A 72,089-nucleotide genomic window follows, 5' to 3' on the forward strand; every position below is an offset into this window, starting at 1 on the left:
TAAATTTGGAGACAATTTCTCCTTTCAGTACCTCTTCTCAAACTCCACTCTGAACTGCCTTTTACAATGCCAGAAATGTCCTTAAATAGACCCTGAAGGGTTAAAGATTAGGAATACATTCTAGAAAGTGCTAGTAGGCATCCACCAACCAAGTAGAAGGCTCCAAAAGCTACGTTAGAAGTTGGTGCAAATCTAGAAGAATCCAAAAATGGTAACTGAACTTTCAGGAGGCATAACTTTTGAACCGTAGCTCCGATTGACGAACCATTTACATTTTTGGAAAGATCTTGAAGCGCTTTATAGCCCTATAAATAGCTTCACTCATCTCCCATTTTTTGGCCCTATTCAAGGTTATTTAATTCCCCTAACTTTACTTTGAAGCATTCTTAGGAGGTCTCCAAAAATCAAAAAAACTGTAATAACTTTCAAACTGTGGGACCTTTTGACCTGATTCTTTTTTTGGAATTCTCTATATTACAATTACATTCATCTGACCAATTTACACCTTCTAGTTCACCAAAATGATGGCTCAATTACATACTCCTATTTTTTCTAGCATTTACACGTATCCCAAGGTGTTTAAATACTCTATCCTAGAACACTGATAGTGGAATTGTGAGAGTTGGAACCTTTATTTGACCCAAATGGGTATCCAAAAATGAAAACACATGAAACAGAAACTAAGTCTAAGTACATATTTTTGGTTGACACAGGATTGCCCTTACACCTCTGGATGCTCCTGCATCAGCATTGTTTTTAAAATGGATGTTGCATTGTTAACAATACTATTAAACTTTATGTTAAACTCATCAAAAAATAATACCCCCTTTTGTCAAAAAAAAATAGTTGCTTGAAAATCTATACTTAGCATAAATTAAGACTTGAAATTTTTTTTTCCCAAAGAGTAAATACTCTCTAGTTTTTGTATGGGAACCAATTTAATTCCCCTCTTAAGTAATAGAGAATCTTTAAAAGATTCCCTTTTATATCTTGTTGAATAATATACTTAAATTAAATTATAAATAAATACAACAATTCAAAAATAAACTTTTAAACATATTAAACTATCCTAAATATCTTTCCTACCAAATAAACTTTTTTGCATTTAATCTCCAACTTGGTGCTAGTTTTGGGTTATGTATTAAAAAGTTGTTTTTTAGCAAAGTCAAAAAAAAAAAAATTATTTAGGGTGACATCACCCTGTACGCCATCTTGTCCTTGTGTAGTGGTTAAATTCTTTTGTGGATGCGCTAGTTTTTCTTTCCTTATTGTGATGAGACTGCATTTATTGTATGATGATTCCCCCCACTTGCCTTGGGTCACCATTTTCCCACCCTTGCTATCCCTTGGTCGATTTTTTTCTAAGATGTCTGCTCATGCTTTTGGGGCAGGATGCTAATGGGGAGCGCTTGGAAAGCGCACAGGGATCTGGGTTAGTGGTAGGATAGTTTAGGTTTCAGTTATGTTAGTTTATTTGTTTGATTAAGATTTTTTTATTTTAGTTAGTAAGGTAGAGTATGGGGGGGGTTAGTGTAGGTATGTTTAATATTTGTGTTAGTTAAAGTAAAGATTAGTATATGTTAGTGTTAGTTACATTTTTTATATGTTAGGTTAGTTGTTATTAATTAAAGATTGTAAATTATATATATATATATATTGATTGTAGTTTTAATTTAGTTAGTTGTATATAACTACTTTTAAAAAAAAAAAAATTAGTTGTTCTTTTATAAATATTAGTGGATTAGTTTATATGTGTTAGGGTGAACCCACAATAGTGGGTTACACTTTTTTGGAGGAAGAAATTCCTCCAAAATCGCGAAAGTCGGATTTTTTGCCGAAAAACTTTCGATAGAATGTAATCATCTAGTTTCGATAGAAACTATAAAAATTTCTATCGAAACTACTTTTGATGGTAGTTTCAATCGAAACTAACTATGCAAAATTTTTTAATCCTAAATAGTTTTGATAGAAACTAAATAGTTTCGATAGAAACTAAATAGTTTCTATAGAAACTATTTTTTAGTTTCTATAGAAACTATTTAGTTTCTATCGAAACTATTTTTTAGTTTCTATCGAAACTATTTAGTTTCTATAGAAACTATTTTTTAGTTTCTATCGAAACTATTTAGTTTCTATAGAAACTATTTTTTAGTTTCTATCGAAACTATTTAGTTTCTATAGAAACTATTTTTTAGTTTCTATCGAAACTATTTAGTTTCTATAGAAACTAAAAAATAGTTTCTATCGAAACTATTTTTTACATGAAAACTCGGCCTTATTAGTTTCGATAGAAACTAACTAAAAATAGTTTCTATCGAAAGTATTAAAAAAGTTTCGATAGAAAGTTAGTTTCTATCGAAACTAGTAAAGTAGACGGCTTTTACAAAGCCTATAACATTCTTAGTTGTTTTCATGGCTTCCAGGCTCAATTTCTAGGTTTAGATGGAGCACTAAAGACATGTCATTTTCCATGACTCAAGTACTTAGAATGAGCTTTCTAATGAATATGGATTTGATAAATTTTGAATTTTTTTAGTATACATTTTTTTACGTTAATTGTATAGAGGTTCATTATAAAAAATAAATCTATATATTGAACGCTCATGGAAAAATAGTAAATAAGAGAATAAAAATTCTAAAAAATAACTACGGTCTCTGTATTTGAGTCCTCTTTCAATCAAAAAATAAAATTTGAAATTGGATAAATATATAATAAGTTACATGTGTCAAAAGCCATGTATGTCCAAATTAGTGTTAGGTCAACTTTAAACTCTGATAAAATATGAAATACTAATGATAAAGACATCAAATCACCTTTGCAGTTTTGGTATGGATGTTAAAAAACTAAATTTGAAAGAATTATATTGATATCTATTATAGAAAAAAAGTTATGTGTGTCAAAAACAATGTCGCTTTTTAAAAATCAGGTTTTTGATAACATAGCAATTTTCTTGGGAGAAAAATTAATTCAATCAAATCAATTAAAAAAAAATATTTAAAAAAATATTTAGAATCTACATAGAAAATCCTAAAGGACTCTAGTTTACTTCATCTTCAAATTCCTTACTGTTAAATGGAAATTCGCATCTGAATGTGAAAGTTTTCTTGAAAATTCATAGTTTAGTGTCAGTTCAGGCAAAAAAGTGTAACCCATTATTGTGGGTCCACCCGTTAATATTAGCATATCTTATTACTAAATAGTTAAACATTAGTTATTGATTGTTTTATTAAGTGGTGATTAAGAAGGGTTCTTTCATTGTCTTGTTTTTAAATATACTTGTTCAGATATGTTTTAAATTAATTTATTTATGGTATAATTATTAAATTTTTTAATAGAGTTTGGATGTTAAGAACTTAGTATTAAAGTTAGCTTAGGGCCCGTTTGGTTGCTGGAATACAACCGGAATAGGAATAGGAAATTAGAATATGATTTGTATTCTTTGTTTGGTGCGTGGAATAGTAATAGGGAATAGGAATATGTATTCTCATTTTAGCCCCAAAATGAGCTTTTTTCCATTCCAAAAAAAACCTGTAATTGGAATTGCTATTCTTGCATTCATTTTCGCTTTCTCAAATTTGATTAAATTTTCAAATCTGCTTTCACCTGGGGTGAGCGCGGGAACTTTTTTTTCAATATTTTCAAATATTTTAGCGATTTTCCAATGGCACTGATCACATCTTCAAAATATTTTCAAACGGCACCGATTGCAAGTTAACCCTATTCCAATTTAAGCTTGCATAACCAAACAAGGGATAAACAAGATTGGATTGCATTTTTCCATTCCTATTCTTCATTTTCCATTCTCATTCAAATTTTCTATTCTAATTCTCAATTCCTACGCTTGCAACCAAACAGGCCCTTAGTTCAAAAGATAGTGTAGTATAAATTTGAAATGTTAAATTTTTAGTTTAATCAAGAAATTTGTTTTTTAATTAAGTATAATTATGTAAAACATAACTAATGATCAATATCAATCTAATAATGAAAGTTTCTAATTTAATGATTGATTCAATCCTCATGTTTACAAACTTAAGAGAAAAGGTGGTGAATTTATTTTTGTTATTGTGTATTCAACTCTTGTATCCTAGTGAATCTAGTCATCTTATTTTTCCAAAAAAAAAAAAAAATGATTGTTTTTGCCCTCGTAGTTTGGGCATGACATTTTGGTATCAGAGCCCGTGTTTCAACACTAGGAACCTTAAACCATTATGCTTCTAAAACATAACTCAAAAATTTAATTGTGTAGATGCCTTCTATTACTCAAAACAACCGGCGAGGCAGAGGTCATAGGGCTAGGGGTGGTAGAGTGGGACAGGAGGATGGACCACCACCATCTCCACCGAACCTGAACCAAGACATTATAGATTCACTTTGGACATTGATCGGTGTAGTTCAGCAGAGGGTAGTACCTGTAGTTTAGCCAAGTCAGCAGATTCTTGTAGTGGAAGCAGAGGGACCCGGAGGCAAAGAGGACTAGGAGTCCCCCACCAAGACAGATAGAGGGACAGGGTGAGCATGAGGGTGAGTTAATACACCAGAGAGGACCCCCACTTGACAGACCTCTTAGGCATATAGGAGATGATATTAGGAAATTGATTCGACTCGAGCCACCATTATATACCGGTTCCACTAAGGGGACAGTAGTAGAGGCATGGTTATAGAGCCTACAACATTGCTTTGGATTACGTCCTTATCGGAGTAATCTAAAGGCACGCCTAATAGTTCATTAATTGAGAGGAGATGCCTCCAAATGGTGGCATCAGGAGGAGACCATAGGGGGAGTGAGGATGGATACCCTCGCATGGGAGTCATTCTTAGAGAGATTCTGAGAGAGGTACTTGTCAGAGCATTTCAGATAGAAGTAGATAGAGGAGTTTCATTCTCTATATCAGAGGGGTCTTACAGTAGCTCAATACGAGAGCAAGTTTCTTGAGCTCCTTCCTTAAGAACTTAGTATTAAAGTTAGCTTAGTTCAAAAGATAGTGTAGTATAAATTTGAAATGTTAAATTTTTACATTAATCAAGAAATTTGTTTTTTAATTAAGTATAATTATGTAAAACATAACTAATGATCAATATCAATCTAATAACGAAAGTTTCTAATTTAATGATTGATTCAATCCTCATGTTACAAACTTAAGAGGAAAGGTGGTGAATCTATTCTTGCTATTGCATATTCAACTCTTATACCCTAGTGAATCTAGTCATCTTTTTTGTCCAAAAAAAAAATTGTGTGTTTTTTCCCTTGTAGTTTGGACATGGCGAATTTCTTCACAAGAAAAATAGATTAGAGGAACTTTACCCTTGTACTTTCCTCTTTCGTTGGAATACTTTCTTGCAAACAAGGCTTCAACAACTTCAAGATCACTATCTAAAATTTCTTCTGATGATCCATCTTCTTCACTTCCTGATTGATTGGATTCTAACTTTTTACCCTTTTCTTTGAGTGAAAGCTTAGCTTTAAATGCAGATTCAATATTCTTTACAGTAGAAACATAGTTATCATCATTGTCTAATTCAAAAGTTGTTAATCTTCCAACTAGAGCATCCAACCCTATCTTATTAGTTGGATCACATCTCATTTCTTCAATAGTAGATACTCTAATTGCATAAATAGGAAGGAGAGTTCTGAGCACTTTACTTACAACAGTTTCCTCCTTGATGTCTCCTCTAGATGCTTTGGTTGCACTTACATTAGCCTTGATTCTTTTCACATATTTTTCAATGTTTTCATCTTCTCTCATTCTCATTTGATGAAATTTTCCTCTAAGGTTATCTTCTTTGTTTCTTCTTACATTTTCATCTCCTTCATAGATATCTTTTAGTTTGTTCCACATTTCAAAAGTAGTTTTGCAATCTTTTACCTCATCAAATTCAATACAACTGAGAGTAGATGCAATATCAATCATCATGATATTATCATTCTTCTTTTCAGTAATATATTCAACTAATAATGTTCCAATGGGAGTCTTATATTCAGCATCAAGATACTTGAAACCCAAATCACTGATGGTAGCTAGATGTAATCTAATAAGTCCTTGCCATGCTGCAAAATTTTTTCTTTTCAGCTTGGGGATCTCTCTTTTGTAAGACATCCTGATCTTTAGCTTATGGCCTTGAAACCTTCTCTACTAGCACCAAAAGCTTTGGTACAAATTTTTGGAAATACAAGATGAGTAACTGAGAGGGGAAGGGTGAATTAGTTACTACAAAAATAAATCCCAGATACCTTTTGATGTTAGTACAAAATGCAAGCAAATAACTAAATATTGTTGGAGCTTAGTAAACACACAAAATATTGTAACTTGATAATAATTGGATTAGCATAGTAAATTATTAACATATAAACCTTTAGATGTTATCTATGATTACCATTAGTTTAACTTAACTACAAACACATAAAGAAAATATCATGAACACATTTGACATTGGGATTTAATGTGGAAACCCAATTTGGAAAAACCACCAATAGCAACTAGTTACTAATTTTTACTCTTCTGAAGTAAGCCCTATTAGGAGACAACCCTATTAAAGATTACAAAACACACTATTAGGTGTGACCCTATTAAAAGATTTAATCACCTTGTTAGGAGTGGCCTCATTAGAGATCTTGAGAATAATTCAATGGAATTGCCACCTTGTTAGAGGATTTGCAAATAGTTGTTAATCCAACTCTGTTAAGAGATTTAGATTACTACTATAATGGTTAGAGAGTAACAATGAGATGACCTAATTTGATTGCAACCAATTTACTAATTTTAGATCTTTGTTCTAGCTTGTACTTGATCCTTCCTAATCGAATATGACTTTGCTACACCACAAGGATATTTTTCTTATCCTTTAAATTTTCTTCCTCTACTCATTGATAGATCTTCAATCACATCACCACAATTTGCACATTCTTTTGTACACTTTTTCAGTTTCTCACACTTTGAAATCACAACTCGACCTTACACTTACATCTTCCACTTTGTCAAGTTGGCTCAAATATAAATTAGAATAATCAATATTCAGCACCATAGTTAGTTGGAATCAATAGATAAATCAATTAAGCTTAATACAACAAAGTAAGAAAATTCTTTGTTAGCTGACCCTACTTGGTAGAAACTAACTCTAAAATGATTTTTTTCGTTAACCAATAGAAGCTTGGTTAACACTGAAACTTATGAAAATCCTTTGGCAACTAAGTGAGCTCAATTAGCACTAGTTCCATCCAACTTTCCTTTAATACTCAAGTGAACTCAGTTAACACTCACTTTCTGCAACTTTTCCTTTGATGCCCTAGTGAACTCGGTAGACACTACCTTTTGAACTAGGCAAACACAAGAATGCTTAGTAGACATTGAGAATTGTCTTCACTGTCTGAGTGAGCTTGAAATATGCTAACTGATAATGATTATAACATTTGTGTAACATCAAAGACAACATGCAATTAATCAATTGTATCCATCAGCTTGAGAATTTGGACATTCTTCCTTCAAATATCTTTATCAAAGATGAAGCAAGTGTTTGACAAAAACCATTTTTTTATACATTTCACTTTTATAAAAACGTATTTCTCCCTTTCTTGCTAATAAAACTTCATTTCATCTGAATCCTCAAACTTTCTAGTTTTCTCAATGCACATCTTGTGTCAACCATAAGAAAAATATGGGATTCATTTCTTGTCAAATTTTTATATTTGTAATTTAGTCCCAACCAGGGCTAAAATAATATTTACTAGTGCAATGATAATTTATCCCACTCACACAAACATTCTACCACACTTCATTATTGCCAATCAAATTCACTTTTTTTAATGCATGCAGTATCCTATGTATATTGATGGTGTATCAGATGGCATGACTAGATAGTTTGGAATAACTCTTGGATTTTGGGGGATGGTTGGCGGGAAGGCCTCTAAGACTCTCAAGATACTTATCATAGTCAACAAGATTTTCATCATCATTGGAATAGGATGTTGCAGGAGAAAGGACAATATGACCAAAGACATCATGATAGGTTTGGGATTTCATGTTTTGATGATGAGTTGGAGGGGGATGGGGTCTTGCATATGGATGAACACGGAAGCTCATGGTTGGATTTGGATTAAGCACAAATTTTGGATTGGCTGATGAAAGATTTCTTAGGGAGAGTCAAAGCTGCATGACAGACCTAAGGAGGATTGGCTGGAGATTTTTAGCTTTCCTGTGCATGGAAGACTTTCAAGGGTATGCTATCAACAAGTGAGAGTTTTGCTTTCCTATGCGCTGGATTTGGTGGTGGTTGTGTCAACTTGAGGATAGACTAATGATCCTATGGGCATGACACGAGATTGACCACTTGTGGATCCCAACCTTTAGCTCAAGGTGATGAGGGATACAAGTGACAAAGCTAGATTACCCTAGACACTGCTCTATCAGAGGGATAACCTTGGTAAGATTGGTTGATTGGTAGGATTGATTGGATAGAAAATTCTCGCAGAGTGACAACAACTCCTTAAAAGCTTGGGTGTGATTTTGGATTGTGGATTTTGGTGCTAGCTGGCTTGGGAGATTAATTTGGATGAACCTTGGATTTGGGATTGTTCTAAGGCAAAGAACTAAGGGAGCTTGGATGATCTTCTAATGAGGTAGTGACTACGCTAAGTATGCCTTGAGTTGAGAGATTTTTGCTTTTCTGAGATTTTGAACAAAGTTGGTAAACATTCATTCAAAAGCTATGAACAAACAAGAAGACAAAAGTTTGGAGCAAGCACGTCAAACACACCAACATCCTAGAAAGCTTTCTACAAGGATGAAATTTGGTTTAGCTAGGGAATCCTCATGAGGCCGAAATCCGTAAATGAAATCAAAAAGATGTCACACAGCCGAGAAGAGCGGTAACCCACTTCTCCTCTTTCACTTCTCAAGGGTCTAAAGTTCCTTGAGGCTTAGCCCAAGTGACAAAATCTTGATTTCAAGAGAGGTGTCTTTGGATTCACCTCCCAATTTTTATACTCTGTCGGAATGCTAGAGTTGAGGTCGTCCAAGGGGTGATTAAATCCCCAAGCAGGCCTCCTAAAAAGGGAAACAAGGTTTTGGATCCTAATCTTATGCACCCAAGATCACCTCGAAAGATGACAAGGGGAGAGAAGACTTGGATGACCTTGGGCTAAAAACACATTTGTTCTTTTTCCAACTGACGCTTAAGTTTGTTGATCTAGACTTTGAAAACACACATGTTTAGGATGCAATGTTTATTCCAACTTTGAAGCATTTGACAAAAGTAAAATTGATCGAAGAATGAATACAAGAAGAAGAGTTAGGGTCAACAAAAAAGTAAACCCGCGCACCCTGAGGCCCTCCACGTCAAGTATCGATTAATTTCTTTTAAAGCATTCAAGAGTTGGTGTGATTTTGTTTTAAGCCCAAAATAAAGATGTGTGAAATTCTATTTCAAACTCACACTCGGAGGCCCTCCACGTCAAGATTTGTTCAATTTTTATGCCCAAATGAAGTGCTATTGAGACTAATGTGCATTCAAAAAAATTTCTATCTTAGAAAAACCAATAAAAACTCAAATGAGTGGAATTTGATTTTTGTGGAGCACTAAACACCTTCTTAGCTAGACCCATCCCCATATATGGTGCTAATATTGCAACCAATGGTTAGAATGATGGGTGATTAAAGAGGGTGAGTCCAACAACAAATTCACTCAAAGTGTCTTTATTTATTTTTATAACTTAGAAAGTTTCTAAAATGTGGATTCTTTTTATGCCCCAAAAGATGATTATTTGATCTATGGCATTCAAGATTGGATTTGTTGTTTTAATCATGCATTCATAAAAATTTAAAAAAAAACTTGATTTTAATCCATGACACTCAAGAGTGATTTTAGCAACATGCATTCAAAGACAAGTGATTAAACATTCAATTTTTTTCCTTTGAGCATTCAAGATTGAGATTTTGCGTGTTGTTTTAAGAACTTTAAAGTGCTTTTTTTTAACCTTACATTATTCAAGATTGTTTTGGACTCAAAAGTGAAAATGACTCTTTGGACTTTGGTTTCCATTCAAGATTTTGTGTTCTAGTTTGCATGTTTTAAGCCTAAAAAAATGATATTCCTAAATTGTTTTGATGCATGAAAAACCTAAGCAACATTCAAGATTTTGCAGCAAGACATTTGTTTGGAACAAATAACAAAGCTTTCAGGACAATTTTGGCAACCATTTAGGACTCTTAGTTTTCATGAGATTTTTTAAAAGAATTTTAAAATATTTGCAAATGAGGTTCATTTTATCCTTGATTGATACTTTGAGTTTGATTTAGATTTTAGTGTGCACTTAGTGTTGATTTTGAACCATTTGAAATGGAAACTTGAAGTTCTTTTTAAATTCCCAAAATTGAAGTGTTCCTAACTTTTCATGAATGCATCTAAAACCTTGATGTTGCAAGGATGCAAATGATTGGATTGGTTTAATTTCACTTGTTAAAAGATTTTTTTTTGGTGCAAATTTTTAGTTTTTAATGGATTTAAGTATGATTTGGGGGTTTCATTTTAAGCACTTAAAAAAAGTGTGTATGATTTTGCTTCCTTAAAAAAAAAAATTGCCAAGATCTCCCACAAGAAGGAGAAGAAGTAGATGGAATAAGAAGAATATAGACAAGAAGAGGAAGAAGAATTTCAAGTGCTTTGTCCACCTACAAGCTTGAAAAATCTACAAACACTATGAGATAGACTATGAGTTTCGTTGTCTTCTTCATGTTCATGTGGACCTACAAAACCAATTTATACAATCCTACCAATCACAAAAAAACAAGCAAAATTAGCCAAAATTAGCAAATGACATACAAAACTTGACTAAAAAAGTTAATGAAGATGACCCATGTGGGGCCCCACTAGGCGTGCCAAAATATATATGAGCAATGTTAGTATGCTAATAGAAACCAAATTTAAATAAAGATTCTACAAACTAAACAAAATTCATAAACTTCAAGATAGACAAAGATGAACTCTCAATTGAGAATATGAGCCATTAATGGGCTCTCTCAATAAGAAGCTCTCTTGTTGAGTGGCTTTGTCTAAATAGATAGGATATATGCTCAAGCTTATGCTTCAAAAAGGGCTTCAATGGAGAATTTTTGATAGATTTTGGTGAATGGATTTGATGTAAAAATGGCTTCTCAAAATGGCATTATGGCTTTACTTTCTAGATTGTGTTAAAATGGCTTAGGAGAGGATTCCTTAAATAGGCAAAGGGCTTGAGGGATCAAGGGCTAGGACGCAAGGATGGGAGAAAGCTTATGGAAGGTTTAGATTGAATGAGAGGAGAGCACATGGATTGTGCTTTGTTCCAGCCAATCAGGGAGTGACACATGTCACAAGGTCATTGGTTAGAGAAAGAGGGGTTGAGGGGTCAACAAAGGAGGCTCAAAGCTCATAAAGACCCTCATAATGGCTTGTAAGAGCAATAAATGGGCTTGTAAGAGTCATTTATGGCTCTGTGGGCTTCATAAAGTTTTATGGTTGGGATATTTGTAAGAGAGTTGAGATATTTGACTTGGGTTGGATTAAGAAAGTCTTAACCTTGACTTAGGAATGTGCAAATGATTAAGGCTTGGATTAGACTTGGGTTAAGATTAGATTAGGCTTGTTAGAGATGGGCAAGTGGATGGCAATAAATGAGGGTGGGTGAAGGAGGAGATATTTTTTAACTTTGGATTGGGTTAGCAAGTCTTAACTCGTGTTTAAGAAATGTGACAAGGTTGGGGGGGGGGGGGATTAGGATTAAGGTCAAAGATAAGGATTGACATCTTCTAGAAGAGTCTAGGCTTTGGATGAGGATGAAGACTTTTTAGAAGAGTCTAGAACTTCCTAGGATGAGGATAAATTAGATTTTTAGGAAATAAATAAAGTTTTATTTATTTCAAGGGTTTGGGTTGAGGAGATATTTATTAAAACTTTTAATAAACATGAGGATTAATATTTAATCTTAATTAAATATTTTGAGTTGGGATTAGGGGTAGGAAATGATGGGATTAGCCTTTAATCAAAATTAAAGAAGGATTAGAAGATTTTGGAAGAGTTAGTGGTCTTAAGAAAATTGGCCAAGTTTTGGGTAAAAAATAATTTTTTATTTATTTTGGGATTTTTGGTCAATTTATTAATTAAATAATTAATAAATAAGGAAATAATCTTTAAATAAGATTTAAACATTTTTGGGAGGGATTCCTTAATTAAATATTTTTAATTAAGATAAAGGGATTTAATAGCATAAAAATAAATTAATTAATTAAATAATTAATTAATTAATAAATGATGATGTCATCAGGGACTTTTTTCAAAAAATAAAAATATTATTTTCTAAAAGATTTTTAGGTATCTACAACTTGTGTTTCTATTTTTAAAGCCTTCAGAGAAGTATCCTTTTTCATTACCTAGAGACGGAACACCCCTCTTTCAACAACATTTCATGGAATGAGGGAAAGTAGATAGCACCCATTCCTTTATCTCAATTTGATGGCTTCAAAGCTAGATCTTGAGCATGTCCCCCCACAAAATAGTTCTTTTAAATCATGCTTCTACTATTTGGATGTAGAATGCCTTAGATTTAGCATGATTCATGGTAAATTTGGGAATAGAACAAAACAACTTTTCTTCCATCAGTGTGCAATAGAAAACCCATAGATCTATTCTTCCTTTTGTAAGTAGAATCTACCCCGATAACATAAATGAGCCTCTTCCTAGCTTTGATTTGTAGCTTCTTGGGTCTTTCCACCATGACATAATCATATACACAACTTTTTAATCATTGACATGGCTTCAACCTTCAAATATGCACTTAATCAAGTTTACTAAAGATGAAAACTAGTTCAAATGTACAAAATCTAGAGGAAATAGCATGCTTGGGGAAGATAGAAGATAGTTAACCATGGAAAATCTACTTCTGATCAAGAGGATGCCCAAACATATCCTCTTAAACCACTAAACTATTTGAAACAACACCAAGTCCCTTAATCTTAATCATCTAATCACTTAATGACTCTATTAAGACCTATTAATGGTCAGATCCTATCACAAACAACTCTATCCAACCACCATGCTCCACATATTGTTTATCCATCAATCTTTGATCACACCAAGTACTAGTCACATAAAAATTTATTGATTTTCATCCCTTTATTCTTATCACAACTTCATCCATCAAATATGTCCTATTCCACGAACTAGGACTCCAAAACCCTTGACAAATATTTCTCTACAAAAAAAATCATTTAGGGGCATTCACTTTTCTTTCATCCACAAAAAAATAGGATTTAGGTACTAACATATCAACCATGAAAGAACCATTTTAAAGCAATGTTAAATTAGTCAAAATTTATATAAATGTGTAGAAACTTACCATTAATTGATGCTCAAAACTCATTCAACCATTACACTTATCATCAAGCTTTGACATATTTTATAAACCAATATAATCTACTAAAACCAACCTCCACCTTTGTAACTACCCTATAAACATAATAGACTTATTTTGTTTCTTAATCCCTTATGTTGTGAATTTGACAACTTACACCATTATTGCAACTTTAACATGTATTTCATATTCCATTACATCAAATAGCCTCTTATTTAGAATGAAACATCAACCAAACTCTAAAGTTATCTTTGAACCCATCTATTAGTCCTTGTTAGTCCTATTTGTCCATATTTTTGACCTTCATCATTTTGACACATTTTTTATTCAAACTTCATTCAAATGGTTCTAATGGCCATGGTTAATTTGTTTTATGATCTTAAAGTCCTTATCCATTTTAATGCTTTCTTTTGGATCACCTTCTGACCGTAGTGTTCCTTTGAACCCCCTACACCAACCCTTCATACATGTATATCCTTGAATTTGACTGATTGGATAGTAAACATATCAATACCCTCTCAATCAATCAAAATTTTAACCATCTAGCCAATGAGAGAGATATTTGATGAGATTTTTAAGGAGATTGCATTTTAGATGTTGACAATGTTGTGAAGCAACATTGAGAACTTTTTGCATTTTGTAACAAATTACACCCAAACTATTTCAGACCTCATATAATAGGTGCATTATAAATTTAAAATGTTCCCAACACCTAAGAACACAAAATTCTACCCTTACTCCCTTGACCAGTTTGACCATGATAGATTATATATGCAACTTAAATCAATGGTTTTACAATTGGGGTCATTATTACATATCACTTGTTCCATAAATCTATATTTTGGAGTAAATATGTATTTTGGATTAATTTGTTTCATTTGTCTTGGTTTCAGGCAATGCAAAAGGAGGGCCTAGTTCAATATGAAATTACAGTTGATATGCATGCACATCATGTGGAGCTAAAAATGAAACATGTTTGCAATTTTTATATAGGTCATTAATGTAAATGTGGTGCATTTTTTAGCTCTATCTATTGCCCATGCATATATAATGTCGCTGCACATGCATTCTTGATTCAGAGTGGTTGAATCTTATTTTGAATGGGAGAGAGAGAAACAAAAGACATATGGATGCTTAAGTGGCTATAGATAATGATTCTTCACTATTTACATTGTAGTTCTATTGATGAGTTCCCTTTTTTGACTATTTCTACATTCTACATTTTTATGTTATTAAAAGTAATGTTTTGTTTCCTTTTTTGAAATGTGTCATGCCTTCATTCACTAAAATTGATCCCTACTAATTGCAACCATATTGGTAACATGTTGGTCCTAATCTTCTTAAAGTTGTTGTTATAATACTATAGATCCTAATATGCATATAGCACACTCACAAATGCAACAAAATTGGAACATATCTTGAAAATTTCCAACATTTCTTTTAATTCTAATTGACCATGATTTCATTGTATTTGGTTTCAGGGTATCCAATAGCAGAGATAAATGAGAAATTGATGTTGTAGGGTAAATAAAAAATCTCTCCATCATTTAAGGGTAATTCCTTGTAAGGACTGAATCTATTTATGGTTTGAATCTAGAAGGAAAGTATCGATGACACTTTTTTTCTAAGATTCTTGCATTATGTTATTTTGTTTCTTGTTTGGTGCTGAATGAAGGATATCAATTTATGATATTCTCCTTCTTATTCCATTTTGATAGAATATTATTAAGGGTTCTCTAATTTTAGTAATCTATAAAGGATAATATATGGCTGATCCTCCCTTGAAAAGAGTTTGAATCCCATCTTATACTTGCAAGGATGCAAAGAGAAAATATCTAATATTAAACCCCCAATAGCATCCTTAAATTTTTCAAACTTGTGACAAACATCTAAACATGTGGAATGTCACTCACCTATAAAACTAGAAAATGTATTCCCAAACTCTTAAATGAATAGGGACACTTACTCCCCATAGATTGACAATTCCCTTACCTTGGATCATCAAAGAAATAGAATTCTTATACTCCTAATGTTGCCAGCATGATAGTCACCAATTACCTTGATCACCAAATAAATAGGATTCTTATGAACTTTTTTAACAGAAAAATTAGGACTATCATCAAAGTTTCGACGACCATTAGTCAATGTTTTGACAAGGCCTATCATTGATGGCATGACAAGCTCATCGAGAGCAATCTCCTAATTGTCGATGTTTTGATGAGGCCTATCATCAAGGACATGGAAAGCTCGTCGACAAAAATCTCCTAAATATCAAATTTTTGATGTGGCATGCCACTGATAACGATATCATAATCGTCAAAGTTTTGATGTTTCCTAGTGGTGGTCTAATGCTGCCTCATGACAAAGATGTGGATCATTTTCGATGGGGTTATCTGTCAATATATCAACATCCCTAGATTTCATCAAAAATTTGATGAAATTATAGCAACATAACTTTTTGACCATTGTCTATCAAAATATTGACCAATTTTCATCAAAAAATAGGTCCATATTTACTAGTGTGAAGTTGAATGTTTGTTAATTAAAGATCACATTGTTTCAAGTAGGAGAAAATTTAACTTAAGCATAAAAGAATCAAAGGTGGAAAGTATGTTGATGAATAAGCTTTGTACCAAACAAAAATGTAGATTTTGAGAATTCAGGAAAGGGGAAACTCCTTCCCAAGGAAAAATAAAACTGTTATCATAGTATTAGGGATATCAGTGCCCCTAACAAGCAATATATCATAGAATGTTGTATTTCTTCGTTTAAAAGTTACATGTTTTTTGTAGGAGACAAAATTGTAATAAAAACAATAGGTAAAATTAAAGCATAAAATTGGTTATTTGGGAGGGCTTATTGTTAAAGAAAAAGGATGTTTGGGAAAGATGACCATTATTTAGAATTCAAGTAGAACTATTTTTCATAAATTGGGCAAGAGTCAAAATTAGCCGAGTGACTTAAGGTCAAGTTACAATTGGAGTATCAAATTCATAATCATTAATGTATATAACCCTAAACATACAAAGAAGAAGATGTAATTATGGAACAAAGTGACTCTCTTCCTTCAAAATAATAAAGATGAGGCAATTACTCTTAGAGAGAAATTTAATACAATTATGCATCTCTCAGAAAAAAGAGGTTGTATTCAACAAGAAATGTAAAGGTAGGTGGACTAGGAACTAGGAAATACTTAAAGATCTTGCAGAAAGAAATCAAAAAATGTTGTATTTATGTGAAGTTTACTAGAAAGTTAGGTTTTATCCATGTAGTTAAAAAATTGAGGAGGGTTTTCTTTAAAGTTAATTTAAGGAGGTTTTCATTTGATTTAGAATCTTCCATTGTGTCAATCTCTAGTAGATCATCTCCCCATATTGCTTGAGATTTTGAAGGAAAAAACCCCTATTTTCTTTTTTAAAATTTTAAAGAATGTGGTTGAGACATGAAAATTTTCTAAATCTTATATCAAAGTGTGTTTAGAAGCCTAATTTAAAGGTTTAAAACTATTTTTCTTTGTAGGTTTAAATTTATCAAAAAGAACTTACTCATATAGAACATGGAATAATTTAAAAATATGTTTGAATCCAAAATGATAGTTCAATGAAATATTAGAGAGATCAATAAAGATATGATTTAGAATGATATGGATATAAATTGGTTTGTTAAGGAAAACTCGAACTTTTAAAAGAATATGGTGAGATTCAGGCAAAAGAAGAAACTTTTTGGAGGCAAAGGTTGGAAAAAGTTTGGTTAGAGGAAGGAGATAGAAACACACAAAAAAAATCTAATGACAGAATGCAAAGAAGAGGAATTAATAGAATTAAAATAATTGAGTGGTGAAAGTAATAATTCAATAAAGGATACTGATGTGGGAGACTTTAGTTCAAATCAGGAGGGTTACCCTGGCAGCAAGGGTGAGACTGGTAAGGATGAGGTTGAGGAAAGTAATGATAAAAATATAGGGTTGGATAATGTTGGAGAAGATGATAAAAACCAAAGTGAGCAAACCAAGAGAGTAGGGGAGGAAAATTTGGATGAAAAATTGGTGAAGGAAAAGGAAGACCTCACTCATAAGGGTGTTATGAATGTAGAGGAAGATACAAGGAAGGAGAAGGATGAATCTACTAGTAAGGAGAAATGGGAAAGAAGAAGGATGAATCTACTAGTAAGGAAACAATGCTTTCTTTCCTTCATACTACTAAGCTTAAGGTTTAATCCTCTCTCCAAGGTGACTCTTGGATGTATAATGAGTTAATGAGTTTGAAAAGAAGAATGGGAAAGATATAGTAGGACCAGGAAGATGACTGAGCTAAGATCATTCAGCTAGAAGTTTAGGTTGATAATATCCTAGATAAGCTAAAGGAATATGAACATAAACTCTATCTTTTGATTAAAGAGAGTGGAAACAAGATGGAGTAGGTCACTTCAAGCATTTGTGCTGCTACTGCTAGCTTAGGGAACATAAATAATGAGGAAATCATGTCTCATGGAAGACCAAGAAAAAGAACAAGACAGAGTTCAAAGAAGGAGGATGAGGTAACTGGGGGATCTGCTACTAATACCATCCAAAGACTATGGAGGTGAGCAAGGAGGTGGTGAAAATCATCAAAGAGTTGCAATAGCTACTAGTGGTGATTCTGGTAACTAGTCTCTATTTTGGTGGTGGTTCTAGTAATTGGTCTTTGGTCTAGGCTTTTTAACTGGTTTTTGGTCCTTTTGTTCAAACACTAGGTTCTGTAGACACCTAAAAACCTTTAGAAAATAAAGTATTTTTATTTTCTAAAAAAGTCCTGATGACATCATCATTTATTAATTAATTAATTATTTAATTTATTTATTTATTTTTATGCCATTAAATCCCTTTATCTTAATTAAAAATATTTAATTAAGGAATCCCTCCCAAAAATGTTTAAATCTTATTTAAACATTATTTCCTTATTTATTAATTATTTAATTAATAAATTGACCAAAAAAACCCAAAATAAATAAAAAATTTATTTTTTGCCCAAAACTTGGCCAATTTCCTTAAGACCACTAACCTCTTCCAAAATCTTCTAATCCTTCTTTAATTTTGATTAAAGGCTAATTCCATCATTTCCTACCCCTAATCCCAACTCAAAATATTTAATTAAGATTAAATATTAATCCTCATGTTTATTAAAAAAGTTTTAATAAATATCTCCTCAACCCAAACCCTTGAAATAAATAAAAATTTATTTATTTCCTAAAAATCTAATTTATCCTCATCCTAAGAAGTTCTAGACTCTTCTAGAAAGTCTTCATCCTCATCCTAGGAAATTCTAGACTATTCTAGAAAGTCTTTATCCTCATCCAAAGTCTAGACTCTTCTAGAAGATGTCTTTAAACCTAATCCTAATCCCCTCATAACCTTGTCACATTCCCTAAAAATGGGTTAAGACTTACTAACCCAAGCCAAAGTTAACAAATATCTCCTCCTTCACCCACCCTCATTAAATGCCATCCACTTGCCTATCCCTAAGCTAATCCTAAACCATCCTAATCCATACTCTAATCATTTGCATAATCCTAAGCAAGCTTAAAACTTTCTTAATCAAGCCCAAGTTAAAATTCCTCTCATCTCCTTAAAAATATCCCAACCATAAAACTTTATGAAGCCCACTAGGCCATAAATGACTCTTCCAAGCCCTTTTATTGCTCTTACAAGCCATTATGAGGGTCTTTATGAAGATTTTATCCCTTTAGCCTCCTTTGTTGACTCATCCTTCCCCTTTCTTCCATCCTCTCACCCTGTGACATGTGTCACTCCCTAATTGGCTGTAAGGAAGCACAATCCATGTGCTCTCCTTTCATGCAATCTGAACCCTCCATGAGCTTTTTCCCATCCTTGCATCTTAGCCCTCAATCCCTCAAGCCTCTTGCCTATAAATTGGATCCTTCCCCTTTGCAAAATAGCACAATCCATGAAGTAAAGTCATAATGCCATTTTGAGAAGCCATTTTACATCAAAACCATACACTCACACCCAAATTCCAACTCCATTTGAAGCCCTTTTTGAAGCATAAGCTTGAGCATACATCCTATCTATTTAGAAAAAGCCACTCAACAAGAGAGCATCTTATTGAGAGAGCCTATTAATGGCTCATATTCTCAATTAAGAGGTCATCTTAGTCTATCTTGAAGTTTATGATTTTTTTTTAGTTTGTAGAAGCTTTATTTAAATTTGGTTTCTATTAGCATACTAACATTGCTCATATACAGGTTCTAGGTCCTTGTAAAACCTAATTTCATTTTTTGGTCTTATTTTATAGTTTTAGATCCCTGTAAAACCTAATTTTCTAACTATTATACTGTAGGTTTCAAGTCCTTGTAAAACCTAGTTGTGCTTATTGGATTATCCTTTTCTTTTCTATTAACGGTTTCGAGTCCCTTTAAAACCTATTTTTACTTTAATATAAAACAAATATAAAAGTAGTTCAATTCTTTAATAACATTCTAAATAATATAGAAGAGTCAGATTATACAACTCAAGAATGAACATTAGAAGGAATCCATAAGATTAATATTTTTTCTCAAAATAGTCTTCTTAATCCCAATATTGATAAATGGGAAGTGAATAAGGATATTTTCCAACTCTATCTAGATAAAGCACTAGCACCAAATGGTTTCAACCACCTTTTCTTCAAAAGTGATAACATATTGTTGGGACAAATTTGATGCAAGCATTAAAGGATGTCAAAAATGGGGGAAAATTATTATCACTGACATATTCATAGTACTTATACCTAAAAATAAAAAGGTAATATTGTTAGATGAATTTAGGCCTATCTTGCTTTCCAATACAATTTAAAAGGTTCTAGCTAATAAGCTTAAGATTTTCCTACTGTGTATCATTTTTGGAGAGAAGACACAAAATTTCCAAGGTTGATTAATTATTAATATGGTAATCATAGCATGGGAGTCAAAATTCTATTCATTTAGTACAAAAAAAAGGAATCAAATATGATCATAAAATTGGATATCAAAAAATCTTACGACAAATTTGATTGGACATTTCTTATGTAAGTGTATGGAAGTGTTCAATTTTAGTAAAGCATGGATAAACCTAAGCTTTTATTATATGTCAAGCCCTAGATATTTAGTGCTAATAAATAGTTCCCCTAAAGTTGTTTTCATTTGATCAAGAAGTATTCGCCAATGATAGCCCCTTCCCCTTTTCCTATTTATAATCATTGCAAAAGCTTTAAGTAGATTTTTACAAAAAGCTCTAATCAATAGCATCATCAAGGGAATCAAAATTACCTCTATGGTTCTAGTAGTTGCTCATCAAAAAAAATTGGATAATATCATGCTATTTGGAAAAGGAGAAAGAAGGGAAGCTAGAGTTGTCAAGAGGGTTTTAAAAATATACTCTAGGGCTTTAGGAAAAGAGATCAATAAAAAGAAATTTAAGAAAAAGTCTTCTTCTTTGTTAAAGATAGACAAAATATTGGAATTTTTGAGATTTAAAGAAGGAAAGTTACCATGCTTTTAAAAAAGTTGGATGCATGAAAATCAAAGTGGTTATCGTGTATAGGTAGAATAACAATGTTAAAATATACACTATCCAAGAATTCCTATATATCTATGCCATGTCTCTCCTTATTAGCAAAATCATATAGGATAAGTTGATTAAGAAAATGAGAACTTTCTTTTGGCATGAGACTAATATTGAGAAGAATTATATTCTAATTGTTTGGAACAAAATTTGCAGACCTATAGATGTTGGAGTGGGTGTCAAAAATTAACTATGGAAAAATAAAGTTTAAAGAGATAAATTATTTTGCAAGCTTCACAAGAAACTGAGTTTGAATTGGATTAGGATTATGAGAGGAAAATACCTTTTAGAATTTAATAAAATACATATTTTAAGGCTCACAGGTCTTCTTAGAGGATCTCACATATATAATTTTATTCTATCTTGTAGAAAGATTATGAGTGAACAAATCTTGTGGGATATATCCAATGGAAAGAAGGCATTTTTTTAAGGGATTATTGGGGGCATTGTTTGGAAATTAAGAACTTGATGGGCACAAGTATAATTATAGAAAAATGTGAGACTACATGGTGTTAATACTCTAAGGACTTTTTTATAATTGATCAAGTCCATTCCTTGAAATGGAATTAGAAATCATAGGAGAACTTGAATCTACTACAAGAAGAATTAGCTCAATGAAAGAATATATTGGGAAAATATTACTTGTTCTTAGAGAAGAAGAAAATAAAATAATTTGGAATTGATCCAAATTAAGCAATTATAATGCTAAATGTAATAATTTGTAGGACCCCTCCTTGTAGGTACTTATTTAAATATGAACTTCTCTATTTCCTTGTATAGGATAATTGAATGGATATAGGAGCAAGACAAGTTGATGGTATGTGAAGTTGTTATGGTTATTGCTAGAAACCATATTGAGTACCTTACGATAAATTTAGGCTATCTTATGTATACTAGTTTGATGATTATTGCGATAAAATAATTTAATAATTACCCTCTTAGAATTATTAGAAAGTCAAAGATAAATATTATCACCGATATAAGTTCCATTAGGATAACTTAATATTAAATATTAAATGTATATTTTAGTGTGTAAAGGTTATTGGGGTATTATTCACAAGAGGATATACTTCTGTATTGAGATGAGTTAATTAGTTGTTCAAAATTATGGTGTAAATCATAAACATTTCATGTGCTCTCTAGGATACATCCGCATACCTAGGTGTTATAAAATTAATAGACTTGGATGACTATGATGATGGAAATGAATTAAGCCTTTATGGTTTAGGTTTTTTAATGGAATTTGATATCACTTGATATGTTCATGTTTTGATACCCTATGATTTGAGATTTCATACATTATTTGACTATTTAAATACTGATGTATATTATTGATGTTATGTGGTGTTTTACCTTAAGATGTAATATATGATACTATAATGATTATGCTTATATGCATTCATATAGTCCATTTTGATAATAGTAAATTGGTCAAAATTATATTTAGAATAATTTGATGAACTATGTTTTAAAAGTTTAAGAATGAAATCAATGGGTTACATCACTGTGTTGAATTACATAAGTGTTTTATATGAATACTAATTAGAAATGATAAGTTCATTGAAATGATATTTTAGATTTTAAATGGTCAATCCAATTATGCAATTTTTTAATATTTAATCAAGGTATAGAAAAAGGAAAAAGTTACTAGAATGAAACTTAGAATATTTTGGTTAGATTTGATTATGCGAATTGTGTGTGTGTGTGTGTGTCTATATGATTTTTTTGAACTACTAATATTTGAATTGAGTGTGCACAAAAGTTGACCTTGGAATTAATTGGAGAACAATAACCAACCCTATGTGCAAACTGTAAAACCAAGGTTGAATCTAATGAAGAGATTTGAACCTCATTTTCATTTAATTTAATTCATAATCATAATTTGATTGCATGTATTAGGTTAATTCAATCTATATTTAGTGACATGTCAATGTCTTATGTAATGTAATTTTTATAATGTCACTTGACACTAGTCATGTATATATATAAAATTATATGTGAATTAGGGTTTGACAATAAGAAACTTAACCTAAAATGCCAATAGTGGCATGTTCTGATGGTTAAGTTGTTGCGTTGTTATCCTTGCCATCAAGGTTCAAATCTCATGGGGATGAGGTCCCCCGTTTGTGGCCTCACTGGTTCATAGCTCCAGGTCAAAGCGTTTACCCCTCTAAAAATAAATAAAAAGACACTTAACCTAAAACTAACTTAGTTATTAGTAGCCCAAGTTAATTCCCCTTGGTTAGATATAACTTATGAAGTCCCACCAATAAGGATTTTGAATTCAAAATTTTCGATCACTTTTAGAGGCCAAAAGTGGTCCTAGGAGCCAAATTTAGTGGAATATAATGCCTAAATGGTAGGGGTATGATTTCAGGACCATTTTAGCACCACTAGAAGGTCCAAGTAGCTTTAGGGACCCTTAAACTTTTCATTTTCTACATGTTGCAAAAATGGAGTGGGCTTATGACATTACCCATACCCACACTCTTTTGCAAGACATACATTAATGGTAGGGGACATGGATGATGATCAAAGGATTTAAAGTTAACTCAAGAGTTATTGTTGGTAGGTGGGTGGGATTTGGAGGCCTTTTTAGAGGCCCTTGGAGAAGTTAGTGTGTGTTGACCCACTCTCTATCTTTAGAGACACTAAGGTTTTGAATTGGAGCAACAAAGGGATAGGGTTGTTCTCAACATTCTATTACATAATACATTGATAAAGGTCATTGTTCTTCCTTGCCATGGATGTTTATTTAATTCTTGCAATAGAGTAGTTCATGTTTGAAGTTTCTTGTTCTTTCTTTCATGCATTGGGTAAAATTACAAAGCTATGTCACCTTTCACACTAACTTATCAAAATGATTGAATTTGAGTATTTCTATCTAAAACCCAATTTTTTAAAAATATATTATCTATATAAATTCATTCTAGCTAAGTTATATATAATATCACACTTTTCCAAGTGGAAATATCTTTTAAATGCATGTTTTATATTAGTTTGTGTCCAATTACTATATTTTTAAAAACTAGAAAATGGACTTTTTGATAACTCTTACTCGATTTAATGATATTTTTTAATAATATATAAACACCATTTCATAGAGCTTGAAGTTAAGAATATTCTCATATAGATTTTAAAGTGTTTTGCTTAGATACAATATATTGTAAGTAAAAAATACTACATGTATGTAATTTAACATTTGAGAAGATATGCCTTTTGAGAAAGAAAAAATAGTAAATCTTATCAAAAAAAAAATGCATATGGAATTCTAGATGAGTGATTCCTCTTCCAAAATGTATAATTTTTCTTTTGGTTAGAACGGATTTTCTTTGAAAAATGCGGTGGGAGATGAAAACTATCGATTTCAAGTGAGTTGAAATTTGAATTATTTTAAAAGAGAAAATATAGATCAAAATCCAATCTTTATTTTTGATTGATCTAGCTATATATGTCATCTATAACATAATATAAGATCAAAGGGGAAAAGGTTTATTTCCATATAATTTTGAGGAGAGAACTAGATCCCTCATTTTCAACAATTTCCAAGATCTTAAAAATATCCTTAGAAATCAGGAAACCGTATCAATTCTTATTCCAAATAATAATTAAAATTAATTATCCTAAACTTTTTCCATTTCTACACATTTCATTAGTTTACTTCATTTTTAAATTATAAATAATAATACTAGTTTTATGTCATTGAAGTTGAATAGTTATACTTTTATCATCCTTTTCCTTTATAAAAGGGTGTCAGAGGTTTGTGCTTTTACCTCATTAAATGTGTTGTTGTATTTTATTGTGAGGGATGGGAATAGGGTGCTTTTCAATCTTGTTCTTTTTTTTCTTTACATTTTCTTGAGGGATTGTTGATTGGAGTGATGACATTACTCGCCCTTGTATAGTGAAGAAGTAGTCATGTGTGAGTGAGGGGTTAGTTGTGACTCCATGGAAGTATAGAGTCTCTTCTCATGGAGAAGGGGGAGAAATGAAAGGTGTATGGGCCTTTATTTTCTAATGCATTTTAATTTTTTTGGGTGGAGATAAGGATATTATGATTACGGAGGATTGTGTGATCTTGAGTCTTGGAAAGGCATGTTTTTGTTTTTTTTTCATTGGCATCTCCTTCATGGATGTTTCTCCTTCACCCCTTTGTCATGGGTTCATAGGTGTAACCCATTATGAAAGCTTTAGTTTGGTGTTTCATGTATTTTTCATGTGTTTCTAGTATGAGTTTGATTGTGACTTAGTTAGTTATTATTTCCCTAGTATCATTCATTGTATTTGTAGATTGTGATAGATTCATGTAGGAGAAAGCTTGGAAATTGATCACTTGATGGTGTCTTTATGTCACTTTGTATTGGGAGAATTTTACATTGCCATTCACCTTCTTGTTGCATGGTTGAACCCTTGAAATGAAAGGAATATTTGTAGTGTTATTTTAATATGTTGGATTGACTAAAAATGTAATTTCATATCCAATTGAGAGGAAATTATAGTTCATTATGAGAAGAAAGTTCAATGACAATTAATGACAATCCTCAAATTGTGTTGACAAATAATGAAAATGCTAAGATCTAGAACTTCAATTGATATCAATGAAAATCCTCAAATGACTTCATTCATTGATGGTCAAAATAATAATGGGTAGTACATTCCCAACTATCAAATATTCAGATAATGAGCTTAAACACATGTAGATATGCCTAAATATAGAGGAAATGAAAGATAACTAAGAGTGGTGCAAGTAATAAGAATAACAACTAAGCACATGTCCACAAAAGGTGGAATATCCTCCATTGTGCATGAAAGTATGTGCAATAATAAGAGGATAACAACACAAATATGTATCACATAAAGTGAGGTGTGATACAACATGTGCTCAAATAAATTGCAAACACCTATTCGTCTAGATGACAACTAATATAAAAATGCATTATCTTAAGTAAATTTAAGTAAAATGTAATTAGTAATATTTAATTACAAAAATAGCTCCACTTAAGGGAAACTTAGGGTAATATACTTCATATTATAAAATCTAGATGAAAATGCACAATGGGTTCTAGGTACTAGGTCATGTTACGTACCCATGTACAATATGAATGTACAAAAGATATGAAATGCAATCTCTCATAAAGTAGAAAAAGAGAGAAAACCTCATGAGAAAAGCCCTTTCCCAAAAAGATAGATGAAAAAAGAAAAAGGAAAATGCATGGATGGGTGGAGTAATCAAGACCTCCCCCATTATGACATGTATCATGCATATACATTAAAGAATCCCCATATAGGATACTAGAAGAAGTGGAAGAGAGACCAAGTACCCCCCCTAAATATAGAATGTACACATTTTATAGATGCTTTGGGATCGATGTAGAAACTGCTCCATGAGTGTAGAAAAAAAGTACTCTTAGGCAGAAACAAAACCAAAGGTACACCCATGAATCCTCCCCTATTTGAAGGAATAAACCTTAAAATATCTGGAATCTATGAAACTTTCTCAAGTGTCCTTGTGTCAATATAGATAGGTGTCTCCTCTAAATCATGTGTACTATGCAACTCTACTAAAAAATGAGAAGTCAAGATCAACTAGGGATGGATGTAGAAAATGTTTCAAAGACTCGAGTGTCTCCTTTGAAGATAAAGTGACCTCCTCCAAGTGTTGTATCAAAGGATCTACCATCATGTCAACCTCAAAAGAATGATCAAGTAGAGAATGAAGATGAGGGTGAGCATGTTACCTCACAATAATTGAAGAAGGATCACCTTCACCAAAGAGAAGATGAATTTCATCAATAATATCTCCCAAACATGTAATGTAGGACTCCACAAACAAACATGTAATGTCTATCAACTGGTCATCCCAAGGAGCTAATTCTAGAAGACAATGAATATCCTATTGCACTGGATTGCCTAATCCATGGTTGTGTAAAAAGAAGCATCATCAAGAACAAAAATAGATGAAATCTCAACAAGAGGAGAAGATATGGATGGCTCAATAACTTGATCATATGTGAGAATGCCCAAATTCAAGTAACCAAATTTATCCTTGAAGTCTGAATCAACACTGGAAAAGTGATCAAAATCTACTAAAGAATCAATGTCATCATCATGAGAAAAGTCTAAAAAGTAGAATAGTTGAGATGCATGATCAACCACATCTATAGAAAGAATCTCTTTAGTCTCTAAGTTTCTAATAAAAACTAAATTAGGCTTGAATTTTATAGTACTCCTTGTTGTCCCATTTGCAACTCTATAGATGGAAAGAAGATAAAGACATAGGTGAGGTACAAACAACACATCTTTGAAGTATATCTCCCCTTTATCAATAGTTATTTTCCCATTAAAATTCATGTAAGTATGAATGCCCATTGAAACAGGTTGAGTATGAAAAGGATCTAATTATGAAAACATAGAATGTCAAAATTTCATATAATGTGAAGTCCCTAAATATAGAATACATCTCCCTAAATAATGACATGAAGTAGCCATAAAAGCTTGACCTTTGTCCTTATCCTTTTTGTGATCCTTTTCATTATCATAATCTGAATGTGAAGAAGAGGATAAAGTAGTTATGCTTGAAGATAGACTTATTTAATTCTACTTAAGAAGATTCTTGAGCTCATCCATTTCCTTTCTATAGCATTGATGTTCTCCATGTGCATTCTTCTTGCACTATGCATAAGTGAGAAACTCCCTCTTGGATGATTTCCCCTTATTGTTTCCTTGGGCTTAGGAGGGTCATTTCTCTTTCTCATGTTGTGTCTTTTGTTTCCACTTGTTTGTCTTCTTCTTTTTTGATTTCCTTTATTATCTACCAATGCCTTAGAATTTGAAGACTTGAGAATTCAAACTCATCAATTTTGATTTTTCCAACATCAACATTTATCCAAATGACTCAAATGAAGGTGTAGTGAAAGCACTTCCCATTTTCAACTTGTGACTATTGTAGCTTGAAAAAAGGGCTTCATATTTTGAAGGAAGATTGTTGATCAATATATGATGAATCAATTGGGAATCCTTGATAGTAATACTACAACCCTTAAGTTCTGCTTTCAACTCATTATCCTTTTTGATGAAATATTGGATTGTGTCAATTTTCTTAGGATCTGATTTGAGAAGCTTCGCTTTAATTGTGAATCCCTTATCTTAATCCACTTTACCATACAAACTTTCAATTTTTTCCCAAGATTTCATAGCAGTTTCCAAGGTTGTAATGTGAAAAAAAAGATCTTGTGTGATCGCTTCTCTAATGATTCCAAAATTTATAGAATTTTTTTTCCCAATAATTTAGGTCATGGGCAAGTGAACCAAGATGGTGTACAAAAAGGGGGGTATGAGTGGACAATTTTTTTGTGAAATCGGATAAACCTGCACTTGGATGAGACATTTAAGGGTCATCCAATCAAAATGAAAAGATGTATAAAACATGTAAATTGTAGTACTCTAAATCTACTTTCTAAAATAGTAGAGTTTTTACAAAATGGATAGGATTAGGTGGATCAAACCCTATGCACAAAAAAAATAGTTTTTTATTTTAATAGAAAATATAACATAGTTGTTTTTGTGTGCAATGCAAAAAACTTAGTTATATTCAATATTTTGTAAATATCTTTTGTAAGAGGATTTATAAGAGTGATATCTAGAAGTTGTATTTTTTTTGTCATTTTCTAAGGATTATTTTTTTATGTATTAAAGTGAACGCATCATGAAATTTTATTACTTATTCGTATGTAGGGCTTAACTAGTACCAAAATAATAATAAATGAGAACTTTTTTTTAAAAAGTGTATAGAATGAAGTGTAGGGCAATAATATATAATTTCTTTTTCATTTGGTTAAGTACATTAAAAGTTACACACGTATCTATGAGGACTATTAATATAGTGGTAAACCTAATTAAAGTTTACAATGTTAATGTAGTCCAAAAAAGGAAAACTTTATATGTTTAGAAAGATAAGAAGATGTGAGATTACGGTGGTGATTTTAGACATACCCACTTTACTAGTTAGAAAGCTGATCAAGGCAAAGATGAGAATTCATCTTATGAGACGAAAAATGTCTAAAGGAATAAAATTGGAGGGAAAACAAGTTCCCAATCCTTTAGATCAACTCCCAAGGTTATTACCAAGCCATAACCCAATCAGGCTATGAAAAGTAAAAAATAAATTCAAAAACTAATCGGATTTTGAAGCCTGATCAGGTTATTAAGGCATAAAAAAATTAATTTTTCAAAACCTGATCAAGTTTTGAAGAAGTAAAAATGGGCTCTACTCCAAAGACCATAACTTTCACATCTAGAGTCTGATTGACTTTGTTCAAAATGTGTTGGAAAGGTATAGAAGAGATCTAAAATGTTGCTTAAATAAAAATGTCCTAGAACATAAAAAAAAGTTTCCATCCATTTGAATTAATAATAGTCTAATCTCTCTTCTCCCTCTCTCCATCTCTCTCCCCTCTCCCTCCCTCTCTATCACTCACTCTCTCTCATTCTCTCTCTCTTTTTATCCCATCCCTTCCTCCCTCTTTCTCTCCTATCCACTTCTCTCTCTCTCTCATTCTCTCTATCTCTCTCTCACTCTTTCTATCCTATCCCCTAATCTCTTTATCTCTCTCATATTCTCTCTCTCTATCCTATCCCTCCCTCCCTCCATCCCTCTCCTATCTCCTTCTCTATCTCTCTCATTATCTCCATCTCTCTTACTCTTTCTATCCTATCCCCTAATCTATCTCTCCTCCCTCCCTCCCTCTCTCATTCTCTCTCTCTTTATCCTATCCCTCCCTCTCTCTTTATCCTACCCCCTCCTCTCTCTCTCTCATATCCCCTAATCTCTCTCTCCGCCCTCCCTCCCTCTCTCTCTCTCTCTCATTGTCTCTCTTTATCTTATCCCATCCTTTCTCTCTCGTATCCCCTTCTCTCTCTCATAATCTCCCTCTATCCACCCTCCCCCCTCTCTCCATCTCTCTGACTCTCTCTCCTAATAAAATGATGAGGTAGAGTGATGATAGGAGACAAAACTACCAATGAATCATGCTCATGGGAGGAACAACTTGTATGGTAAGCGATAAAATGTTAAAATTATAGAGTGGCATTAGGGATTCCAAATAGGGTAAAAAAACAAAAAATGTATTGCAGCCTGAGCTAGATCTCTCATGCTAGTGGGAGGTACAACCACTAATGAATGAGTGCTGGTATGAGTCACAACCTATATGGTAAGTGATTAAAATGTTAGAATTATAGAGTGGCATCAGGTATTCCAAATAAAGTAAAAAAAAAAAAAAATTATTGCAACCTGAGCTAGATCTCTCATGCTAGCAAGAGGTACAACCACTAATGAATCAATACTGGTATGAGGCATAACCTATATGGTAAGTGATAAAATGTTAGCATTATAGCGTGGCATTAAGGATTCCAAATAGAGTAAAAAAAAAAATGTAGTATAGCCTAATTTGGATCTATCATGCTAGTAGGAGGTATAATCACTAATGAATTAGTGCTAGTATGAGGCACAACCTACATGGTAAGCGATAAAATGTTAGAATTGAAGAGTAGACATTAGAGATTCTTATCACACACATAAGCAATCCAAATTGAGATCACAAGAGGGCTTCACTTAAGAATCTACATACATACCTATGGCCTTTGTTATATTTGACCCTATCTTTGATGGTCGAGACTCCTAACAAAATCAAATGGGAAAGCATTTGCATGAAATCTCAAAGAGTGTTATACTAGGTAAAAGATAAATAACACAAATTGTTCATAGTTACTATGAAACTAAAAAAACATGTACTCATTTGTAAATGCAACTATTTAATATGTATATAGAAAAAATGCATACTATAACCTAAAATCTATGAGCAGGAAAATATGAAATTTTACCTCTTTTATTACCTCAACAGTAGCAGTCTTAGGTCTATTCATTAAGTCTACAAAACTCGATTGTTTCTACACATATTGAATAAACAAGTCAGCACATATTCATCAATATTGAGTGCATGTATATACATTCATTCATAATAAATTTCAAAATATAAACTTGACTTGTGTTTAATACCTTTTTTGTTTGGGTGTTCTTGTTGGTTTCCTTCCCTTTCCTCCAAACCCTGAGCTATGTGAAGTACCCTAAAGAAGAAACAAATATAAGAAAAGAGGAATCATTAAGACACATCATGAGTTTAACTCAAATTGTAAACTTGATAGGTGTTAAAGCTATGATACCACATAGTTATCAAGACCAAATTTAATGGTAGAAAGCGTGGCATCATCAACTTGAGAAATTTCAGCCCTGACAAGCCCAATAAAATAGTAAAGAGTATTGCTATAAATAATGCATAATGTTGTAAATGTAAAGAAGGAACAATGACAACAAGAAGATCATGGGAAGGAAAGAAGACACAAGAAGGATTTGAAGGACAAGATTGGAAGGATAGTTCAAAGATAGGAAAATTTGGGGCTCAAAAAGGCTACAAGGCCTAAACTAAAAACAAAGAGACCAGGAAGGAAAAGAGAGATGTGATTAAACTTTTTGGCACTTTGTTGAGAAATACAAGTTGAGATTGGTGATCTCCACATTCCTACAAGACACCCTATGTGATATGGAGGTTCTTTGATGTGGATGGTTATGTGGATGATGAACTCATGAGGTTCATATGATAGAGTTTGGGTATGTTAGGAGCAAGAGATGTGGATTTGAATTAGATAGATTTGATGAATTTGGGAGGGTTTCAATGATGGTAGGATATGGAAGAGGATTTATAAGAGGGATTTAAATAATGATAAGAAATAGAGGAGAATCTATAAGTGGGTTGGATGAAAGAGGGATGATAGTTATGTTGAAAATTGGCTATATGAAGTGATGTAATTATTGTCATTAATGGAAACACATGATTTATGTACTTGTGGTAAACCTCTTAAATAAAGATACTTAGCTTTTGGTACTTAGAAAATTGTCTAAGTATGAAATTGGTTTATACCAGTACATTGTTTTATATGTAAAATGTTTCTGACATCATATTATGACTAAAAAAGTTAGATGATGATAGTATATATGTTAATGATAATGCGTATAACTTCAAACATCAGTACGAATAGTATAGAAAAGAGTTATTCATGTTTTACCAGTGGAATAGAACAAAAAAATTAAAGGTAAAATAATTATTTTGTTTACAAAAGAATTACTTGACCAATTAGGGCTAACATCTTAGATGTTTACTCTAAGTTGGAAAAGTATATTATGGTCTTAGCCCACCTAGAAAAAATTTCTGAAAAAGGCATGGTATTTGTGAAAAGGACATCTTAGAAAAAGAAGTGTGTAATTGTGTTATAATAAGTGATATGCAAAGTTTCTGAGAACCTAATTTTGTGATCTAAGATCAAGCTAGGGTTAGAGGTCAGTCAAGAAGGAAGTTACAACACCTATATACCTAAAGACTAATTACTTGTTTGGGCAGTGAGCTCTTCTTGTAATTGGAAGTGCATTTTTAGGTAGTGGGCTAATCTTGTATCTATTGTACTACAACTCCTAACAGGGTTGGAATCTCCTAATAGGGATTCAAAGTCTCCTAATAGGGATTCTCTATATTGAATTTTCTCATTAACTCCTAACAAGGAACATATATATCAATATTTTATCTAGTGGGTATCATCCCCACTAGGGTTTTCCCTTTGTAGGATTTTCCTAGTTAACAAAATATGGTGTTATGAGTTCTCTTTATGCATGGCTATTATTTATGTTTAGAAATACTTTTTTACTTTCTTATGCATAGTACAAAGTAATTAATAATATCTTCTTGGCAATAAAAGATTGTAGAATATTGATTCACCCCCCTAGTATTCCCTATTTCTAACAATTGTTATCAAAGCATAGTTACTCAAAAGAGGCTTAACAACTTGAGTAAGATCCCTATGGATATAGAATAGTTGATGAAGAATCTTGAAGAGGCACTTGAACAAATTGATCTCCTTATTGAAGAAAGAGATAAGTTGAACAATAGATATGAAGACTCCAAACTATACATTGGACAATTGAAGGGCAAGATTGAACATCTCAAATCCAAGTCGGAATCTATTAAATCTAAAACTTGTGATGATGATTATTCAAAATTGAAGACAAAGTACAAGATCTTGAAGCATGAATTGAAGATTGCTGATCTAAAGCTAACTTTGAACAATGATCCTAACAAAATTGAATCTAATTTGAAGACTCAAAATTCAGATCTTAGAAAGAGTCTAGTGAAGAAGACATCTAAATTTGAAACATTGAAAGAAAATCATGAAGAACATCATAAGTACAACACTATTGTGAATGGTGAACTAACTTAGTGTAAGAAACAACTTGAAAATCTTTACACTACTAGAGAAAATTTTGATGAATCAATGTCAATACAAAGACCTATTTATTACAAGATTGGTCTTGATTATTTATTTAGCATGTCTGCAAAGAAACTTGAAAGTAAATCAGATCTAAAAGAGAAATATATATCTAATGATAAGATTGAATCCAATCAATCTTCTGATAAATCCAAAGAAGTAAAGGAAACTATAAAATTGGATGAACCTAAGCAAGTGGAATCTCCTAAGAAAACTAGGTATGAATTTAGAGGTAAATGTTTTTCATGTAATGAAATAAGTCATATGAAAAGAGATTTTACATATAAATCATTTAATCATGTTACAAATGTTGGCATTATGATACATTTTTGTCATTAGTTACAACACTTATTGGATTCTGAATGCTTATCGAGCTCTCACCAAACATTCCTTTGTAAGCCAAGCTTTACCTAGTTCTCAGTGTTTACCGAGTGATCGAGGTGAACAAAGAAGTCAGTGTTTACCGAGTGATCGAGGTGAAAAAAGAAGTCAGTGTTTACCGAGTGATCGAGGTGAACAAAGCAGCCAGTGTTTACTGAGTGTTTGAGGTAAAGAAAGGAATCAGTTTTGACCGAGTGAAGATGTACTTAGTATTGACTGAGAACTTCGTGATAACCGAGCTCCTGAGGTTATCAAGGAAATTAATTTTACCGAGCTCAGACGGTTATCAAGGAAACTAACTATCACCGAGTCACAAGGTTCTATCGAGTGTTTCCTTTGATCACCGAGCTACAGTTCAGATAGAAGTGTTCACCGAGTGACATCTCTTCTACCGAGTCTCCAGTGGTTACCGAGTTCAGAACTACTCAAAGTGTTTAGTATGGACCGTGCCTTCACTTCTACCGAGTGCATGACGATGCCGAGTAACGCAGTGGACGCCGAGTATCAGAAGGACACCGAGTCAGTTTAGTGAACCCGAGTTTTTACCTTGGGCCGACTTTGTATAGAGATTTGCACTTGTTGTTTTGGCCAACCTTGCATGTATTGTTTATTTGGATGGTATATATATTCAATGTATTGTATCATTCAAATGCAATGGTAATGAATGAGAATGTGAAAGTGTGAAAGAAATACATGTGTGCGAAAGTATGTGTGCTGAGTTGTGAAGGTATTCAGCAAGGTCAAGTTTTGGAGTAGAAAAGTTTTATCTATCACATCAAGGTGAATCATAGCATAGCGGATCTTATTAGCAATCAGTTGTAATCAGATCCACTATTTCATTCTAACAGGTGAATCAGTTTTTGTAAATCCTTTAACAAGGTAGACTTAACAGTCTTTTGTAAATCTCCTAACAGAGTGCATACTTTATTGTATGTTTGTAAATCCTCTAACAAGGTGGATCTAGCAATCCTTTGTGCTCCTAACAGGGCAGATCACCAGAAGTGGTCATTGTAAGCCTTAACCGGCCAACTTCATACTGCAGTAACGAAGCTTTGTGGGTTTCATCCCCACCCCAGTTTTACTTTCTATTTGGAAGGTTTCTGGGTCACCAAATCTGTGTGTTCAAGTGTTGCAAATGATTTTGTTTCATGCTTACAGTAGGTTACTTGGATGAATGGTGAATATATCAGTATGCAGTTTTATTGTTTGAAATTTTAAAAGTTACTGATTCACCCCTCCCCTCTCAGTAACTTGTCATATCTTGAATATTTCCAACAACAAAATGTTACTATCATAATTTTCATGGTATTGATCATAATGAAATTGATTGTAGAAAACCTAAATATGATAATGATAGAAGAAATAGTAGAATGTCACAGTGCCAGCCCTAAAGGGCTTTTGCACTAGTTGACTAAGAACTATTAGAAGTGAAGGCATAGGAGGCAAAGGTTGCATGTATAGAGTAAATATGCCATAAGAGGTCCCAGCACTATCTATTTGGAAATGGTTCAAAGAATGCCTGATGGCCCTACTATGGCACTAGGCAACCCCTACAATTCTATGGACCCCTACAATAATGGGCTACTGAGGGGTTACACTAACCCTACAGATAGAAGAAGCTCTAATGAAAGGCCATATGAAGAAAGGAAGTAGATCATGTGTTATAAGTGTAATAAATCTAGACACATCACCCAGAATTGTCAAGCACCTATTAATTAGCAAAATCCTAGAAGTAGAACCCCAGTATGCTAGTTAAGCAAAAATTTTGAACATACAACAAAATACTATAGAATTAATAGAAGCAATAATCGAAGGAACTTTACAAATGACAAAAGGAATAATGGAAGAAACTTCAAAAATAGAAGCAATAATGGAAGGAACTTTAGAAATGATAGAAGGATTTATGAGAGTAACTCTTGAACTAAGAAAGATAATGAGGAACAAACAAATGTAGTCAATGAACTTTCAGAAGAAGTCAATGAGGCCTTTGTAAAGGGGTTAGAAATTTTAGAAGAAAAGTTAGATGATGCTGAGATAGGAAATCTAAAGTCAGAAATTGAGTTTGATTCAACCAAGTTGAATTAAGCCTGTTCATAGCACCAAAATTGGAAACTTCATTCAGAGATCGAGCTTGATGAAGGCACAACCCAAGACCAAAAATGAGTACAAAAGAAAAAGGGGAATATTATTATCAAAATTAATATTCTATTACATTTAGTACAATGAAAATAGACCCAATGACATGCCTTTAGGCTTACTATTTTGTTTGATTTTAGAGAAAACTCTCATCACAGTACCTTCTCCCAAACTCCACCAAAAATTGCATTTATAATGCCAGAAATGACCTTCAGCAACCCAAATTAAGTTTATGGTTAGGAATAAAATTTAGAATATGCCATTTGGCATCCACCACCAAAATAGAAGGTTCTAGAAAATGTGTTAGAAGTTGGTGTAAAATTAAAAGAATCTAGAAATGGTAGTCCAACTTCCAGGAGGCATAACTTTTGATCCAGGAATCTGATTGATGAATCATTTACATTTTCAAAATGATCTCCAAGAGGTCTATAATATTATGGATAGCTTAGCTTGTCCCCCATTTTTTGGTTCCTTACAAAGCCATTTAGTGCCTTGAATCTAACTTTGAAGTGCTCTTAAGGGGTCTCCAAGCAACTTAAAACTGCAATAACTTTTAAATTGTAAAGCCTTTTGACTTGTCTCTTTTTTAGAGTGCTTTAAATTACAATTATAATTATCCCTCAAACTTACACTCTCTAACTCATCATAATTATGGCTCAATTACAAAATAACCTATTTTCTACATTCGCATGTATCCCAAGGTGCTCAAAAACTCTAGCCTAGAAAACCAATAGTGGAACTATGAGATTTGGAATCTCTATTTGACCCAAATGGATATCTAGAAATAAAAACACATTAAAAAAAAATAACACTAAGCATATTTTTGGGTTATATAGGATTGCCCTTACACCACTAGATGCTCCTGCATCAAAACCCAAGGTAGATTGAAAAGTGACCCTGTCACTTTATAGCTGGTAGAGGAAAATCGAAATGGGCAACCTCCACTATAGATATCCAAGTTGAATCTTATATTGTTCATCCTTTCCACTTCACTAGGTATTCTTCATACTTCCTGTTTTTGGTACTCCAACCCACACAACTATTCAAAATTTCTTTAATCTCTTCATTTTTAGGAGTAGAAGTTGAACATGGCTCTAGCATCCACTCCTCCTCTGCACCATCATCATGATATTTTGTTAAGTCTAAAATGTTGAAAGTAGGAGAAATGTGAATCCCATATGGCAACTCCACCTCATATGCATTTCCTAAGTCATGTTTCTTCAAAATTTTGTAGGGACCAAATTTCTTCATCTTCAACTTGTTGTACATACCCATTGGAAATCATTCCTTCCTCAAATATACCATAACCAGAACCCCAACTTGGAACTCCTTATGTCTCCTCTTTTGATCTTCTTTAGCCTTATACTGTAGTTTCATCTTGGTAATATGTACATCTACCTCCTCATGTAAGTTCTTGACATGTTCAACAAAGTCTATTGTCTCAAAACTTGTTCTCTCCCCTTGCTCCATCTTCCTCACCTATGGTGCAATCCTTGGACTACTCCCATACACAATTTGGAATGGTGATCTACTAGTACTCCTATTCACAAAATTATTGTAAGAAAATTTTACTTGTGGTAGAATCAAATCCAATCCATTGGGCTCATCTGCTACTAAACACCTTAGCAAATTGCCCAGACTTCTATTTACTACTTATGTTTGTCCATCAGTCTATGGATGATGTGTAGAAATGTACTTCAATTCTATCTTCAACTTTTGCCACAAATTCTTCCAAAAATACCCAAGAAATTTAGTATCTCTGTTAGAAACAATACTTTTTGGGAGACCATGTAGCCTTACCACCTCTCTAAAAAGCATATCTACAATATGCACTACATCATGAGTCTTGTGGCATGGAATGAAATGTGCCATCTTGGAGAACTTATGAACCCTCACAAATATTGAGTCATTACCCCCTTTGTGTCCTTGGCAATCCAAGAACAAAATCCATACTTATGTCCTTCCAAGACTTTGATGGAATAGGAAATAGCTAATAGAGTCTACTATTATGACTAAATCGTTTGGTTGTTTGACATACTTGACAACTCTACACAAACTTCTTCACACCATGTGATAATTGAGGCCAAAAATAATGTTCTCTAATAATGGAAATGGTCTTATCTTGACCAAAGTGTCCTATCATCCCTTCACTATGCTTCTCCTTGATCAATTTCTCCCCTATGGAACTCCTTGGAATACACAATTAACTTCCCTTGAACAACATACCATCCTAAATCATTTAATCTAGCCATGTGGTCTTGTCTAGAGTAATAGGTTCTTTATAAGCCTTCCAAGCCTCTGTAAAGTCAGGATCTCCAGGGTACAGATTATTGAGTTCATCAAACCCAACCACTTTAACCTACATTAATCAAAAACAATTGTCTCCTACTTAAGGCATATGCAACCCTATTAGTCCTTCCACTTATGTTTCAATACAAATGTATAGCTTTGCATGAACTCTACCCATTTCAAATGTCTTCGACTTAATTTACATTAGCTATTTAGGTACCAAAATGCCTAGTGATTAGTATACAAAACAAATTATTTTGGCAACAAATAATGCCTCCATTTCCTTAAGGCCTAAACTATTGCATAGAACTCCTAATCATAAACAAAATACTTCTTCTTTACATCATTCAATTTTTCACTAAAATAGGCAATATGCTTACCTTCTTGGCTCAATACAACCCCAATAGCACTACCACTAGCATCGCAATCCACCTAGAATACTTTGTTAAAATCAAGAAGTGCCAACATAGGTTGCTCTGTCACCTTCTTCTTCAGAAATTCAAAACTCCTTATAGCTCTTGTAGTCCACTTGAACTCTTTTATATCCCCCCTCATTGTTTCAGTTAGGGGTGCACATATACTACCGAAAATCTTAATGAACTTCATGAAAAAACTAACTAGACCATTAAATGACCTCACCTCAGTGGTAGACCTTGGAGTAGGCCATTCCAAGATGACCTTCACCTTTTTTGGGTTCATTTTGAGACCTCCAACTAACACAAAAAACCCCAAATAGACTAATTCCCTTTTGACAAAGCTACACTTCTTCAAATTAATCAACAATTTCTCTTTCCTCAACATTTCAAGGACACTATGAATGTGCAATAAATGTTCATCCAAAGACTTACTGAAAATCAAATATCATCTAGATAGAAAATAACAATTTTTTCAAAAAAATTCTTTAGTACCTCATTCATAAGCCACATGAAGGTTCTTGGTACATTGGTTAGTCCAAAGGGCATGACTAACCACTCATATAGACCTTTCTTGGTCTTGAATGTAGTCTTCTACTCATCTCCCTCTCATATATATATCTAGTGATAGCCACTCTTGAGATCTATCTTTGTGAAGTACTGAGCTCCACTCAAGCAGTCCATAAGATCATCCATCCTTAGAAAAGGAAATTGATACTTGATGGTTATTTTATTTATAGCCCAAGAGTCTATACACATTCTCCACTCTCCATGCTTCTTTGGTGCTAGTGTTGTAGGTACTACACATGGACACAGGCTCTCTCAAATTAAACCTTTCATCAACAGCTCCTAAACTTTTCTATTTAGCTCCTTAGTCTCAGTAGGAGTCATCCTATGAGCAACCTTGTTAGGAAAACTAGCTCCAAAGACTAAATCTATTTGATGACAGTTTTCCTTATTGGTGGCAACCCTTCTAGAACATTATCAAAGATGGCATCTCCATACTCACTTAATAGACCTAAAATATCAAGTGGAACTTCACTACTACCTTCCTTATCCTTTCTAAGAATTAAAGCGTAATGCATATGCAGATGCTTCATGCAATCCAAAAAATGTCTTCCATCAATAAGACATACCCTAGCACTACTACATACCTTTTCACCTTCTTTTATCAAGGGCTTCAATTTGTGGAAAACTCCATCCTCTGTCAAAGAGTATGTATTTTTATGACCATAATGTATAGCATGCCTATAAAACTACCATGGCCTTTTCAATAATAAATGGCAAACATCCATTGGGATGATGTCACAAAGAGCCTCATCATGGTTACTCCCAATCTTGAACTTTACCAAATATTGCTCACTAATGAGGACCTTATGATCATCTTGTACCCAAGTAATCCAATAGGGATGGGGTCATTTCTCCCTCTTGAGCTTTATCTTTGAGACCATCTCTTCTAACACCAAGTTTTCAATGCTTCCACCATCAACAATCATATCACAACATTACTTGGTATGAATAAAACTCCTCCTTTGTTCAGGTTCACTCTCACCACTCAGTAAGACCTTTTCATTAACTAGAACCTCTCCTCTTTCTACATCCTCTGAATGTGATGACTATGCATCATCATCCATGTGAGCAACCCTTGCTTGACTATCAGCTCTCCTATCTATCCTTCCTTGGCATTGAGGCCATTCATAGGCATGATGACCTTCTTCATTGCAATTAAAATAGGTACCACAAAGGTCTCCTCTTCCTGAAACTTATACATTTCCTCTACCTCTTTCCATCCAATCTCCAAAATTTTGATTACGGGAGTAGTTGAAACCCTCATTCCAATGGTTTTGGCTAATACCCACATGTTCATTTTTCTTTTGGTTCTCATTTTGGCTTCCAAATGACCTACCACTACCCCTTTCTCCTTGATTGCACCCTCTTTTCCTTCCATCAAACCTTTTGTTTAGCTTCTCCTTAACTCACAAGGAAAACTAGTATGCCTCTTCAATGCTAGTCATTCTAACTAGACTTAACTCCTCTTAAATGCTAGGTCTTAACCCATTAAGGTAATGGGCAACCTTCTCCTTGGTTTCCTCTGCATGCAATGCCCTAATAAGGACTTAGTAAAATTCCTCTATGTATTCTTGGATAGATTTTTCCACTTGCTTTAACTCTTGCATCTTCTTGAACAAATCAAGCTCATAATCAACAGGAATGAACCGCTTCTTTAGTTTGTCCACCATGTGATCTCATCTTGTGATTTTCTCCTTTCCTCTTCTATTTCTTTGCAACTAAATCTTTTGCCACTAGATTTTGGCATGGCCTTTCATTTTGGCCTTCACAAACTTAACCCTATCAAGGTACTTGATATCCTCATACTCAAAATATTCCTCTAGCTCATTGATTCAATCAATCAACTCATTCAAGTTTAGATTCCCTAAAAACATGTTGACATCAATCTTAGGTCTTTTTCTAAGCTTGGAAATGGCCCTAAAAAGCTTCTCCTCCACCTGGTTTAGGACTTCTCTACCTCCTTTCCCTTCCTGTCCGGTATTTCCTTCTTTATTTTCCTCGTCACTTCTATTGCCTACAATGATATTCATCCCTCTACAAATCTCCTCTTGCAATGCCTAAACTTGTCTTTGGAGGGATCTAACCTTAGGAGGAACAACTCTGGCCCTTCCATTATGGTTTCTTTGTGGAGGCATCTTCTTGCTATATCAAAACCCACAACCACACAATCCTGGGGCAAACTACCACATAGTCAATGTTGTATCTACACACTCGAGAAAACCCACATACCACTTGATGAGGGCACAACCCAAGACCAAAAATGAACACAATAGAAAAAGGGGAATATTATTATCAGAAGTGAGAAACTATTACATTCAGTATAATGAAAATAGACCCAATGACATGCCCTCAGGCTTATAATGTTGTTCGATTCTAGAGAAAACCCTCCTCACAATACCTTCTCCCAAACTCCACCAAAAATTGCATTTACATTGCCAGAAATGACCTTAAGTAACCCAAATTAGGTTTATGGTTAGGAATACATTTTCTAATATTTCATTTGGCATCCACTACCAAAACAGAAGGTTCTAGAAAATATGTCAGAAGTCGGTGTAAAATTAAAAGAATCCAAAAATGGTAGTCCAACTTACAGGAGGCATAACTTTCGATCTAAGATTTTGATTAATGAACTGTTTATATTTTTGGAATGCTCTCCAAGTGCTCTATAGCCCTATAGATAGCTTTTCTTGGTGCCCATTTTTTGGGTCCGTACAAGACTATTTAATGCCTCAAATCAGACTTTGAAGCACTCTTAGGGGGTCTCCAAGTAACTTAAAATTGTAATAACTTTGAAATTGTAAAGCCTTTTGATGTGATTCTTTTTCTGCAATGCTTTAAATTACAAATATAATCATCCATCAAACTTACACCCTCTAACTCATCATAATTACAAAATAACCTATTTTCTACATTGGCACATATCCCAAGGTGCTTAAAAACTCTAGCCCAAAAAACCAAAAGTGGAACTATGAGAGTTGGATTCTTTATTTGACTCAAATGGGTATCAACAAATTAAAAAAAATATTAAATAGAAACTAACACTAAACATATTTTTGGAAGATATAGGATTGCCCTTACACCACTGGATGCTCCTACATCAAAGCTACTCATAGCGAGGTTGAGAGGAGATGTATTATAATATGTTTGGACTACAGTTAATCCCACTTGCAATTTGGATCTTACTGAAATAAGTTATGAAGGAAATAAGTGTTAGTGTTATAACATGGATAGTTTACTTTGTGACAAGAGATGAAATCTATGTTTTTTACAGCAAATTTCATGATGAAAGGAAGCTATTTTGAACCTCAAATAGCATGCAAAAATTAGACAATTGATCTTGAGCATATATTTGATTTCAAAGCAAAATAAATAGTTTTTTCAACTGAGAAAAGTACATAATTAATGCAAATTCCAAATGAATAAAAGGAGTACAAACTTGATTATTTCTACATTGCGATCATCTCAAATGCTAAGAGCACCCAAAAGTAGTTTGGAAAATTGATTTCAAGTGAAAACCTACCTTGCAAAAGATATTTTATCATTTTTCCACACAAAAATTCTTCAACAAATTTATTTTCAGTGTAATTATGGATATGTCAGTTGTTCAAAATATTGAGAATATTGAGAGACCCAAATTGAAGGTTGTTCTTGTGAGACCCTTAGAGGAAAACCCTAATTTAGCCTTATCAATTACTTTGAACAACATTGTGTTATTAGAAGATGTAGGAAGCTATTTGTGTAGTAAGTTTGAAACTATTGGAAGTGAGTTTATGAATAGAGATATGGAAATTGTTTTCAACTATGATATGACTATTGAGTCTGGATATGAGCATTCTAAAAGACTTAGACTTAGTCAAATATAATTTCTACTACAAACTTGATACTGAGGAATGGACACATATTGAAAGATTGGATGGGAGATAATGTAGTTGACATCTCTATTGACTTTATTCATGAGGTCACTGGTCCTAGAAAACAAGGCATTGTACCTATTGGTGAGAAACTAGTTAAGAAAAAAGTTGAAAATTACACTAAGGCAATTTACAATGGCAAAGCAATGGTGATCAGCACCATCTGACAACATGATGTAAGATTCTTCAGTAGAATCATTGCATAATCTTTATGTGCAAGTTCTAAGAATGATGAGTTATCAATTGGATTTATTTATGCACCTTATAAGATATGTGTTGAGAAAGAACAAGTGAATTTGGGTGAAATTCTAAGAGTACAACTTATTGAAAACTTAGAGAAGATTAAGAGAACCAAGAATGGTGTATTCAAATTTCAATCTCTAATCAATCATATTTTCTTTCATGTGCTTAAGATATTGCCATTCTTATTAGTTACTGATATTATGAGTAGTGAAATATGCACTATGGAAAAGATAATAGATGTATGCAGAAGGCATCCAGTAGAGAAATCTTGGACAATGGAAACTTGATCATGAAAACATTTTAGGATGAGATGAAATAGAGATACAAAATTGCCCCTACAGTTGTTGATAAATTGAAGAATGATATATGTTTTATGGTGGACACTGACCTAACTTATATTGAAGTAGTAGAACCTTGAGAAACATTTCTTGAGCCCCTAGGTTATGAATTGAGAAATGATATAGCTATTATTTATATTGATTTATTGTTGAAATTAGATACTAATCAAGCATCTATAGATTTGCAACATGTGAAGAATTAACCTAGTCAGCCTACCAAGCATCATTAAAAAAGGCATCCCATAAGAAGATTGCATATGTAATAAAGAAAGCACTATCAAAGGCTAGTATGTTAGATGAATCACAAGTAGTTAGATAGAGTAACTCTAGAATGAAAGAAATTGGTGAACAAGGTGTAATGTATGTGTCACCTCTATCAGTTGGCTAGGCATCTAGTGTATCTATTGTAGAAACTCCTACTGAATAGAGCATCCCATATGTTGTTGTATTATTTGAATAACCAAGTGGATCTAAGAGGCAAGTAAAACTAGGCAACTATGGAAACCCAAGATAGAAAAGATCAACATAGTTGTTGTTAATGAAGGGAACTTTGTACAAATAAATAAGTTCTATGATTTGTACAATGAAATTGAGAAGGAATAAATTGATATCTCTACTATGAGATATATGATCATTAATAACTTGAAACTTGAGAGCATTAAAGACTTCATAAATTAGAAAGTCTATGACAAACTTATAATGAAGAAAACACCAGTAAATGAAAAAGACATGGAACTTTGGAAGTCAATGCAAAGAATTATTTGTAAGATAGATGGTGAAGATGAAATCAAGAAATTGATGAAGAAACTAGCACCTTACTTGTGAATAAAGATGATAACCATTTATATTTATGGAAGGATAAAAGAATGTTATTAGAAGAAAAACTATAGCAGTTATCAATCAAATGATGAGTGAGTTAAAGGCATAACCCTCTATTGTAGAGAACACCTTGGAAGTATCAATAAGTGGTGACACTATGAAAATTAATCACACACATGTTACTATTTATGTTGATGAAGATTTGTTCAATCAACTTGAGCCCCTTTCTGAAGACATTAAGGAACAATTGAAACAAATTGAAGAGGAGAAAAGATAGATTGAAGAAGGAAAGAAAAAGATTGAAGAAGCCAAGCTAAAATTACTTGAAGAAGAAAGAAGATGAAAAGAGGAAAGAAGAAGAAAAAGTGAAAAATTTGGACAAAGAGAAGAAAGAAAGAGGAAAGAAAATAAGAGAAGAGAAGGAAAAAGAAGAGAGAAGCTCGAAGAAGATAGTAGAGGGGGAAAAAAAGGAAGATGAGATGAAGGCATCTAGCGCATCCTTTCCCATATCTCTTCCAAACCTTGCAGGTGATGATGGTGATCAATCTTTAACTTGATCTCATCCTTAAGAAAATTGTTTGAGAAGAATAAGAAGGTGAAAAGTCTACAAAGAGCACTAATGGAGGTGACTAATAGCTTGCACAACACCCTCATAGCCAAACACATTGAAGTAGATCCCAAACTAAGAGCACAAGCAGTTGTAAAATTGTTTGATGATGAATTTAAAAATTTATTGAATTTTTTTGAGTCTAAGGCTCAAATTCCACATGATTCTAATCTTTTTAGCACCATTTGTTGGAATATTTAAAATGATTTGTTGAGTCTTGATACTTGTATCAAGGAACTCCAAAGATGTCAACAAGTTGGCAAGGTACTATACATCAAATGTACTTTATCTCATATGTTGAGTAAAGATGTGGATAAAAGGATTCAAGAGAAGATAAGTGAGTTAGAAGCTCTAACCAGTCTGGTACAACAAGCCTCTTGTAGAATTGATGAGTTGGATGGACAAGTTGTCGGTATACCATCTGACATCAGGAAATTGGAATTTGAAAAAGCTCTAACTATGAGAAGACTATCAGAATTCAAAAATTCTATTTCTTTGAAGATATTAGCCATTGAAAGAAAATTGGAAGAATGTGTCAAAGTTAAAGACACTTATGCAAACTTCACCTACTCCAACCTTAATGCAGTTGAGATTGCATCATATGCCTTATGTGCAATGGTCACTGTTGTCAAAGTAGCAATAGATACATGGGAGAAAGGTATGGACAATTTAAAGGAAAATTTTGATGACTGTATGAAGATTTTAACAGCCCAAGGTAGCAAAGCAGTGTTTTGACACCAGTCAAACAACCTTTTTTGAATTTTTTTTTGATTTTTTGACCTTTGTCATTGATGTCAAATGGGGAGAAGTTGCAGAAGAAAACTATATAGTAAATTATGGATGTAGTAATAACATTCAAAGGGGGAGAAATTAAGTAATTGAGCATTTGTAATATGGAATATAATAGATGACAAGTATTGTAAGTTTTTGTTAAGGTTTTGTCACTTAGCCAATTTTTCTTACTTTGTTGCCATCAATGCCAAAGGGGGAGATTGTTGACAATTGGATATATGAAATGATGTAATTTTTTTCATTAATGGAAAAACATGATGTACATACTTGTAAACTTTGAAAATAAAAATACTTAGCTTTTGGTACTCAGAAAATTGTCTAAGTATGAAATTGGTTTATAGTAATACATTGTTTTATATGTAAAATGTTTTCGACATCATATTATGACTAGCAAAGTTAGATGGTGATATTATACATGTTGATGATGATGTATATAACCTTAGACATCATTATGGATAGTATGGAAAAGAGTTATTTGTAAGGTCCCTCCTCGTATGTAATTATCAAATATGAATTCTCTATTAAAACCATTATAGGAGATTGAAATGGATATGAAGTAATGTTTTATTTTTTGAATGCCCTAATGAAAATTGAAATTAATTGCTACATCCATGTTTTAATACTTAGTGATTTGAGAGCTACTAAAATATCTTGATTGTTTAAACTTTAAAATTTCACTAACAATGATATGAGGTGTTTTCACCCAGTGATGATGACGTTGATTATTGTACCTCGATGATTAGGTTATACGCATTCAGATAGTTCAATATTTCTTAATTGGTGATGTTTATGATGTTTAGGTATATCCATGCCTAATAATGATTATTCTAATATTTTCATCTGAATTAATGAATAAAGTTATGTTATATTGATTATGTAATTACTGATGACTAAATGTGTGTGTCGAAATTAGAAAGGGTAATTTAAATGAAAGATTTATGTTTTGATTTATGCAACTATCCAAATAAGTTTTAAATATATGCATGTGATTTTCTCAAACTACTGATGTGTGAAATGTGTGTGTAGGATTTATTAGCTAAGAAATCTAATGGAGAATTGGAACTAGACCCTATGTATCATTTGTAGAAACTAGGGTTCAGTCTAATAAAATATGTAGACCTTGTTGTTTGTATTTTATTTGTATTGTGAATTGAATAAATGTATCATTCTGTAAGCATTAAGTGTTAATGTTTTGTAACAATGATTTTATAGTGTCACTTGACACTTGTGACTCGTATATGCATTTCAGCTTGATAGTTAGGGTTAACCAAGTAACCTAAATATCTAACTTGGACTAGGTTAGTTACCTTTTTTCTAATCAATTAGTAATTGAGATTAATTACTCTAATCAAGATTAGTGATTTATTTGCATTTTTGAAAGTTATTAGGAAGTCCAAATTTTTAAGCTTTTGATAGGTCCTCAATTAGTCCTAGAGGCCAAAAATTATGAGAACTAAGTACCTAAGGGGTATGGGTATGGGTTGAGGGAATTTTTTGCCTCTCTAGCGCCTTTTGTTGACTTTTATGGTCACTAAAATATCTCATTTTTGTTTTATTGTGAAAATTGAATGTTTCACCATGAGTTGGATGAGTTAAACTCCACCTTGAGATTAGCCTTATGACAAGTTGAGTTAGAAGACTCTGGAACCTTTAGGCAAGTGGGGGAGTTATTACATTTTGGAGGTGGTTGAGTTAATATCCTATTTAGAGGAAAATTTGAGGGAGGAAGAGTATTCACCCAACCTCTAGTTTTAGAGAGAAATTCAGGATCCAAGGAGAAGGAAAAGGAAGGAAAGCTCATCTCAAATTGTTCAATTACCATAACCTTATTATGAAGGTAGGAATCCCTCAACTCATGTTGTTCATGTTGTGTTTCATGCTTAAGTCATTTTGTTTGCATATGTATGTTCGTGTGTTTGTTGAATATATTTGGCAGAGATTGAAATGGGTTTTCTTAAATATTTTTCCTTGGTATTTTGCTTGATTTTTGAAGGGATTGTATGGGTTGTATTGGCATTACTCACCCTCAAATAGGGAAAAAGTGGCCATGTACAGGAGAAAGCTTTTAGTTGGACTTCAATAGTGTAGAGTCTCTTCTTAGGAGGAGGAGAGGGAGAGAGGGTAGGGTGTTATGGACCCCTAATCATTAGCACAAACCATGTTTTGGGTTTTAGAATTTAAGAAATAGAAGAATGGAAGTTATTAAGTTTATAGCCTTGGAAGGGTAGCTGTTATGGTGTTGTGGCCGACATCTCCTATTGGAAAAATTCACCTTCTCCCTAGTCTAGTTCAATGATGAACGTGTTGTGCAAACCTAGATGGGAGTGAATGTTTGAATTTATCTTCATGTTAAGATTGGTTGTCTCCCAGTCAATTTTTGTTCTCTCCATGGTCACCATGATGTGTTACAGACTTCGTAATGGTTTCCCTATTGTGGAGTCAAGAAGAATTTCAAAATTGTTATTGAAATTCAATTATGTTGGGAGATTTCTCCTCGGGATAATAATCCTGTGTAAAAATGTTATTTTAGACTTATTGTTGAAATGGTTACAATGTCAGGTTTTCTTCCTAGTTCTTTCGCGGCAGAGCCTTTGAATCAGGTAGTTCAATAATAAAAAATTATTATTCTTTCATATGAGTTTATTCTGGTATTTTAGTTCTTGCATATGTTTACTTGAAATTAGGTGTGATGATATTTCACCTCACTGTGGCATTATATACTTCGAAATTGTATTCACTTGATTAATGTTAATTGGATAAAATGATGAACTATAATTATGCAATTATAAGTTCAAAATATGTTAAAGAAAATTCAATGTTATGATTGGAACTTCATTGTATTTTTGTAATTATTCAGGAGATAAAATAATCTTACATTATGGTTTAAACAAATATTTAAACTCAATGATTATAATTAACACTAGAAAGAAATATATATATACCCCCTTGGTTAAATAGATTTGTTTGCACAAATTCAACACTTTAAGAAAAAATATTATTCCCCCTAAACATGAAAATATATCTCGTAATCAAAATCTATACTTAGAAAAATTATGAACTTAGCAAAACAAAATACCCCCTAGAGCGAAAATGCTCTCTGGAGTTTGTATGGGGAAAAATAAATATTCCCCTTGTGATAACAGAGAATATTCTTTGTTGATACCCTTTTAAAATTTAAAATCAAAAAAAATTAAAGAAATATATATATATAAAAGACCCAACTACTAAACTTTATGTTATTAATCCTCATCACATTTGGTGTAGGAAATATTGACCAAAGATGCAATTAATGGGATGACATCACCCCTACACCCCATAAAATTTGCTTCCCTGAAAGACCTGACATGACATTTGTTCTCAAATGAGTTTGAGTGGGAATTTAATGTGCAGGTTTGTTTTTTTTGAAAGTTTACACTCTTTTTTTTAAGTTATTTCCTTGCCTCCACTTTCTTTGGTTGCCCAAATCCTTGCTGCATTTTTTGTGTAGCCTTGGTCAGCGTAGGGGGAAATAAAAAAATCTTAGGGGATTAAGGGGGGTGGTTAGGGTGTGGGTTAGTTAGGTTAGTAAAAAGTAAGTAGGGTTGGTGGGTATGTTAGATAGGTTAGTTAATATGTTAGATGTTATTTTTTTAAAATTATTTTTTTGTAGTTAGTTTTGCTAATTTTAGAATTTAGTACTAATAAAGCTTTTAGTTAGTTTTGTTGATTTAGAAATTTAGTATTATTAAAATTGTAGTTAGTGTTGTCATTTTAAATATTAGTATTATGTATGTTTGTTAGAATTAGAGAGTTAGTAGCATTAGATACTAGTAATGTTAATATTTATATTCATTTTAGTATTAGTTAAAAGTTAATTAGAATAATTTAGTTTTAGTTTAAGTATTTTTTTTTTTAGTTAGTTTAAATTTTAAGTATTTAATATGGTTTTGTTTAGCTTATTTATTTATTTTTAATATTTTAATTAGTATAGTTAAAATTTTAAGATATAGTTTTGTTTTGATATAAATGTTTAAATTTGAATTTGGTATAACTTAGATAAGGTTAAATTATTAGTTAGTTGTATTATTTGAATTATTATTTAGTCTTAGTTAGAGTAAAGATGTATTATTATGTTAGTTTAAAAATCAAGTTGAGTTATTCGATGTTAGATATTATTTTAGTTAGTGACTTCTTTTTGTTCAACATTTCAAATAGTTAGATTTATATTATTTAAATGGTCATTAGAATTAATTAATTTTATAGTTAATTAATATTTTTCTTAATTGATGTTTTAATGATTAATGTTAATAGGTTTTAAATTAGTTGTAAATTATGTTTACTAGCGAGTTTGGTACACTATTGTTTATGGATGTAATATTTTAAAAGTAAATTAAAATAATAATGTGTTAAACCTTTTAATTAATTGAATTTGGATTGTTTAATTTAATTAATCGATTTAATAATGAAATTTTAATTTAACGATTTATTCATGGATGATGATTATAAACTAGATGGAATGTCAGGACATTGTTAGGAAAACCTGTATCTATCTTACATTATACCTATACTTTAACTTGTGAAAATAAAATATCAAACATAATGGTGTTATTAATCTTTAAAAAAAAATTATGTGTGTTTTTGCCCTTGTATTTTGGGCATGACATTATTCGCATTTTACCAGTAAAATAGAATAGTGGAATCAAAGGTAAAGTAATTATTTAAATAATTACTTGACCAATTAGGGGCGACATCCTAGATGTTTACTCTAAGTTGGAAAAGTATATTATGGTCTTAACCAACCTAGAAAAAATTTGTGAAAAGGCATCATATTTATGCAAAGGACATCTTGTGAAAAGAAGTATGCAATTGTATTGTAATAAGTGATATGTGAACTTTTAGTGAAGCGATATATGCAAGTTTTTTAAGAACCTAATTTTGTGATTTGAGATTGAGTTGAGCTCAAAGATCAGTCAAGAAGGAAATTACAATACCTATATACTTGAAGACTAATTACTTGTTTGGTTAGTGAGCTCTTCTTGTAATTGGAAGTGCATGTTTGGGTAGTGGGCTCATCTTACATCTATTGTACTACAACTCCTAATAGGGTTGGAATCTCCTAATAGAGATTCAAAGTTTCCTAATAGGGACTCTCTATACTAAATTTTCTCACTGACTCCTAACAGAGTCCATCCTCTAACAAGGAACATATATATCAATATATTATCTAGTGGGTATCATCCCCACTAGGGTTTTCCCTTGGCCAGGGTTTCCCTAGTTAACAAAATATGGTGTTATGAGTTCTCTTTATGCATGGTTATTATTTATGTTCATCGTTATATGTTTACTTTCTTATGCATGATACAAAGTAATTAATAATATCCAGTTGGCGACAAAAGTTTGTAGACTATTGATTCACCCCTTGCCCCCAGCCCCCCCACCTTTAGTATTCCCTTTCTAACAAGTTATGGGACATGGAACAATGATGAGTGTGGGAGATGGAAAGGTTCCAACATGTTAGAAACTTCACATGATGTAATTAGATGAGATGTCCTTGTCAACTTAACTTTGACATGGATATTCTATTGGCTTCCTTGTAAGACTTCTTAAAGACTGGGTGTTTCTTTGTAAAAAAATTAAGAAATAAAATTTAGGGATCTATCTATTGTTAGTTTCATAACAATTAAGAAACAATATTTCAAAGCCAATGTATTACTATACTTTTAAGAATATTTTAAAAACTTTAACTTGGGTGTTCTTGCTCCTAGCCTTGTACCTCTAGCAGAATGAGTACTATGTGGTGTTCTTGTACCACTTGTTGCACCATGTGTTGCATATTGTTCACATATCAATCTAGAGTGTTATATAAAATAAAATAAATAATTACTTTTATGATATTTAGGTGATTAAATAATATCATTTCAAAACTCATGAGGTTCATTAGATGGGGTCTGGGTAATGCTACGAACAAGAGATGTGGATGGGAATTGGATGGATTTAATGAATCGGAGGGTTTCAATTATAATAGGAGATGAAGAGGATTTATAAGAGGGGTTTAAATAATGGTGAGAAATGGAAAATGATCTATAAGTGGGTTGGATGAAAGAGACATGATAGTTATGGGACATGGAAGAGGAATGAAGAGTGTGGGAAATGGAAAGGTTTCAATGTGCTAGCAAATTTGCATGATGTAATTAGGTTAGATTTCCTCGTCAACTTAACTTGGACATGGATATTATATTGGCTTCCTTGTAAGACTTCTTAGAGACTGGGTGTTTCTTTGTGAAAAAATTAAGAAACAACATTTAGGGAATTTTGTGTTTTTAGTGTCTTACCAATTAAGAAACAATATTTCAAAGCCAGTGTATTATTATACTTTTAAGAATATTTAAAAAAAATTACTTCAAGTGTCCTTGCTCCTAGCCTCGCACCTCTAGCAGAGTGAGTACTTTGTGGTATTCTCGTACTACCTATTGCACCTTGCATTGCATATTATTCACATATAAATCTAGAGGGCTCTATAAAATAATTTTACTTTTACAATATTTAGGTGATTAAATAATATCATGTCAAAACCAAACCAAAAACGTGTGTCTCATGTCCATTGAAGACCATCATCATCAAATCATCTAAGTGTGAAACTTCCACCTCCATATGAATAATAAGTATACCCACAATGTACACATGGATGAGATGACCCTCCATCCCAAGACATCTCAATATCCATTCCATCACAAATGTGCTAGCAACTAAAATAAAAATGTTTATTGGGCTCCAAAGATTGTAATGATGTACATGATGATGATGCAGGTGGAACAAGCAAGGATGACACTGGTGGTCTAGGTGACACAAGTGGGGATGACATTGGTGGTGCAGGAGATGCTCATGGAGTCGTTATTGGTTGTGATGATGATGGTTGAGGTACCATCGGGAATGATGATGGAGTTGTTACAAGTTATGATGATCCTAAAGGTGCATCTGATGATGGTTGAGGTGTCGTAGGTGAAGGAAACCAACCTAACTATGAGCCATGCTTAATGATAACATATGTCAATGATGCAGCTGCATGAAGATTTTATAAATTAATAAACACCTTTACAATTGATGGGAGCACAACATGAGGCATGTTTTTCTATGTTTTATGTATCCTCTCATGTTGTGGTACCACCCTATGAGCCCTAGGTCTATCCTACACAGAGCCTCTACCTCTACCTTGGAACTCACATATGTCAAAGTAATTTTGCTTCTCTCTAAGGATGAACTCACAATATAGCTTTCTCAAAAAATATAGAGGTGCCTCATAATTATTACATTGTGGTAGGTCAAATACCATACACCACCTATCCCAAAAACATGACCTCATCCTAGTATGAGTGCACCAATGAATAAGAAAAGTTTTGGTTGTGTGTAATATGGAGTTACTAGATATGGGATTAGTAAAAATAGAAGACATGGTACTTTCTTGATGTCATTATCTTTCACTTGCTGATATGATAACCCATCGGCATAAAATTCACAACACCTGTCCCTTCATGAACCCCATCTTGCAACCTCCCTAGACACCTCATTCACATTTTTAGTCATTTATTGAAGTGTATTCTCTAGGGTTGAGTGGTGAGAAAGTGTAGGTGACTATAACCTATTGACTATTTGGGTAATCTTAGAACAATTGTGTGTAAGGTAGTTTATGAGGTCCTCTTGTGTAGTATTTAAATGATGTAATGATATGCGCAGAGGGTTAATAGGTGGCAGTGGTTTTTGAATGAGAATATTGAGTCGAGGGTTTTGTGGTTGTGTCACTATGGGTACAATGTTTTGTTTTTTTTTCAAAATGGGTGCAGTATTTTTTGGTTGTATCACTATGGGTGGAGGGTTTGATTATGCAAGAGGTGGTCTTTCACCTCACCCTCATTTTCATGGATTCATTGATGCATCTTATATTTAAAAAATTTAAAAATAATTACAAATTGTATCGTCTTAAAATCGAAGAACTTCCATGTTAAGAATGTTTAGCCCTCCTTAGGTGGTGTTTTGGGCCTTCATCAAGTTGTCCCCTATTTTTTATCCCCTTACCATCTTCTGTGCCTGTTTAGGGCTCTATTTGGGCCTCCCCAAGCACTGCTTTCCCCTTCTAGCTCATTTTCTAAGGGTCCTAAACCCCTAGACCTAGGTCAAGTTGACCTCAACCTTGACCTAGGTCCCCTTTTTTATTAGAAATTTTTTTAGATGTGGGGAGAAGTTCAAAAAAAAAAAATTCCACTTCTAGGTTGGCTATTTTGGGCTTTAGAATAGTATACCCTTACATTTCATTTAATCTATGTCCATTTCTCTTAATTGGAATTTAATTCTCCTATGTCAATCTCTCTATAAGTTTGTACGCTAGACTAGTATAAAAGGAAGCCTTCCTCTCTTATTTTCTCAATCAAGCAATTAGAGATATCCACTTTTTGTAATAAAGTAATGAAGCTTTCTCCCAAAAAAATTCAAGCAAGAAAATCAAGTGAGAAATGAATTACCCATTTAAGCATTCAAGTTTTCCATTGAAGATCAAGGATTCAAGCATTCAAGCCTTTGAAGGGATTTGGTTCAAGCATTTAAGATTCATCGGTCAAATCCTAGATCTATCCATCATGGTGGTGTGATCTTCCTTCAAGATCATTTGTTTATATTCAAGATCCATTCATTCTTCCCTCAAGGTGTATTTCAAGCATACAATAATGGAGGGTTTGATTTACATTTATGGTTTTTATTTACATTATTGAACCCAATTTTTTATATCAATGTACTTGTTTACATTTAAAATACAATTGCATATCTATTGAATATCATAGCTTTTTTATTAGATCTACTTCTACTGCTTGCAAGCATTCTCTATTTCAATTCCATTATTAAGGTTGACTCCAAACTAGGGTTTGACCAAGGAAAACCCCTCATCCAAACAACAAAAACCTTTTTCTTGCAAATACAGGTATGGGAAAACAAATATTAGTTCAAATATGGATACCCTTTTTGCCAAACTTTCAAGATCCACGAATAGAATTTCCATCAAAGTAGTGCAGGTTAAGGTAAAAAATAAAGGGGTGAGATTGTGTTGCAGGGTAATATTTTACCTCACATTTGGGTCAAGGTCAACCTAGCTCAGAAAAGAAAAGGATTTTTGGGTTTTGTAGATCTCATAGTTTTGGTTTAGGGGTGTAGAAATCAACAGTTTATGAGATTAATTGATAGGGTTTTCAATAGGTTCTTCTTCAAAGGTAAGTACTTTCATTTCTTCATTTCAATATTAGAATTTCTAGATTTACATTCCATCCCCTTACAATTCAAATGTATGTACAAAAATATGGGTTCAAAGATTTGACGAATTTGAGCCAGCTAATTTGATTTTTAAAATTATGTGAAACGTATGGAAGATAAGTATGATGAGTTGGTGGCATAGAATTCAAGATAAACCATTTTAAGGTGAATTCAAGAAAAATTGTAGAAGAATTTTCTAGAGGAATTAAAATGGAAAAGTGGGTAAATTCATTAAATCTTACCTAACACTAAAATGGACGATTGTTGTTAAATGGGAAAAGTCTTAAATTCTCTATTATAGAGATAGTAGGCTAGAAAAAAAGGTTGTCATGTTCAAGAACCTAAGGAAGACAAGAAGTCTAGGGTGTTGCTTCATATGGTGGCCAAATAGAAGGGACTACAATTGGAGTACAAAGAAAGAAGGCTTAAGAGGTTGAATGCTTGATGGGTGAACAAGCTGTCAGAGATGAAGAGTATGAATGCCAAGTAGAATGGAGGACTGAACCTGAGATCTATAATCTACAAGTGTATAAAAATATGCATTTAGGGTCTCTTTCATGTGCATTATTCTAAACCCTATTCATCCATATTTTTATATCTTGCATTTTGGTGAACTTGTTTATGAAAACTCTTTCTTTTTGGTGTCACTAGTAAATTTGGACCTCTTTTTCGATGCTTTTTCATCAAAATTGTGACTCAAAAATGTCGAAAACTACCATCACTAAACTAAGGTCAAAATTTCAATGCACAAGATGGGTGTTGATATATCAATGAAAATTTTTGTTGAACATTATTGTCATCATTGTCACATGGTAGCATCAGACAACTAGTTCTGAATGTCAAACTATTGACAAACATGAGAGATGGTTTGATGGGTATTCAACATCATTGATGGCAAGATGTGTCAAACTATTAACAACCCTTAGGGAAGTCTTGATACTTTTTCCATAGTCTCGATGGCAAGATGCATCAAAATAGAGACGAATTGAAGAGATGTTTCAACGAGTTGCCTATACTGTCGATGGCAGTAAATGTCAAAATAGTGATGGTAGTAAAAAAAAAAATTTCCCAAGAGGATGTATTATACATCCATTTGCAAAGAGTTGTTATTGATAAATGAAAGGTTGCATGAAGAAGAGTTGCAACCCAAAATCACACTCCATCTAGAACTTTTAAAGGTGAATGGTAATCATTCCAAAGAATCATTGATTACTTAGACTTTCTTATACATCCAATAGTGATGAGTTTTGAATACACTTTAAATGTAGCATGTCAATCATCAATATATTGAATAATGCACATGCTGGCCATAAATTACAAGATTGAATTGGAGAACTAGCTATGACAACATAAGTCCATTTATGACAAAGCATATCAAGGAGGGGTCTGAATATGAGAGTGCTTTTAAAAAATATGCATGCTTTTTGCATACTAACAAAGGCATGTTTTTGTCTTCACTATGTGTAGGATTCTTGACCTTTTTCTCTCAATATAGACATGAAATTTTCTATGATAGACTTTAAGGAGCTTGGAGAGAATAGGGATCTCGGGGTTTCTTTTTTATTTTTAGAAAAATAATAAGGATGATAAAAAATTAAAACCTAGAAGAAACTCTTGGTATCAAGTGAATAAACTCTATGGTTTGTGGTGCCTAATGCTCTCTTACCCCTCCAATCTCAGATTCATCTTCCATCCTACGATCTAGATTCATTCACCTTCATTTGACTTGTATATATTTATAACTTGCACTTGTAGAGAGTCTCATAAGATATTGATACTAACAAAGACAGTATAAGAAACTTGAAGCCAGTAAACTTAGAAGATTAATATACCCTAATATTGAAAATCAAATACTTTCTCCTCCTTGGTGGATAAGTGTGATACACAATCTCTTGCAAGAATAGCTCCATGTCTGTAGACAACTTATAAAGAAAAAAACATTATGTCCATTTCTACTTGAGAAGCAATTGGTAATTAGTAATAAATCATAATCTATATACAACTTATAGAGAGTCCCATAAGATATTGATAGTAACAAAGATACTATAAGAAACCTAAAGCCAATAAACTTAGAAGATTCATATACCTTAATATTGACAATCAAATACTTTCTCATCCTTGGTGGACAAGTGTGATACACAATCTCTTGCAAGAGTAGCTCCATGTCTGCATACAACTTATAGAGAAAGCAACATTATGTCCATTTCTACCAGAGAAGAAATTGGTAATCGGCAATAAATTATAATCTACATACAACTTATAGAGAAAGAAACATGTTGTAATTCATAGTACTTATTTTAAGGCCATTTTAAGGCATTCAGTTGGAACCTGCTATGTTCACCTACTCAAAGTAAGTACCACATTAGAGACTTCAAAGTTTGAGCATCCCCATGATCTACAATAATGGTAATAATGAATGTGAGAGTCAATAATGACATGATACAATAATAAGTTGTAACTAAAATGCTTTTGACAAGTTTAGTTTGAGCTTCACTTGATTTAATTTGAGCTTCAATTGTATTCAAGAATCCTTTCATATTCTCTACTCAACAAGGCCAATCGCGTGAAGGTGGAAGCTCATTTGATCTCTCCCCCTATAATAACTCTAAATTCCCCATCAACAACTAAGTAAATATTTCATTCATTCATTTTAGAAGTATACCATTGAATCATTATAATCACATTCATAAAAATCCATTAATAAGCAACATTGATCATCATAAAAATCCATTAATAAGCAACATTCATAAATGTACATCAACACATTCATCGTCAATAAGAAAGATTCATAAAAATCCATTAATAAGCAGCATTCATCATTATAAAAATCCATTAATAAGAAATATTCATAAATATTCATCAACACATTCATCATCAAACAAGGTTTTTAACATTTATTTCTTCTTTTTTTTATTCTTTTTTCGAAGATAAAGGCTAATAGGAACATTCTGACTATCTTTGGCATCTTGTGGCTCTTGTGGTTCTAATATTATGACATGAGACTTCCTCTTCTTTCATCAAGAACAAGGATGATGTGCCTCTGCAATAAGAAATAAATGGGTTTAATTCTAAACTTTTTTTTAATGTTATAAGTATTTCATATTTCTAAAGAACATAACATGGATTTTTCTTTACCTAATAGTGTCACATCATCTACTATCACATTTTGTTCAACCCCAACCTCAACATGCTCAACACTAACATCAATCTTTGCATACTAAAAAATTATCGCATAAAGTTTACACTAATTGCAATTTAAGATGTTAAATTTTATTAATAATTGCATGATTAATTTTAAATAGAATTTGAATATGTACCTATATCATTGTGGTGCACATTGAGATCTTCATCATGTGTAGGATCCATGCCTTTTTCATCATGAGTAAGATCTATATCGGGAGTAGTAAGCTACAGTAAAATGTCATGTGTGCATTGTTATATATCATTGTTCAAAATTAATATCAAATAGATTATTTTTCATGAAGTTCTCAATTATTGTTATTATTCATTTCATCTATTTACCTGTGTTTCAATCGCTGCACTATAATCTTCTACACTTTTTTGGCCACTAGAATCTGTGCAGTGGTAGATATCACTACTTTATAGCCTTGCTTGAAGCCAATTTGTTTGTCCTCTTCTGTCGATGCTAGATTACATTCAATGCCCTGGATTTTTTGCAAAATATCATCACTAATTAATGTATTTCTTATGTGTAATTTTATATAATAAAAAAATGACATGAAACTTCATTTACTGCTACTTACAAGGGGTAAGAAAATTTTCATATATCCACTAGAGCCAAGATGGTGTTGACCAACCTTCTCTTTCCTAGCTTGTGTTGCCTTCGATGTGTCTTACAACCTGTATATTTAAACTTTGAAATATGTTAGATTATATAAATCCACATATGAATTAAACATGTGTAAAGAAAAGAAATGGCTCAACTATCCTCTCTTAGTATGAAATCATCATGATATTATTCCATGCCTTAAGATTGGCTATGATGCATGATCTTTCTCTCCTATGTTATATTCTAGCACTGCTATGAAACTTCAACAATTTTTCACTTTTCTCAATGAATCTATTTCTTTTTCCCTCACTCCATACCTTTAACTACTATAATATTCCTCAAACACACTTACAAGTCATGTGAAAAGGCATAAAAAATGATCAAGAACCTCCTTGGGATGTTGGAGAAGTTCTAGGACAAGCATTTCTGTCACCGCAATATTATTTGCCACCACAATATTTTCTAACTCCAAATGTCTCCAAATCCTTGTATTTTCATATGTTCATCATTGCACTTTTTTGAGAAATATGTACTAACCTTCTTATAAATAACATGTAATGGAAAATGGCCTCACTGCTCATTGTTAGATAGTAAATACTATGCAAATTCATAATGAAGAATACATTGATTGTATTATTCTCACTATATAGGGATTAGGGAAGGTGTTAATTGTTTCTTGGTTGTCTTGATAGTTATCTTATGGGTTTGAATCATAACCATTTCTCCTTGTGAAGAGTTGACCACGAATCAACATGTTAACTATTGTTGCAAGCAAAAATAGCAAATCAACATTCTTGAAAAAAAAACATGATAGAGGCCTAGTTTTGGTGTGCATGTGTGTTTGAAGGTTGGTATGCAATCATGAGATGTTGAAGATTCTCTTGGAAGGATGGATTAGATGAGAGACTGAAGCTTATGAGACACATACCTATTTTTTCTGGGTGGTGGGTTGATTCCTTTATCCCTTAGTCTCTTCTCTTTTGCATCTTCAATTATTTCATTCCACTCCAACTGTAGCACCATAGGAGGATGCTTGTACTTTGGATTGAGTGTTAGAGCCCTTTTGTACTGGTTCCTCATAGTCTCCAGATATTTGCAAGCCTTCTTTAGAAGTTGAGCTCTGTTCAAAATATTTTGACCAAAAAACTCCATAGTTTTTATGAGATGATCTTTTAATTCAGGGGCTTGGTTAGTCTAGCTTTAACAAATAAAAAAATTGTTACATAAGAAAATTAGTTCAATGATGAATGGAAAAATGTAGCAACCAATTATATCAAGCTATGTACCTTTTACATAATGTGACTCAACTATCTTCAATGTTAAATCATAAAAGGTTTCATAAAAATGATTGTTTCCTACAAAATATTCACCATATCATTAGTCAAAAATGAGTTATGAATAAGTAAACTACAATTACACTCTAAAGAATTACAATTTTAAAGTACCTAGAAGCTTAGGAAATTTTAAGGGAATCATATCTTTCTTGGCCATCAACAATGATGCCTCCAACAATCTAGTACAAGTAACATAGGTTGCTCCAAGAAAGGCTAGTAAATTATCTATAGTACTAGTATTAGTTATATCATCACCATGAGAAGGTGTACCTATCACATAACAAAGTTAATCAATGTCATAATATACTTAATTGAACAAGAATGTACAAATATTATCATATTTGACACATAAAAAAATGTAGCAAAACTAGGACTAGCTCTAGTTGCAGTAGGTGTGGATGTTTGCATGCTCCATGTTGTCGATCTTGCAGTTGACAATCTTGGACTGTTGGCTGCCCTTGTGGAAGTAGGTGTATGAAAATCATCAGCACCTAAAATCATCAATTATAGAGTATGGATAATGAATTGTATCAATCTTAAGTATCAAGGAATGAATACAAGTGGTTAAGTAGAGGAGAAGAGAGAACATGACAATAGTAATATAAAACTATCAATAATAATCATGAAGAAAATAATATACCTATAGGATGTACCTTGGTACCTTCATTAGGTGGAAGAACTTGGTGTGGTCTCAAAAAATCATATAACAAAACATACGTATTGTGGTTCATGATCCATAAATTAGTATAAAACATAAAGCTTTATTGAACTATTGTCCTAGCAAAAGACTCATTGTTGCTTACTTCAAGACAGTATGCTCTAGAAAAAAATTCATTTCTTGTGACCTCTTTTTCTTTTGCTGGATGTGGATCCAACACAAGCCCAAGAATTTGTAGATTAACATTCTTCAGAGTCTTTCTACACAAGCTAACAAGGTCACTTCTATATGTGATGTCATCATCACATAATACAGTGTCTATCATATTAGCAAGTAATTGTTGTTATGCAATTTGCTCGTTTCCCTTTCCCTATGAAACGAATTGTGACAAAAAAATGAGTAAACCAATCAAAACAAGTCCAAAACCATCATGAAAGTAATATAATAATCTAACATTTTGTAAAATTACAATTGCATTAATTTTTATACAGAAGGTTTTACCTGTACTAGAGAAGGAGTGGAAGCAACATCCCTGCCTCTATCATCTAATGGCTTGGCCATGTCACCCTATGACAAAGAATATATATATAAACATTAGCATAATCAAAGGAATAGTCCACTTAGCAAAAATCCTTATTATTAAAATGTTATATTGTATATTAGAGTTCTAATTAGAAGTAATTAATTTAAATTTTACATATATAGTGTTGGAATTTACAAGTAGGAAGAATACTTCTGGGGGGGGGGTGAATCAAAAGTACCAAACTATAAGCTATATAACCTTTAATTGAAATTAATACATGCATAAAACATTTCTAAATAACATGAAAATAAAGGCATGCATTAAAATAGACAACACAATAATTGATCACCCAAAAACCCTCCAAAATGAGAAGGTAAAACTAGGGTGGGAATGACACCCACAACTTATCATTGCAGCAATATGTAACTTGTCAAGGTTACAAAGTTTGACCATCATCAATGGTCCGCCCTGTGAAAGGCATGCCCTATTAAAGGATCCAACACCCTGTTAAAAGTGACCTATCTAAAGGATTTACAAACATTCACTTGAAATGTCACCCTATTAAAGGATTTACAAAATTATTGTTAAACCAACCTATCTTCATAGGATTTTCATTCTCCTAATACAATGGCTAGAAAGTATAGTAGAATGTGTTGACTTGATAACTTACAATCCTCAATTGTTGATTTTAGATCGGTGTTCAATCCATTTTGATCTAATCTTTTTTTATATGATATGATTATGTTCAAAGTGTTGATACTCCATTCTAATAATTGATTTTGCAATGCTATCCTTCTTCTAAGTCTTTTCACCCCCTTTTACTTCCTTCAAACTTTGTTAGCATTCTCTCATGCATTCCCATACACTACATTACTAAATGATGGGGTTTTGACCTCCTTAAAAAGGTTTTGTGACTTAGGTTTAGCTATGAATCTATGATTGAGATGCATCCATCTTTCCCACTCAAATATTTCTATTTTTCTAATTGGTTGCATGTTGATTTCATAGGGAATCAAAAAGATTTGATATTATCCTTAAATCCTTCGAGATTCATCTTGTGTTGGCTCAAAAATAGTTTACATCTTAGTTTTTGAGGGCACAAACTCTTATGTTGATTATGTGTTACTCGACAGTTACTGATTACTAATGCTTGGCACATATAGAAATTATGTCTTGTTTGGCAACTATAGTGACTCAGCACATATACTGACTCAGCATCTATTAGTCACTTGATAGTTGAAACTTTCTCGACACTGTCTGTTTGCTTGGCATCTAAATTACTCGGCAGTTGATGAATTTTTGGCTCGGAACATACCATAACTTGACATCTATATTATACTTGGCATCAACTAAGAAAATTTCTTAAGTGTGTTGACACTCAATTGTCAAAACCAATCTGAGACCAATAATCTTCGCCTTTGACAAGAGTGTCAAAAATATTTAACTACACATGATGAGTCTAATCTTTTTTAGTATAATATACATTATGTTTGGCATGTATACAAAACTTCAAAAATTTTGCAAAATTGTTTTTGAAGATATTTATACCTCAAAATTTGTAACTCCTCCTAAGTTGATGTGCCACTGTTGTATCCACAACTTCTCATGTTAGATTTGTCTCATGCTGATTCTGACACTCTTTATCTCTACCTCGCCATGTCATTTTGCTCTATTCTGACTCCCCTTTACACATATCTTCCCTTGCAATTATAGTTTCCTTTTGGCTTTTCTATTTCTCCCCCTTTTTTGATACTTATGTCAAAGGGATCTATACATTAATTGAATATTTAGCCAAAAAGGATTTATTTACCTCCATTACTATCCTAAGAGCAACATCCTAGTTTTCTAATGCAATTTTCAATTATTTAAGCTGGATGGCTATCTCCCTTGCAAGGTGAACTAGGCCTTCCAATGTAGAAAGATTGGGATCTTTCATTAACACATTTTCAACATAGGCCAGTTCATTCTATAAAATTTCCATGTGTGGGGTTATGGCAGATTGAATTTTTATTAACTTGGCCTTGGTATTTGCCTCATCTGTTGTTAGCATAGCTAGTTCTTTCTAAGCGTGAAGTGTAGTTTGAAAATGCTTCTCACTCTGAGTTGGATCCTTGGCTAGTTGCATAGCAGATATCTTTAAATTCCTCTCCAAGATTATTATCTGCTAGCTAGTTTCTTATGTGAAAATTTATGGGTCACACAATTTTGAGTACAATGAGAATATATTCTCAAGTACTGCCTTTACCTTTTCAATCTTCTTGGCCAGCTCAATTTGTGAAAGTGCTATTTCACTTGATATTATTTCATTTACCTTTGTTTGAAACTTCTTTTTGGACCATTCTAATAGTTTTGCATTTGCATCAAGGTCTTCATTCTATACCTAGTCCACTATACTAGCTAATTGTTCTATAATAGGCTTGGTTTCATCAAGTACCTGCAAGATAAATGCATCTAGAAAGTTGTCTTTAATCTCAATTAATGCTTGCTTTTGTTTATAATCATTTCTAAGTATCTCCTATTTCTTATTCTTTTCTAGTGCCTCTTTCACTTCATTTATCTTATCAATGTTCATATTTTCATAGCAATACTTGGGAATGACTATGTCCTCATATAGTGCAAGGTCTCCATAGTGAAGTACCCTTGGAACTTTTGTAGAGCTCAAGCTTGGTGCTGAGACTTGAAGTGGTATTTCTTCAGTGCTAGGATTTTGAATTGTTCCAGTTGGTGTCCCTATTGTAGGAAAATTTATCAATGTTTGTATTGCCTCTTGTTTCTTCTCTTTAAGACTTTCCTTGTCCTCTTCAGATCTTTCCTTATCAATCATAGTGATCTTTGGGGGTGCACCTTGTGTCTATGCTAAAGAGATAGAGGTATCCATCTATCTTGTTTGGTCCTTTACTAGCTCCTCAGTAGTTGTAGTGACTGGTACTATGGAGTCAACCTTTGTAGATGTGTCTACTACTATTTGCACTATGGGTTGTCCACTTGTAGCTATTGGGATATGAGAAGGTGGTTCATGTGGATTGACCTTATCCCTTGTGAAGTTAGCTATAGCTTTTTGTAGTTCTTTCACACTCACCAAGACTGGATTTGTACACAATTGAGCTTGTAGTGTAGTCTGGTGAAGAATCTTTTTAAGATCCTCTACAGTTAGTAAATTTATGTTCTAACCAGAATTGTCAGGAAAATCTTGTATAGTTACTATATCTGTAGGTGTGGGAGTTACATGTGGAGGACTTGGTGGTGGCAATTGTGTGTCTTGCACACTCTATTCTTGTTGTTGCTCCTCAACAGTTGCCATATCATCTTTTCGTGTCTCCTTCTCCACTGTAACATCTTCCTTTTCACCTTCTTCCTCCTTATCATTGCCCTCTTCTTCTTTATTGTTTCTTCCCTCAAAGGGGTCTGCTTCTTCTTCTTTCACAGTTGTCAGGCTATAAATTAATTTCCACATTTGAGTGGATTTTTTGACATCTTCAATTTTAGTTTGCAGAATACTAAAGGTTCTATACTTATGTGCAAATTTTATCCCATTCTTCTTATTTGCCTTGCTAATTTTCCCTTTAGTAAGTTTAGGCATTACTCGAGCCAATGTTGACTCTCTTATTTCTTTTTCCATATTGAGGCAATAATGTTATTTATTTTCTATAATTGAATATAACTCCTTAGGCATTGAATTTTCAAGTTCAAGTGGAGTGTTCTTGAACTTTGCCATCATGGTGTAGATTGACTCTTCAACCATGTTTTGTTCCTCTCTATTCAACTTATTAAAATCAATACCTTTTGAACCTGACAATCTGCATTATCCCTAATGTTACCACATATGTTTTCTAAGTAAGACTTGGTGTGAATTAACACTCTGACTTGGTTGTTGTCATCAGATTTTGTTCTTTCTTCATCTAATTCAAGGGGTACAACATATTTTATTCTCTACTTATTCTTGCCTAGACCTTCCTATTCAGTGGCCTTCTTCTTTTCTTGCTCCTTATCCTTCTTTAATGTGCCTCTTGTACTGGCCCTTGTCGTAGGCTTTGTTGGGCTAGGCTTAGTAACTTTCTTAGGCTTGGCAACTAGTTTGGTGGAGGCTTTTCTTTTCTTTTCTTTTGGCTTGGTATGTGCTTCCTTGGTTTCCTCTTCCTCCTCAACACCTTCTATCTCTTTTGCATCTTCTCCCATGTCTTGGGTCAATGCAAGTGGCCCTTGATCCTACTCTTCTTCATCCTCGTCTTCTTCTTCATCATCCTCCTCACCTTTGTACTTCCTTCACCAAATCTAGCTTTGAGCTTTTTCACCAATATGTCCTCTTTCTTCAAGGTTGAAGTAGCTTTCAACTCCATTTCAAATTTGGACTTCATAACATCAAAAGTGCCAAAAGGTTTTGTGCTTTTATCTATATCGTTTGCTAGCAATGTTGTGATTGCTACTAATGCCTCGTCAATATTGATTTCATATCCAAGTGGCCTTAGCCATCTCACCCTTGGTACTACTGCTTGGATGTATATGAAATTAATGTCAACTAAGAAAAAAATTTCATTAATATGTTGTTCAACAAGAAAGATAGGTATCTTGATTCTCTATTTCATTAACTTCTTAAAGTCTTCAAAGTAGCTGGTCATTATAGTTTCAATATTTGCCCCCATATGTTTTATATATTTATTCACTCGTACTACTATTGACCTATTTATTTTCCATTTTACCTTTCCAAAAGAGGGGAATTCATTCTAAACATAAAAGAATGTGCATATCAAAATTGCTCCAAATTTTCATTGAGCACCCTTAGACCTTCTTATGGCTCCCAAATTCTCCATAATTTGTTGTAATTGCAATTTAGCTAGATCATAAGTATGATCCTTCTTAACAATTTTGTATCCCACATCTATTGCAATACAAGGTACACTGTTGAGTCAGCTTGACTGGTAAAATTTATGGGATATGACCCTAACAAAAAATTCTATGAGATGATCTTTGATGGTGTCAATAGTCATCTCTCTCTTGTTCCATTTTTCCCCAGTGTTCTTCTCTATGGCTTCTTTAGAATCACTCCAAGTTTTTGGTCATTCTAGGGTTAGGTACTCGATTACTCTATGCATAATTCTTTTAGACAGTTTAATGGGTCCATCTTTGAACCATAGGCATCCATCATGGATTCTACTTAACACAATTCTTATCTATTTAGTTTTAAATACAGTGGGAAAATCTAGGGCACAGATTAAGCCCTTCTTTTCAACAATCTGAAACTCTTCCTTCAAAACTCCATTCTCAAAAAGTTTATCATAAGCTTGTTGAATCTCCATGTCATCAGTTGCACCTATTTTACTTTTATAACACCTTCTAACATCTTGCACCATCACAAGTTTAGGTGGAATAACGAATAAAGCTTTGGCAGGGTCATTTTTGTATGCAACTTTGGGAATTGGTCTAAAATCTAGTTGTTTTACTTCATTACTAACCAATTAAACCTCAAATAGCTCCTTGTCCTAGGGTTTCCTAGAGCTAGATGCCATTTCTTCAAACTAAGGTTTAAAGACATAAAAATTTCTTAACTGCATAGCTTGGCACAAGTGTAAATACCTTAAATCAATGAAACAATGCTAAATCTTGACTAGAATCTTTGCAAAAGTGTCAATCTCTTCTTGGAAATCATTTCTACACTCTTCTTACTCTTGCTTTGTGTTTGCGATGATGAAAAATGATTGAAAACTCAACCATATACCCTTCATTTCATAGCATTTAATGCTTAGTGCATATACAGCTATCCACTCAGCTCCTTATGCAATTCTATTTCACTCAGCTTCCATTGATTTTCCAACACTCGACATACACTAGAGTTTCCCTTCACTTGGCATCAATAGGAATTTCCTTTCACTTGGTAACCACTACTAACTCGGCTTCTACTGACTTTGGCAGACAACTCAGCATATGCTAGGATTTTACTTGGCTTCTAAAGGCAACTTTCCCTACTCGACAACAATGTGAAAATTTTGAAGTTTTAACCTTGCATCTTTATTCATGTTGATCTATCCTTTTTCAGTATTGATTTAGTCTTAGAATTGATGTATGATAAAACATTTAAATATTAGTCCCCCGTGCCTTCTTTTGCTTAGTTGGATGTGGTGTGACCACTTGACCTTTTAAGTGAAGTGATCCCTCCATTGGATGTGCTACTTCCATCTTTTCTTTTCCATGTTCTATTCATTTCTCCTATGATGTGTTCAACATGAACTTTTCATTTTCCTTTGTTGAACTCAAAGTTAGGTGCCTTTGACCTAGTTGGGCAATACTTGTTGATGTGTCTAGTCTTCAAACAATTGAAACAAGTGGTTTGACTCAACCACCTATTGTAGTTGTCACTAAAGTGTGTTCTTATGCAGTTCTCTGGAATGTGTCCATATTCGTGATAGTAGTGACAACTCTGCCTAGTGTTGTAGTTCCAATTGTAGTGATTCCCATGATTATTTGACTTTTTTCGTTGGTTTGGTGTCCACATAGGCTTTGATCTGCATTCAAAGGCTCTATTTCCATACTTCTTGCAATTGTAGAAGTGACCTTCAAATCTTGGTGTCCTGATGGTTCTAGTCCTATAGTCATATGCTTGATGACCTTGCTTATTGCACTTGTGACAGTGTCCCATATTTTTAGGTTTGTCATGCTGATTGGCATTCTTGCTCATGTATACATTAGAGGTATGTCCCTTTTTACCACAAAAATGACAAGTGAGTTTTGTGTTCTTACCTTTGTTATTTCTTTCTTTTGCAGTCCTAGATGACTCTCCTTCTTTAGTGTTGGTGTATCCAAGTCGTGAAGTGTCATTACTGAATCTTGGTTATTTTAGTAGCTATTCAAAGTACTTTATAGCTTTATTAGGTTTGTTGAAACTTTCTACAATTTCTTTTTCTCTTCTCAATTCATTTTGTAGTTTTTCATTTAATATCTTCAATTTGGAGATCTCAATATCCTTGACATTCAACTCATGATGGGCATTCATCATTTGACTTAGGGTGTCTAGCTACATCTTGGTGTTAGGTCCCTCCTCGTATGTAATTATCAAATATGAATTCTCTATTAAAACCATTATAGGAGATTGAAATGGATATGAAGTAATGTTGTGAATACCCTAATGAAAATTGAGATCAATTGATACATCCTTATTTTTAATACTCAATGGTTTGAGAGCTACTACATTATCTCGAATGTTTAAACTTTAAAATTTCACTAACGATGATACAAGGTGTTTTCACCCAATGATAATGACGTTGATTATGGTACCTCAATGATTAGGTTATACGCATTCAGATAATTCAATATTCCTTAATTGGTGATGTTTATGATGTTTAGGTTAATGCATGCCTAATGGTGATTATTCTAGTATTTTAATCTGAATTAATGAATAAAGTTATGTTATATTGGTTATGTAATTAATGATGACTAAATGTGTGTGCCAAAATTAGAAATGGTAATTTAAATAAAATATTTATGTTTTGAATTATGCAACTATCCAAATAAGTGTTAAATATATGCATGTAATTTTCTCAAGCTACTGATGTGTGAAATAAGTGTACAAGATTTATTAGCTAGGAAATCTAACAAAGAATCAAAATTGGACCCTATGTATCATTTTTGGAAACCAGGGTTGAGTCTAATAAAAGATCCAGACCCTGTTGTTCATATTTTATTTGTATCATGAATTGAATGAATGTATCATTCTGTAAGCATTAAGTGTTAATGTTTTGTAACAGTAATTTGATAGTATCGCTTGACACTCATGACTCATATATGTACTTCAGCTTGATAGTTAGGGTTAACTAAGTAACCTAAAGATCTAAGTTGGACTAGGTTAGTTACCTTTTTGCTAATAAATTAGTAATCGAGATTAATTACCCTAATCAGGATTAGTGATTAATTTGCATTTTTTTAGAGTTGTTAGGAAGTCCAAATTTTCAAACTTTTTGATAGGTCCATAAATACTCTTAGAGGCTAAAAATCATGAGAACTAAGTATCTAAGGGGTATGGGTATAGATTGTGAGCATTTTTCACCCCCTTAGCCCCTTTTATTGACTTTTATGATCACCAAAATATCACATTTTTTCTTTATTGCAAAAATTAAATATTTTCACCATGAGTTGGATAAGTTTGACTCCACCTTGAGGCTAGCCTAATGACAAGTTGAGTTAGAAGTCTCTAGAACCTTAGGCAAGTGGGGGAGTTATTACATTTTGAAGGTGGTTGAGTTAGTATCTTATTTAGATGCAAATTTGAGAGAGAATGAGTGTTCACCTAATTTCTAGTTTTAGAGAGGAATTCAGAATTGAATGAGAAGGAGAAGGAATGGAACCTCATCTCAAATTATTCAATTGTCATAACCTTATTGTGAAGGTAGGAACCCTTCAAGCTCTTTTGGTTCATGTTGTGATTCAAGCTTAAGTTATTTCGTTTGCATATGTATAGTCGTGTGTTTGTTGAATATGTTTGGGAGGGATTGAAATGGATTTTTCTTAAATATTTTTCCTTTATATTTTGCTTTGATTTTTGAAGGGATTGTATGGGTTGTATTAGCATTACTCACCTTTTGATAGGGTAGAAGTGGCCAAGTATGGGAGGAGGTCTTTAGTTGGAATCCAATAGTGCAAAGTCTCTTCTTAGGATGAGAAGAGGGAGAGAGAGTAGGGTGTTATGAGCCCCTACTCATTAGCACAAACCATATTTTGAGTTTTGGAATTTAAAAAACAGAAGAATGGAAGTTCTTGAGTTTATAGCCCCGAAAGGGCACCTATTATGGTGTTGTGGTTGACATCTCTTGTTGAAAAAATTCACCTTCTCCTTAGTCTGGTTCAATGACGAACCTGTTGTGCAAACCTAGATGAGAGTGAATGTTTGAATTTGTCTTCATGTTAAGATTGGTTGTTTCCTAGTCAGTTTTCATTCTCTCCATGATCATCTTGATGTGTTGCAAACTTTGTAATGCCTTCTTTGTTATGGAGCCAAGAAGAAAATTTAGAATTGTTATTAGAATTCATATATATTGGGAGATTTATCCTCGAGATAATATTCTTGTGTAAAAATGTTATTTTCAACTTATTGTGGAAATGGCTATGATGTCAGGTTTTCTTCCTAATTCTTTTCCAGCGGAGCCTTTGAATCAGGTGGTTCAATAAAATAAATGAGAAATGACTGGACCACGTATGCTGATAAAAAAAATTTAGTATTCTTGCTTATGAGATTCTCATAGTTCAGTTTTGCATATGTTTACTTGAACTTTGACGTAATGGTATTTTATCTTACTATGGCATTTATATACTTTGACATTGCATTCATTTGATTAATGTTCATTGGACAAACTGGTGAAATATATAAAGTTATGAAATTTCAAAGCCAAACCATGCTAAAGAAAATTTGTATTTGATTGGTACTTCAATTTTGTAATTATTCATGAGTATGAGGAAGTTAAATATTCCTATTTGAATTCTAAGGCATTACATTTAACCCTATGTTATAAATCCAATTAGAAAAAAAATACCTCCCTTGTCAAAAAAAATAATTTCCAATCAAAATTAACATTTAGAAAAAAATATAAGACTTAAAAAGAATTGGTCATCCTTGGGACAAATTAGTTCTGTCTATTGTATGAGAAAGCAAATAAATCCTCTTTTTGGAATAGAGCATAATATAAAAGATTCCTTTAATATTCTCTTTTGAACTTATATAATATAATATCTTCTTCTTTTTTAAAGGGAGAAGCGAAAAAACAAAACAAAAAATAATAAAATATTAATACATAAAATATCCTAAGCTTATCCTAAATTCTACCTAATAAACTTTACAACCATAACTTTACACATAGTCAAGGCATTGAAGAAGGTGATGTCATCACATGTGGAGTGAAAATTATTACCTTTTTATATTGATTTAAACATGTCAACTTTAAGAGTTATGGCTTAAAGTTTTATAGGTGAGGATTTTTGTAGGGAGGAGAAATTAAAATAAGAAGACTTGGTATTTATATTTATATTTATTTTATTATTATTTTTAGTAACGAGTGGTAGTTAATTTTAGTAATTGATATAATAAGAAGTTTAAAAATAGCTTAGAATTAGATTGTTAGTTGTTATTTATTTAATTTAATTGTGTTGTCAAATTAGTATTTTTTTAGTTAAGTTAATTGTTAGTAAGTTAAAATTGTTGTTAATTTTTAAATGTTAGAATTTAGTAAAGGTCTTTTAATTGATAATGTTAGTGTTTAAATAAGTTTTTTAGTATTATTTATTTAAATTTATAGTTAATTTATGTTTTAGTTCATAGTTAGTATTATAGTTAGTTGTTAATGAAAGGTTAGTAGATAGTTTTCTTGAATAAAGAAAGAATGTTAGAGCATAATTTATTTACTCATTATAAGGTTGAGATTTCATGTTTGAAATATATTGTATTTTTTGATGAAGGTTTAAAATATAGTAAGTATAATGTAGTATTAGTTTGTTTTAATTCAATAATGTTAAACTGAAATTAGTAGTTGGTCTAAGATAAAGTTTTTTTAAAAAAATTAGTGGTTAGTAAAGAATGTTTAATGTTATTAGATTTTAAATGAAAATGATTATTTATTTTTAATATGAATGTTAAAGTATTTGAGATAGAAGTAGAGGGTAAGTAGTGAATTTTTAGAAAATATAGGTAAATAAGATTTAAGTGTGTGAGTTAG

The sequence above is a fragment of the Cupressus sempervirens genome, chromosome 6, assembly GCF_028749045.1.
Source record: "Cupressus sempervirens isolate cs-2001-9-10 chromosome 6, ASM2874904v1, whole genome shotgun sequence".
Taxonomy (NCBI): Eukaryota; Viridiplantae; Streptophyta; class Pinopsida; order Cupressales; family Cupressaceae; genus Cupressus; species Cupressus sempervirens.